The sequence below is a fragment of the Nannobrachium achirus genome, assembly GCF_963921795.1.
Source record: "Nannobrachium achirus genome assembly, chromosome: 16".
Lineage (NCBI taxonomy): Eukaryota > Metazoa > Chordata > Actinopteri > Myctophiformes > Myctophidae > Nannobrachium > Nannobrachium achirus.
Window position 1 is genome coordinate 20,242,444 of NC_137823.1, and position 72,089 is coordinate 20,314,532.

Below are 72,089 nucleotides of genomic sequence, written 5' to 3' on the forward strand. Positions count from 1 at the left end.
GTACGGCACAGATTTCTACACAGACAATTCTTTCAACATAAAATGCTGCGTTTCATGTTCAGGAGGGTTTGGAAAAAGTGCAATCTTTGGAATGCTACCTTCATGTAGAGGCATGGAAAGGTGGACATCTGCATTTCCTTGACCATAGTGCTGCATTTATGTTTATTTATGATAAAGTTCTCAGAATATGGATGCTAGGGTTCAAGTGGTTAATATAAAAAAAGGGAGGGAAAAAGTTTCTATCACACAAAAATTTGGAGGACCCCCTGTTGAAGACTCCTGGTGTATTGTGAATAAAACTTTCGGGAAGGTGGAATTTGCTTTCAGGTTGCCCTGACCGGGCAAGTGCTTGTTTAAGAGGGGACGCAACCGATAAACACTAGGGGTGTAACGATATAGTAACTGTATCGAAATATCGTTTTTAACTTAAAAAATCGAAGTATATCGAAATGAAAACAGCTAAAATCGAATCGTATCGTTTTATTTTGTATCGTATCGAATCGCAGTGCAAAGAATCGATTGTATCGATACTACCTACTTGTGCATTGTATTTAGCATTTTTAAGAAGAACAAATTAAAAGGAGGGGTTTAATTACTTTTCCTTTACATATAGCTACACTGGTCTATTGATAAATGTGTGTAATCTCTGGGTTCATGTCAAGGTGCAGGTTTGTCAATATACAATGTCCATGTATTTGGCAGATAATCGCTGTGTTTACTTATTTATATCCATAATAATACATGTTTCCCTTAAAAACCTGCACTATCCACACCTTTTACACAGATTTAATTGCTTTGCTAAATAGTTACTATATCGATTTTTATTCATTGAATCGAATCGTATCGTTTTGCCATGAATGAACCAATATCGTCCATGTATCGTATCGTTAACCATGTATCGTGATATGTATCGAATCGCTATTAAAATGTATCGTTACACCCCTAATAAACACACACTTCACTATATGTGTTTATTTGAGAGGGACAGCATTATACTAATGATCAACCTGGTTCTCGCGGATGGTCAATGTTTGTGAAAGGCGCTCTACAAAGTATTTACTTACTTTCACAAATGTAATCAGGCAGAAGATACGAGGCTGGCTTGTTTGAGGGATGGATAGTGTCAAGAATGCTGTTTACGCTTGCGCGTGTGTGTTTCTGCAGCTGAGTGTTGCAACTACATGCTCTCCATTACAACAGTTTCACTTACTGACTGTGTACAGTATGTATGTTGTAACAGTAGATAATCATTTGATCTAATAATATTGACAGTACTAGCCTGCAGTACAGCAGGGGCTGCAATTACGTTTCTTGAATCGGAATGAAAACAATGCACATGACCTTGAGGTGGTCAGTTTTAAGTGCTTTAGACCAGTGGTTCCCAAACCTTTTGGCTGTTCATATCTCAGTAACCTCATTATATTAAAAAAAAAAGAAAACCTGTTTAATTTATCCGTTGATGCAATGCAATATTGTAGATGATTCCCTGTATCAGTATTGCTACTGAACCAAAGTTTTTTTTAGAATGTATTTAGTAAATAATGCATAGTACTGATGCAAACTTGGACACATTGTTTGTTACCTTTATTTAAACTCGGGGATACAATTGAGGGCAAGCCCTCATTCACAATGTAGCCGAATCATCAGTGTTGTTACCTATAGCAGGGGTCTTCAACGCTTTCAGGCCGAGGACCCCTTAGCTGAGAGAGAGATGAAGCAGGGACCCCCAGATTCCATAGTTTCATTGTTTGACAGCACAATTCATGTTAATATGTTTTGCAGATATTTAACAACTTGAACCGTCAATACTTAATAAACTTGACCTTTCACTCTGTACTTATTGTGCTCTTTTTTCCTCTCTACACCAAACCACTTTTCCAAAAATAGCCGATCTACAAGCTTGTAGATCTGCTATTTTTGGCTAAAGTTCTCCGAACATGGACGTTAGGGTTCAAGTGGTTAATATAGCCTAAAAAAAGAGAAAAAAAGGTTTCCATCACACAAAGATTTGAAGGACCCCCTGTAGTAACTCTGAGGACCCCCTTTTGAAGACCCCTGACCTATAAGATCTCCAGAGTGTTTCGGGTGGTGTACCTTTCGAGACAGTCATTAGGAAAGATGGCTTTTGAGATGCTAGCAGCAGGTGTTGCCACTGAATAGCAAACTACAGAATACAGGAATCAAGAGTGGGAAGGTCTTGGAGACAGTACTGTAAAGAGGAGGTAGAGAAAATATCACACTTTTTTTTGCAGTGTATTAACTCATTGAGTGCCTATCCCGAATTAGTTCGGGATATATTATCGCATCCCAGAGTGCCTATCCCGAACTAGTTCGGGATATAAAAAAAAAAAAAAAAAAAACATTTTTTTGAAAAGTTTTTTTTTGATTTTTTTTTTTGGACCCCATCAAATCTAGTGAACATGATTTCAATCGCGATTTTGCATGTTCCACCCCCATACAACCCCATCTAACATACAGGGCAGCCATGTTTGTTTACATAACATGTAAAACATAATGGCGATTATCTCAAGAATGCCTGAACGGATTTCCAATCGGATTTTTTTGTTTGAAAGCTGTGAACAAACTGCACAAATCCATTTTTTAGAGCTCATTCTTCTCTGTTTTTTTCCCATGCATGAGGTGTGCAAGGTTTAATCATGGCTAAGTTGACGAAAATAAGGCTTCTAAAATGCTTGGTAGCCAATAGCTAACTTCAAGCTAACTTCATCCTCTTCCTGTACATGCACAAAGGAAAGTGTTCAGGCAAGTCATGGCTGCAGGGCTTCTGCATATACCAGCATATCTCTATGGGATTTTCTATGGCCACTGGGCGCCCTCTAGTGGTGAAAGGGGTGGCACTAAATGAGTTAACATAACACCTCTCACTCAGCTTTCTACCACAAACACTGACCACACTTTGTTTCCTTCATGCTAGGTACTCCCCCCCCCCCCCCCTTGCCCCCACGCATTTCCCACCACCCCCCAATATGCTCCAACCTAACACATACTAACACATGCAACGTGCTTGATAAGAGATTGAGTGCGTGAGAGAGAGGGGCAGCGAGAGTGAGAGCGAGAGAGATTGAAAAAGACAGACTACAACCACATTACTCCATTTATGATCACATACTGTAGTGATGCTGATGACAATGAGGATGGAGGAGATACCAGTTATTCTGGTGGCCTGCACGCTGCTGTTCTCATCTCATTATTACGCACTATTACTTTAACCATTATTTTATGCTATAACAAAGTGCCGCGTTGCGAGCTTGCAGACCTGCTATTTTTTTTAAACCGTGAACATTTTGAAAGTCTTTGAATATTTTTGACCCAACTCTATATAAACGTCTCCAAAATCCTAACAGGTTTCTGAAAAACCTGTTTCTATGTCAGTCGTGCTCAAACTTTTTCATGTCAAGGACACCCAAAATGATACATATTTGGCCACGGACCCCCCCCCCCCCCATCTCAAAATATTTAGTTCCAGGGACCCCCAGAAGTCAAATTTGAGTGACGATCACATTGTTTTTGTTGTCGTTGGGTTCAGTGCTAATAAGAACCACTAACAGCGACTGTGGGGAGCTAAAGGGATTTTTAGTATTAGTCTAATACTTTTGTTTAGTCCACACATTATACCATATCTGTTTCAATGCTGCGTTGTGAGCTTGCAGATCGGCTATTGTCGTTGCGGGGACACCCCGCTCAACTAAGTACCAGTAAGACTCCCTAATCGGGAGATAAGCGACCGTAGGTCACTTATCTCCACAAATAGGGCAAAAATGTGTTTTGCCAAAATCTTCCTGATCCATGTTGATGACATGAGTGTAGACATACTGTGTAGTGATTTTCGTGATTTTAGGGCAAAATCTGTAGGAGCAGTGTCCAAAAATGTGTTTTTAAAAATCGGCCTGGAGGTGGCGCTATATGGGAGAGATTCATGTTGATGGGATGAGTGTAGACATAATGTGTACCGATTTGCGTGATTTTAGGGCAGAAATTGTAGGAGCAGTGTCCAAAAATGTGTTTTGCAAGAATCGGCCTCATGGTGGCGCTAGAAGAGGGCCATGTGAGAAATGAGGGGTGGGGTCTCCGCGCCGGCAAGGCGGACGAATAGGTACCGGCCCCGGTCGCTCCTAGCCGGAGTTACGGCATTTTATGTGAGCTGCAGTGTAGGGGGTCCTCCACTGGGGGCGCCACCACTTTTGCATCCGTTCTGGAGCACCAGGAGTGGGTGGTCCCCGGGAATTCCCCGTGAGCAGCCCCGTTGGGGTGGTCATTTGGTCAGTTTAGCACATTTGGTCATTTTTTACATCTGGGGGTCCCCCAGGGACCTGGGGGTCCCTGGAGCTCCGGGGGTCCTTGGAGGTTGTAGTTTGGCAGGTAAGGAACGTGTGTGCAAAATTTGGCATGGATCGGGGCAACGGTTGCGGAGATATGAGCAGGGCAAGAGTGTGACGTGTGAGGTGTGACAGACAGACTGACTGACGGACTGACGGACTGACGGACGGACTTACACTTTGTGCAGGGTTTGATAGTAAATGCGACCTACGGTCGCAATAATCAAGCCTTTACTGGAGATTTGTCGTACGGCACGGATTTCTACACAGACAATTCTTTCAACATAAAATGCTGCATTTCATGTTCAGGAGGGTTTGGAAAAAGTGCAATCTTTGGAATGCTACCTTCATGTAGAGGCATGGAAAGGTGGGCATCTGCATTTCCTTGACCATAGTGCTGCATTTATGTTTATTTATGATAAAGTTCTCAGAATATGGATGCTAGGGTTCAAGTGGTTAATATAAAAAAGGGAGGAAAAAAAGTTTCAATCCCTCAAAAATTTGGAGGACCCCCTGTTGAAGACTCCTGGTGTATTGTGAATAAAACTTTCGGGCAGGTGGAATTTGCTTTCAGGTTGCCCTGACCGGGCAAGTGCTCGTTTAAGAGGGGACGCAACCGATAAACACATACAGTATCTGTCTGAACGCCTGAACCCATAGCCCGAGCGCTTCTGGTCTGTGGAATGTAAAATAAGAGCACTGTTGACCTCGACCTATAATGTGCTGTTTTCACTGTGGCTACACTTAAAAAATGTTAAATAACAAGTGTGAACCCATAGTCATATTCATAGCTATGTAGAGTATTTGGCCTAAAAAAAATATGTATGACATTTTTTATCACACAGCCCCAGAAAGTTAAAAAAGGGTGTTAAATTGAACGGTAATTAAAATTGTACCTATCATTCTATCTTATATTTACATTCCTCTAAAAGCCGCATCCCACTTCCAAGCCCATTCACGCCCACTTCACATCCACTTCAACTCATAGGTAGAGCCGTAGAACGTAGGGAATACCGCCCATGACTCTATGCCGTCCGCTAATTCGCTAGCCGTCGCCATGGTGCCAGCCTATAGAATAAACCTTCCGCCTTAATGCAGCTTGCAGCAAAAAAGGACCTATTTAATTTAGTTGCCTTTTGGGGGGGCACCCAATACGCAGTAACGTCCGTATACACCACGTCATCGCATCACCAATACTTTTTTTTTCAAAACTTTTTTTTTTTTTTTTTTTTTACTTTTTTTTCAAAAAACTTTTTTTTTTTCAAAAAACTTTTTTTTTTTTTAGAGCGGCACCGAGTGCCGCGCTGCGAGCTTGTAGATCTGCTATTTTTGAAAAATCGTGAACATTTGAATTTTGACCCGATTCTATAAGTGTCTTTTGAATCCTTCTAAGGTCCTTTGAAAAACCTATGTTTCTATGTCAGCAATCTGGCTAAACGTTGTCAAAGAAAAGGTCCTTTTCACTTCAACTGGAGCTCAGTTAGTCCGAGTCTTGAGAGACTACTATGTCAGTGGTTCTCAAACCTTTTCATGTCAAGGACCCCCCCAAAAAATGGTATTTGGCCACGGACCCCCATCTCAAAATATTTAGTTCCAGGGACCACACAGAAGCAAAATTTGAGTTACAAACGTTCGCTTTAAAAATACATATATTCAAAGATTTGCACACATTTTCACGACTTTTACAAAAATAGCAGATCTACAAGCTGTGAGCTTGTATATCTGCTATTTTTCACTGGTTAAAGCATTCAATAATTCTAGGCCTATTAAAGGGCCTTTTGGTGAAAATATCAAAAACAGCAGACCTCCAAGCTCACAACACGTCGGTTATTTTCAATGCTTGATTTCTACACAGAGGGCAATGTTCTCCACACGAGATGCTCTATTCAAGTTCAGGAGAGTTTTGACCATTGATGCTCTTGAACGCTACCTTCGGGCATGCAAAGAGGGGCATTTGCATTTCTTTCACCACAGCAAGAACTGCATTCATGGCCTGGAGAGGGCACTTTTTACAGACTTATAAAAGGACAGGGTCTCAGGCCCCCTTTGATGTGTGCACGTGCCTGGGGTGGGACACACTGCACAGAGAGAGAGGCAGAGAGTGAGAGAGAGAGAGAGAGAGAGAGAGAGAGAGAGAGAGAGAGAGTGTGAGAGTGAGAGTGAGAGAGAGAGACACTGTCACAACTTGAAAGCTGTTAGACTGACAGACTATACAACGATGATGAAGGTACCAGTCATTCTAGTGGTCTGCTCACTGCTGTTCTCATCCCCGGAAGTCCTGGCACAACGGAGTGAGTACTTTGGGTCATAACTGTCTTGGCTAAAGGACAACTTTGTTTTTTTTTACAACATCATTACTAGACGTCATTACTAGAGAAAAGAAAAGATGAGTGTTAAAATGTTTTCATTTACAGGTACTTCTTTCTATCATTTTAGTGATTTTAACGATTTTGATTTGCATGCACGCCAGTGGCTAAATATGTCTTTTTAGACACAATAAGCCCATTCCCAAGATGCACCGCAATCTTTCGTGGGCAGATGTGACTTATGGGGGCTGGTTTAAATAGTAACAAAAGAAGTGTGTGTGTGTGTGTGTGTGTGTGTGTGTGTGTGTGTGTGTGTGTGGGAGAGAGAGAAACTTGTCAGTGGTGGAAAAAAGTACTCAAATGTTTTACCTAAGTAAAAGTATCAATACTGCAATGTAGAAATAATAGTAACAGTCCAGAATTCAAAATGTACTTGAAAGTATGAATGTGTTGACATCAAAATGTACTTCTCATCTCTGGATGTCCTGGAGCAACGTAGTTTACTGGATCGTTGTTTTTTTTGTGACAATCCAAAGTAATCTTGTCTTCCTGTTATTCCAAACCGTGTTGATTTTGACAGCAAATTTGGATTTAGTTTTTATCATATCTTTTTAAAACGTAATTTTAGTTTTAGTCATGTTTTTGCCATTTTAAAATGCTTTAGTTTTAGTCTAGTTTTAGTCGACTGAATATCGCAAGAGTTTTGTCGAATAAATCTACAGTTGATTTTGTCGACAAAAAGATCCTTCGGACAGGCCTTAATGGGCGATTTTACTCTCGGTTTGCGTGCTGAAAACAGTGCAACACCCGAGCGCAGCCAAACATAAAATGACATGTCTTTAATTCTACTGGATCTCTTCTCCACTGGTCCCTCCGTAACATTTTAGTCTAGTTTTTATTTGTTGACGAAATTGTCAATATATTTAGTCTTAGTTTAGTCATAATAGCTTGTTTCGTTTTTATTAGGTTTGTGTCAGTGAGAAAAGGTCATAGGCATAGTTTTAATTGACGAAAACACCCGTAAATTCCAAAAACTGTATCTCATGTCTCTTTTTCACTCCGTCTCTCTCTCGTCCAGGCAGCTCGGTGGGTCCAGCTGAGTGCTGCTTCAAGTTTTACACCAAACGACTGCCTAAGAACAACGTGGTGACTTACCAGAACACTCACATTCACTGTACTACGCGTGCCACTGTGTGAGTATTACGTTAGTTGAAATATGATTATTTTGAGGGTCGTGGCCTGAAAAAGGTTGAGAAGAGAGCATTCTACATTTTGGTGCATTTTAAGACATGATTGAGCGGAATTTTAGGTCACAGGTCAGATCTGGTGTTGTGCCCTTGGGCGTCTCTCTGCACTTAAGACTTGGAATCGTGTCACTTTTAGATTGTAGATTAGATCAGATTAGTTTTGGTCAGTGAAAACAAAGGTAGTTGACGAAATCAACACTGGATTGGATGAACGGTTCTCGAGATAGCCTATAGGCCTATGTGAAGGACAGTCAGACAGAGAGACAGACAGACGAGACATATGTACACTGTATACAGACATTACAAACAGAGGTTCATGGAATGAGATGAAAGAGAGATGCCACGAGTTTAAACCAGATTCATAGGATTAGCTGTAACTTGAGCTACCCATTTTATAAACGGTTAAAAGTTCAGATAACACGCTTAGTTTGACAGCTAATCAGTACTAATCATCATTTATCCCATCATGATAAAACCCAAAAAATACACTGTCAGTGGAGTAAAGTACTTATACTGTACTTAAGTAAAAGTTTGAAGGTATTTGTAATTTATTTGAGTATTTCCAATTTCCAATACTTTTACTTCCTTCTTGGTAGTTTGGTGTGACCGTATAGCGTATACCCTAACAGAGTATTTCTACATTGTGTTGATCATTTTACCTAAAGGGGGCCTGTCACCTAAAGGGTTACTGTCACTTTAAGAATCATCTTAAAAAACAAGTTAATATTTTTATGATGTCATTGTGGGGATGCGCAATTATAAGCCAATCAAAGTAATTGTAGCCTGACTGTATTTACTTACTTACTGTTCTGGTCAGCTGTTGTTGGGGGGCGAGGGGCAGATTACACTATGACATGAGCTTCAGACTGTTTCAGACCTTTTTCAGAGAAGCTCATGACACAGTGTAATGACACAGTGTAATCTGCCCCTCAGCCCCTTTAGGTGACAGTACCCCTCTAAGTATAACATTTGCGTACTTCCATATTTCCACCACTGCACATGCACTGCAGTGTCCGTCCGTGACCCCAATGAGGTGTGAAGAAATAACATTTAAAAACTCTGTCTGTTCCAGGTTCACAATGAAGAACGGGGCCAAGCTCTGTGTCGACCTGGCTCAGAAATGGGTCCAGACCATCATCTCCTACATGGAGTCCAGACCAGGGACGTGCAGAGATTGTCAGAGAGGCAAGGGCTGAAATTTCTTAAAGGGCCTTTTGGTGGAAATATCGAAAATAGCTGACCTCCGCGTTGTGAGCTTGGAGGTCGGCTATTTTCGTTGAGTGATACCACACTGAACCAAGCATAATCAAGTCAATAGAGGGTATGCGTGTGACATCACTGTTGCTGGAAGTTACGTGGGAGCACCTACTGAGTGGCAAAAAACTAATTTATGCCATTGACAGCAATGATTGTATTAAACAAAGTTAACTCACCAACGTTGCGGCTGTACTGAAAGCTTGAATTATCCTCTTTCTATCTGCAAAGTTTTTGTTTTCATAAAAATCCACCATAGGCATGTTATGAGCTACTTTCTGTCAAGACATTCTGTGCAGGTTTTTATTTTTTCCAAGTGTCAGAGTTTGGAAGCACTCGTTTTCAACAACACAACATCCTGCTGCCTCCTGCATTATGTGCAATTTAGAAACAGGTGGTATGCAGGGCCGTTAAGTGATTTGCAACTAGCACTTCCAAACTCCAATGCTCCAAGCTGCTCAATGTTTTGCCACTCAGTCTAGATTAGGGGGGCGGGTCCCAGTGGACGTGCATACCCTCTATACTGGAGATGTGGCGCGTAACGGCATGGATTTCTGCACAGAGGGCAATTCTTTCAACATAAGCATTCAAGTTCAGGAGAGTTTGGACATTAAGGCAATTCTCTTGAATGCTGCCTTCTGGTATGGCATGGAAAGGAGGCATTTACATTTCTTTCACCATAGTGACAACTGCATTCATGGTCAGGAGAGGGCCCTTATGAGTCCATATGGTTTAATAGTACGCTCTCAAGAGTTAAAGATCTTTAGCTGGGGTCCTGGGGACCACCTGGAACCCCCTCTCAAGGACCACTAGTTTACTGTACATCTCTTTATTTTTTTTTTTTATTATTATTATTTTTATTTTACTTACTTATATTATGATGTTTTTGCATATAACTGTATTTTATTGTTTGTCTGTAAATGTCTGGATGAATTAAATACACCGGACCTTAATAGAAACAAGCCCAGGGCTTATTTGGGTTCAGTGGTGAAAAACAGTACTCAATTGTTTTAATTAAGTATCAATACTGCAATGTTGAAATAGATGTTACAAGTAAAATTCGGAATTCAACATTATAAAAGTACAAAAGTATTGGCTTAAAAATGCACTTAAAGTACCGAAGGTAGAAAGTACCCATTATCCCAGTGTTTCTCAAATGGGTGACGTGTACCCCTAGGGGTACACAGAGGTACTGCAGGGGGTACTCCAGAAATCGCCCAAAAAATAAAAATAAAAGTATAAATCATGCTAATATTGTTCATAGGGTCATTAATGATTATATATTGTTTTGACTACAATTGAAATTAGGAGGGGAAAAACATGTACTATTATGTTTAATGATGACACATGGCGAAACTTGATATGAGCCTGAGTTTCTAACGTGTTTTAAAGTTGTTTGAATGTATTGAAGTTATTGACATGAAAACTGTTTGAGACTCTTTCACCCCATCTCTTATCTGTGATTTTATATTCTTGAAATGGGGGGTTATCATAGCATCATATACCACTATTTATTTATATTTTAATTACAGTTTATAAGCAAGATGTTGTTGCCGCGTAAAGGGGGTACTTGGATTCAGACATCAGGAAAAGTAGGTACTCAAGCAAAAAAAGATTGAGAAACACTGCATTATCCCGTTTCAAGTTTTCAAAGACAATCTTTTGAAAATAGCCGATCTACAACCCAGTACTTGTTTGTGTTCTCCTTTTAGCATTCTTTTATATAAATCTGTGCCACACCGTGCCTTTTGTTTAATGCAATGCAATAAATAAATATATAAAAAACTGTTATTAAGTATTCAATCAATAAAACTAATAAAAACTGTTGATAAAGCTTTCAATGAATAAATATATAAAATCCTTCGGCCTGGCAGAGACAAGACTATTATTTAATTATTTGACGTCTCCGGGTTTCACAGAGCTGTCTAATACCTGTCTAAGGGCACGGTACCAAAGTATGGTTGCCAGCTGCATGATAAGTCCCCCACAAAACTGGGAAAAGTGATGACTCGTCACAAAACCATAGTTTTGTGGGGCCGTTTTTATCCCAAGGAATGTTTTTCGTGCAAAACAAATGCTTGGAATGGATTCAGAATCATGAAAAAAAACCTTGTTTGACCCCTCGCATGCTACTTAAGCAGATTTGTTTTTTGAATTATTTTCCTATAGGCTATATATAGTAAAGTCAATGGGACCCCATTTGATTGGCTCCCACAAAGTTTCCCAAGGGAGTTGGGTTGGAACAAATTCAGAGGTAATAGTAGACACCTTTATGAACACATTTGTGAAGAAAGCTATTGATAAGCATTTAGTTCCCGGATTGGTCAAAGATGGAGTTTGCATGTTCTCCCCGTGTCTCCTAGGGTTGATACCCTCACAAAACCATGCAGTAATCCTGGTCTCAATGATGCCTCCCCCTGGCCAGCCGGGGCACCTGATGGAGGGGAAAGGAACTGGTTGGAATAACGTGTTCCTTCCACGCGCTACGTCCATCCCGGGGAAATACCCCCCTGTCAGGTGAAAAGAAACAACTTGGACTACTCATGCATTGAAGGAAGCATGAGGTCAGTCCGTTGTCTCCCCAGGCGCGGCAGAGGGAGAGCAGAGCCCAGGATTACATAGGCAATGCTGCCAATGCTTTTCAATGGGAACAGAGCATATTTCTATATTATCATTGCAGTCATAGTTGCAACAGGGCGCACGTACGGTTAAGTTAACCTAAATGTCATTGGGTGGAACACTTTGTAGTTTTTGCTTCTTCATATAGACCAGAAAAAAGGTGTGTGTGTGTGTGTGTGTGTGTGTGTGTGTGTGTGTGTGTGTGTGTGAGAGAGAGAGAGAGAGACAGTGCGTGCGTGTCTGCGCGCGAGACCATATATTTGCAAAGCTTGTGGGAGGTTTTTAGTCCAGTATGTGGTATTTATTGGTGAGCTTGGAGGTCGGCTATTTTCAGTGCTTGATACCACACTAAACTAAGCATAATCAAGTGAATACTGGAGATGTGTCGTAATGGCATGTATTTCTACACAGAGAGGGCAATTCTTTCAACATAAGATGCTGCATTCAAGTTCAGGAGAGTTTGGACAAGGCAATTCTCTTGAGTGCTGCCTACAGGTATGGCATGTATGGGGGCATTTGCATTTCTTTCACCATAGTAAAAACAGCATCCATGGTCTGGAGAGGGCACCTTTTACAGACAGATAAAAGGGCAGGGGCTCAAGCCCCCTTTGATGTCAATGTGTGCATGTGCCTGCCCCACAACTCCTCTCAGTCTCAGCTCTGTAAACTGTTTATGGGAGTTTGTACACAAGTGGTCGTAAACAAAACGTGTCTCTCGAGAACTTGTAACTTTCGTTTTTCACACACAGTTTCACAGGCCCAAAATGACATTTAACCTTTGCACTGTTTTGTGCTAGCGGGTTAAAGCAGCGCTATGTAACTTTCATCTTCTACCGCGGATCTGAACCCGTTGAACCTTGAACCATCAGGTCAAAAACCGTGTCAGGACCACGTGTCTTAGTGACCTTTGACACGACCAGCAGCCATTGTTATATTAGGCCTATAGCATACTCTACCATACAGATTGGACATATTTTAAATGTATTCATTAAAAAAGTGAGGCTTTAACTCAATCAAATACACAAAGAACGATGAATATCATATAGATTTCTTTAGCTTATTATTATATTTTTTTACCTCAGCTTAACAATTATGCAATGCTATAAATGACATTTCTTTTGGTTCGATACTTGGGGGACGTGTGTGTGTGTGTGCGAGCATGCGTGAGTGAGTGCATGTGTGCACGCGCACGCACGCACACACACACACACACACACACACACACACACACACACACACACACACACACACACACACACACACACACACACACACACACACACACACACACACACACACACACACACACACACACACACACACACACACACACACACACACACACACACACACACACACACACACACACACACACACACACACACACACACACACACACACACACTTTTATGAGTGTAGGCCTACAAACACCACTCAGCCTTAAAGGACAACTTTGTTTTTTTTACAACAAGGTTCATATTTTAGATTGTAATTAGAGAAAAGAAAAAGTGAGTGTTAAAATGTTTTCATTTGCTTCGTTCTATTCGCATAGAACGCATTTACCGTGCTAAAATATGGGGCATGCGTACAAGTGGCTAAATATGTCTTTTTAGACACCATAAGCCAGCAGTTTGTTTATTGCTATTTACAGTAACATTTCTAGCCCCCATAAGTCACATCCAACCATGAAAGGTTGCGTTGTATCTTGGGAATGGGCTTATTCTGCGTAAAATAACATATTTAGCCACTTGTAGGCATGACCCCAACCACTGAAATAAGAATCTCTAAAACAATAGAAAGAAAGAAATGAAATCATTTTAACACTCATCTTTTATATTCTTTAATTACAATCTAAAATAGGAACTCTTGTTGTAAAAAAACTAAAGTTGCCCTTTAAAGCTTTCTGATAAACAATGACCATGCACAGTAGTTTCCTTCCTTCTATATACTCCCCCTTTTCCTTTTTGGAAGGATATAAACTGTCAAAGAGTGAAACGGATACAACTGCAACCATTATTCATAATAATCCTAATCCTGATGAGGATGGAGAAGGTAGCAGTTATTCTAGTGGTCTGCATGCTGCTGTTCTCATCTCTGGATGTCCTGGCACAACGAAGTAAGTCTACACTACAGGATTGTCTGGTTTTAATCATACTCTTGCTCTTATCAATTCAAGGGAGTTTTATTGGCATGAGAAATCATACGTTTACATTGCCAAAGCATGTGTCAAAATATAATTAAAACAGTTGAAAATGGGGAATTTACCGTATATACAGATATGACTGGTGTCGAAGGCGCACGTGCAAGACACCAGTCATGTCGCCATACCTTAGCAACAGGCTTGATGAATTTATTTTAAGAAGTACATTTAACCTTTGCACTGTTTTGTGCAAGCGGGTTAAAGCAGCGCTATGTAACTTTCATCTTCTACCGCGGATCTGAACCCGGTGAACCTTGAACCATCAGGTCAAAATCCGTGTCAGGACCACGTGTCTTAGTGAGACATGACCTTTGACACAACCACCACCCATTGTTATATTAGGCCTACAGTACATACTCTAGCATATAGATTGGTCATATTTTATATGTATTCATTACAGAAAAGTGAGGCTTTAACTCAGCCACAAATACACAAAGAACAATGAATATCATAGAGATTTCATCTGCTTATTATAATTTATTGTAAGTAGTGCATTTTTTTCTTCCCTGTAGCCAAGGTATATGGCAGCTAGCTACCTTGCCATACCCAATTGACGCCTCTGCTTCCAATATTTTATAATAAACTTTTTTCTTGATTATGCCCTTTGTAATTTGATTTGTTTATAGCAGGATACCTTTGTCCACCGCTTGTACACAGCAGCATCATTTGCTAGATATTTGATAAAGTGCATCATGTCTGTTCAGTGCATTCAGGATGTGTTGCTACCATAAGTGCATAATCACCAGCTCTCAGCTTTCTGTTCTCACCACAAACACAAACATCGACCACATTTTGTTTCCTTGATTCTAGGTAAGCTACTCCCCGCCCCCCAACACACAAGCCCTGGTTCCAGGGCTTAATGGAGAGTATCATGCAGCGGGCGGCTCCAGAGAATTGGGACTGGGGGGGCTATGGGGGGGCTGGCTTTTTTAGAGCAGGGGCTAATTAATTTTTGCAACAAACAATAATGAATTGAGTTGTAATATGACAAACGAGATTTCTACGCTTAGGGTATGGATAACTGAACAGACCAGATCACTGGCAGATGCTAGGTCCAAATTCGAGGAATGTCGGATAGGGTTTTTGTGAGGCTGAAGATACTTTCCAGCATAAAAAGTAAGATTTTATAGTATGGTTTAGTACGTAGAAGTCAGTCAATTGTCTTTCACATATTCATATACATTTTATTTATTTATTCCTTAAATATTTTTCATCACAATTGGGTTTGTGGGGAGGGGGTGCTAAGCTTTCACCAGGGGGGGCTAAAGCCCACTCTAGCCCCCCCCCCCTGGAGCCACGTACTGTACTCTACAGTGGTTAGATCTGATAGGGAGGAGCAGCATTCCCCGCTAATCTAAACGTACATCACAGGACCAGCCAGGAACCAGGAGCCCTCAGAGCAGCTAGCCCTGCAGAGGGACCTGCAGGTTAAGAGGGTTAGAAGTTGGTGTCTCTGATAAGGGATGGGAACCATAGATATAACAACCTCCTACTGTAGATACCTCACATCAGGCCTGGGATTTCGTCATTTTAGGGGCAAGGCCACTTGGCCTTTGGTGTTGTCCATTTTTTTAGGGCACAAAGGCCAAATGCCAGGGCAGGAAGGCCATCAAATAAAACACGATTTTAGTCCATTGAAAGAATTAGTTGAATTTAAGGGTTAGGGATGATAATCATCTGCAGTGAAATTGATAAATGATGGTATGGTTACAATCTGATCCATGTTCAGCCCTGCACCAATCAAAATCACTGGATTGGTTTAAAGATGGGGACTCAGGGGAGTGAATATATCAGAATCTCTTTCTTTAAATTTTTATCCCACGATTTTTGTAACCCATTTTTTCACCCGGTGCCAATTGCCTAAGCTGTGATCCTGGGCTACTCTCCCTCTGCCAACCTGGGGAGGGCCCCGAACTGAGCTCATGCTTCCTTCAATGCATGAGGAGTGAGCAGGCCGCTTCTTATCACCTGACAGGGGGAGCTTCCCCGGTTGGACGTAGCGCGTGGAAGGAACACGTTATTCCAACCAGTTCCATTCCCCTCCATCAGGCGCCCTGGCTGGCCAGGGGGAGGCTTTATAGAGACCAGGATTACTGCATGTTTTTGTGAGGGTATCTACCCTATAGGAGACACGGGGAGAACATGCAAACTCCACACAGAAAGGCCCTTTTGCCAACCCCACCTAGGGTGTGGGCACTGATGACGCGGAGGAGGGAACACGCCCCCAGCACCCACAGTGTCCCCCGGCGGGAATCGAACCCAGGACTTTCTAGCTGTGAGGCGACAGCACTACTGACTGCGCCACCGTGCCCCCTAATATATCAGAATCTCAACAAAAGACAATGTTACACATATTGACAAGAGAGAGACAGAGGAGAAAGTGGTTCAGTCAGCTGGGGCATTAAGGCCACTGTGGCCTCAGGTCATGCCATATTGGTTTGAGGGGCCTCACATACTCGCCACTGCAGTTCAATTGAGCGACCTGTAAAAAAAAGGGAAGGCGGAAAGTAGTCAGTAGTAGACTACTGGCCAATCACAGCGTATCTTTTCCGGGACTTCGATTCTATTCAAAGGAACTTTATTGGCATGAGGAAACAAACGTTTACATTGCCAAAGCACGTGAAGTGCCTCTGGGAAAGAGGGAGACTCTGATTAGCTTGTGATGCACGCTGAAGCGTGCTTCAGAAATTCCGGAAGCGTGACTTTCCCTGAAATGGCCCCCCGAGATACAGACGCCTCATAGCCGGAGGAGGCGTCTATGACGGGGACGACCTATCTAGAGAACTGGTTCTCAACCTTTTCAGGCCGCGACCCACACAATTTAACTGGGGCCCCCAAATAATCATATGTTAACTCGGGACCCCCCCACCCTGATGAGCACTAAGAGTTATTGATGCATTACATTTTGTATAACACGGTTCTATTCTGAAAATAGCAGATCTGCATGCTCAGCATGTAGATCTGCTATTTTCACAATTTCTGCCTCTAATATTTGACAATTTGGCCAATGTTTAATTTGTCATTTTAGAGGTATTAAAAAGTCCTTAAATTGTCACTTTAGAAATGTGTTTTTTTTTTTTTTTTTTTTTTACTGTTGGGTGAGAAAACAATGTTGCACAGTGAGTTAATTATGATCTGGGGACCCCCCAAAATAATTTGGGGAACGACCCACAGGTTGAGAACCACTGATCTAGAGCACTGGTTCCCAAACAGTGGGTCAGGACCCATTTGGGGGTCGGGGATACCACAAGTATTTTGAGTTTTTGAGCTAAAACAAACAGGACCATGCAGGAGTGGAGAGAGAGCACAAGATAGCAGAGGTGGAAAAAGTACTACATTTTTTTACATAAGTAAAAGTATCAATACTGCAATATAGTAATACGCCGCTAGTGAACGGTCACACCAAACTACCCTATGAGAGTGGATTCCTGATTCAGTAAATTATCTTGCTTTGCAGTCATGATTGTGGTCAATGCAGAGCCTATGTAACAGCCAGCAGTGTACAGTCTTTGCACGTAGGGTTGAGTTCAATGTTATTGGGTGGAAGCACACACGGCACAGTACTATTTCCTTCTTAGGCCTATAGAAGACATGGGGTGTGTGCGTGTGTGTGTTTGCGTGTGTGTTTCCGTGTGTGTTTCCGTGTGTGTGTGTGTGTGTGTGTGTGTGTGTGTGTGTGTGTGTGTGTGTGTGTGTGTGTGTGTGTGTGTGTGCGCGCACGTGTAGGAGCGTGGTGGTTTTGAAAAGTTCCTTTTGCTGCTGTGGTTTGAGTGTTGCAACAGCCCCCATACACTCACTCAGACTCTCTAAGCCTGTCAATTAGAACTACTAGATAAAAAGCCCCCTTCGGGGGTTTGCGTCCTTCCTACGCAAAAGCCCCCTGAGCAGGGGTAAGAAAGTAGATTAAAAGTCATTATCAGACCAAAATGTATTTGTTTTGTGCAGTGTTTTGTTTTGTTTATCCCCAAAATGACTGGGTGTCACAGGTTTTGTGGCAATTTGAAGCATCTGTAGAAATATGTGACATTTGTCATTTCTGTTTCTGTTTATAGTAGTCCCATATAGATTTACATATCGTCACTGTCGGGCAGAAACCTTGTATCTCCAAGTTTCAAGTTTGTACGTTTTTTCACCAAGTAAAGCCCTGCTTCATCATGCAAGGCTGTCGCACTAAAGTAGTGAAAACAGCCGATCTACAAGCACACAACGCCTCGCGGTGGTTGTGTGCTTGTTAGGGGTGTAACAATACATTTTAATAGCGATTCGATACATATCCCGATACATGGTTGACGATACGATACATGGACGATATTGGTTCATTCATGGCGATACGATACGATTCGATTCAATGATTTAAAATCGATATAGTAACTATTTAGCAAAGAAATTAAATCTGTGTGAAAGGTGTGGATAGTACAGGTTTTTAAGGGAAACATGTATTATTATGGATATAAATAAGTAAACACAGTGATTATCTGCCAAATACATGGACATTGTATATAAAAAAAAAAACTGCACCTTGACATGAACCCAGAGATTACACACATTTATCGATAGACCAGTGTAGCTATTTGGAAAGGAAAAGTAATTAAACTCCTCCTTTAAATGTTTTCTTCTTAAAAATGCTAAATATAATGCACAAGTGGGCAGTATCGATACAATCGATTCTTTGCACTGCCGATTCGATACGATACAAAATAAAACGATATGATTCGATTTTAGCTGTTTTCATTTCGATATACTTCGATTTTTGAAGTTAAAAACGATATTTCGATACAGTTACTATATCGTTACACCCCTAGTGCTTGTAGATCGGCTATTTTCACTTGTTTAGTTCATTTTTAAAATGATAAATACAAAACGGTCTTGGACACACAAGGTTTTCCACCCGACAACGACGATATATTATATGTAAATCTATATGGGAAAATTGAATGGAGGATTTCTTTGTGGCACCTGAAAACCAAGCCCACTGCTTTTAAATAAAGTTAAATGAGTTTAACTTGCCTACTCAGAGTAATATCGAGAATGAATTAATGAATGAATGTTTCTACAGGGGAGCCACCATGTAAATCATGCGTGCGATAAGAAACCTTTTTTTTTACATTAACCACTTGAACCCTATAGATCCCTTTTCTGAGGGGAACATTAGCTGAAAATAGGAGTGCTCCAAAGCTCATGCACGAGGCGTTGTGAGGTAGTAGATCAGCTATTTTCTGCAAAAAAGGTTTTGTTAAGGGGAACCAAAGAGCAGATCTAGCACAAGTTTACTAAATATTGAGGGTTTAAGTGGTTAACTGTCTGAAAATACATTTTAAAATGAATCCAACATAACGCTACACGATGATAGTAGGCAAACAAGTCTATGAAGCCATCTATGAAAACTATAAAAACAGTATATATGCTTCATCTCTCTCTCAGCTAAGGGGTCCCTGGCCTGAAAAAAAAAAAAAAGTTATGCTTTTAAGCTCAGTCACTGAATGTCTTTTTCGGGCCATTCTGTTCACTTCTGCTCTTCTCATAGCCAGATCACTTCATGCTTGCAGAGGCGTAGTGGCCGTAGGCAAGCCATGCCTCCGTCTGCATAAGTGCGATCTCACCTGCCTTAGGGCCAATGCATAGCCTACTCCACTTTTAGAGCCGAGTTATAATTCTGTTCGGGGTGTCACAACATCTCGGCAGCACTGAACAGGCGACTTAATGGCGCTATAACCGCCCCCCGAACCTCTGAACAACGTCATATTGTAGTTTGGACAGAGCCGAACCGAATTAAACTCTACTCTAAAAGTGGAGTATGCAGCCCTTTGAAAGAAACACTGAGGAGAGAGAGAGAAAAAGAGGGGCAGACTGTAAACGAAGCAAACACAGTGGTTTTCCTTCTAATCATCTTTGCAAACCTGTTGTAGTGTTTCTGATTGTGCAACCAAGGGCCTGCAGCCTAAAAAAAAGATGATGTGATAAAAATAATACATTATACTGTAGCAAGTCCTTGTATTTTGAGCATTTGATTATAGCAGGATACATTTTTCCACGTCAGTGTGAGTGCTTTATTAGCATCATCATTTATATTATAAGCAGCATAATTTGCTATGTAGATATTTGATAAAGTGCATCGTGTCAGTTCAGTGCATTCAGGATGCACACAGAGTGTTGTTACCATAAGTGCATCATCACCAGCTCTCAGCTTTCTGTTCTCACCACAAACATCGACCGCTATTTGTTTCCTTGATTCTAGGTAGGCTACTCCCCGCCCCCCCAAACACACACAACCTACACTACTATGTAACCAGATAATATATAAGACAATATCTCACAATACAATATAGGCTACAGGGCGAGAGAGGGAGACTGCAGAGACAGACATACAGACAGACAACAATGATGAAGAAGATACCAGTTATTCTAGTGGTCTGCGTGCTGCTGTTCTCATCTCTGGATGTCCTGGCACAAACTCAGAGTAAGATCTTTTTTTGTTTTGTTTTTTGATTATCATTACTTTAAAAACCCATTTAGACCAGGAACGCATCCGTGTCCTTTTAACCACTTTTAACCATTATTTTATACTTTGGCTATTAAAAAATAGCAGATATACAAGCTCATAGCGCGGTACGAGTGCTGCGCTATGAGCTTGTAAATCCGCTATTTTTGAAAAATCATGAATATTTTTGAAAAATCTTTTGAATAGTGTAAAGTGAACATTCGTTCAAATCTTTCTTTCTCGGGGTCAAATACATATAATTTTGGGGGGTCTTTGAGATGAAAAAGTTTGAGAACCACTGAAATAGAAACATACGTTTTTCAAAAACCTTTAGAAGGATTTTGAAGATTTTTTTTGTAGAATCGGCCTCAGGTCTTAATCATGAAAGAGATTTGAAAGAGCGATTTTTTTTCATGACGATCAAAGTTGGTTGTTGTTAATTAATCCCCTGTTTGTCTCTGACTGTTTCTCCCTCTCCTAGGCGGCTTCGGTCCAGACGAGTGTTGCTTCAGCTTCTTCGCCAAACGCCTGCCCAAGGACAATGTGGTGGCCTTCAGGCGCACGGGAGCTCAGTGCGTCCAAGACGGCATTGTGTAAGTGTTACCTTCCATCAGTGGTTCTCAACCTTTCCATGCCGCGACCCCCAAAATAAAAATAATAATAATCTCTTAAAAATTATTTAACTGGGGGACCACCCCACCCTGACAAGCACTAAGAGTTGAGGCATTACATTTTGTATAACTATTCTATTGTGAAAATAGCAGATCTACATTCTATTGTGAAAATAGCAGATGTACATATGCTCACAACGCCTCGCGTCGCAAGGCATGTGTGCATGTGTGCATGTATTTTCACAATTTCTGCCTATGATATTTGACAATTTGTCCAATGTTTAATTTGTCATTTTAGAGTTATTAAAATGTCCATAAATTGTCACTTTAGAAATGTGCATGCCACCTATACACTCACACTTTATGTTGGTCTGTTGAGAGAGAAAACAATGTTGCACGTTAAGCTAATTATCATGGGAACCCCCCCCCCCCCCCCCAAAAAAAAAAGATTCTGAACCCCTCGGGGTCCCGACTCCGACCCACAGGTTGAGAACCACTGCCTTATATTAACTATTGCATTGTGTACCCAGTGGTGCAAAGTAACTAAGCACATTTACTCAAGTACTGTACTTTTTTGATTTTAGATTTTTTTTTACTTGAGTATTTCCAATTTCAAGTCATTTTATGTTCGGTTGCGCTCGGGTGTTGCGCTCTGAAAATAGCAGTTCTACAAGCTTGTGAGCTGATAGATCGGTTATTTTCAGCATGCAACCAAGTGTAAAATTACGACAAAATACAATGCATTTTATAGACAAAATTAACCGACTAAACGCTTATATTTTTTTTATCAATTTACTCACCCCATGGAGACTTGAGTTCAATAATATAGGCTATATTTTTTGTTTTTGTTGCATTCCTACCCAAATGCATTTGTGTCTCCATTCGGAATCAATGATTGTGATCCTGACTTGGTCGATTACACTCACTGATTGATCATTTTGAGTGGTTAGTGGACTATGAATACAATGTAAAAAGGAAACCACCTAATGGTACATTTATATACTGTAGTGCCTTCATCCAAGGCGCTTTACATTCACCCATTCACACACACATTCATACACCGACAATGGTGAAGGAAACCATGCAAGGCACCAACCTGCTCACCAGGAGCAACTAGGTGTTCAGAGTCTTGTTCAAGCCAAGGACTCTTCAACGAACTCTGGGGGAGCCCGGATTCGAACTGGGAACCCTTCGGGAACCCTCTGTGTTCTGTTGACGGTTTCTCTACCCGTGAGCCACGGCAACCTCCTAATTAATGAGCAACTTCTCTCTGCGTCTGTCTGTTCTAGGTTCACAATGAAGAACGGTGCCAAGATCTGCACTGACCGGACTCAGGACTGGGTCCAGAATGTCATCACCCACGTGGAGGCCAGAACGGCTCCTGAGAGTCCTGACCAATAAGCCAATCATAATAGAGGGTTTGGGGGGGATTCATTCATGCTAATATCTGGTACAAAAACAGTTACCTGACAGTTGGTTTTGTGACAATGGTTTGACATGAACATGCTTTGCTTTATGACAAATGGGTCACCCCCAGTTAAAGGGATAGTTCACCCCTAAAATGATTTGATTACTCACCCCGTGGAGACTTGAATTCATGGATATGCTTTTGTCACATTCTTAAGACAATCATTTGAGGAGACTCGTCGTGTCTCCATAAGGAACAAAGCAGACACTTTGTGTCTTCATAAGGAACCACTGTCACCAAATTATTGGCTTAGGAATGCGACAAAAGCTAAAGATTATCTATGAATTCAAGTCTCCATGGGTTGAGTAACCGATAGAGAAAAGTGTTTTCGGTGAACCCAACCCTTTAACTTGTGGTAATCTCCCAGGTTTTTATACTTTCTTTTGTTTTCTGCATCCAATAATGTGCTTTAAACAGCAAATTCAAAAGCAGAAAAAAATTGTGGGCATTTTGCATTATTGTGTGATCAGTGTTGTTTTGTGTGTGTGTGTGTGTGTGTGTGTGTGTGTGTGTGTGTGTGTGTGTGTGTGTGTGTGTGTGTGTGTGTGTGTGTGTGTGTGTGTGTGTGTGTGTGTGTGTGTGTGTGTGTTTTGCTGATTTATTTTCATCAGTTATTTAATGGAGCGCTGTAAACATATATTTTATCGATGAATCTGCTACAATAAAACAAGCATTTTGATTTCCTCAATCCATAGTTTGGCTGTGTTTGCATAGTAGCGCAAGTGAATATTCTCCATGGTTAAAAAAATAAATAAAAGGGGGAAAAAAAACCATCAATAATATATCCACAAGGATACTTTTTGGCCAATCTTCAGTGGTTCTTTGCAGTTGTTGAGATGGTATATAGCACCTCTGCTAAACAAAACACCTGTTCAGCTGTTGGTTCTTCAGTTTAGTTTAAGCACCACAAAAGGTGTAATAATAAGTACTATACTGCATAGATATACTGTACAAGCCAAAGAAAACGTTCATATAGCGCAATTCAGCATCATTTGTTTAGTGTGAGATACAGCAACACATTCAAAGGTCGATGATCAAACTGACCTCTTCTGTAACTCAGACATATTTCTGTCTTGTCATCAGTTTCAAAATGTAGTGAGAAAATTAGTTAGTTTCACTACTGGCTTGCAAAACAGACCATATTACCGGACGTCTTTAGTTTGCATCAATTTGATAGACTGACTGATCAGTTAATATACCCACTTTCACTACTTTTACTTACATTTCTCATTTAAAACAGACATATTTTTAACAATTAATTTTCATAACTTTTCCAAAGTATTTCACCCCATTTCCTTATTTGCTAATGGCAATCATACGGTGCAAAAATGAAGCTCTAATACAGTAGGCCTACATGTGTGCCATCAATGCACCAAAACAGACTCACGTGACAAAAAGAACAGATCTACACACTAACGACGTATCATGTTGCATCGTATCCTCAGCATGCAGATCTATTCTTTCCTGTATAGCCTACATCCTGTAGAAATTAGGCTGCATGCAGACAGCTCTTGCAGCACGGCACTCCATTTTAACAGCTTAACATGTTTTGGGATATGTATTTTATGAACAAAATCAATAGCCAAAAACATTGTACATCCAAACATTTTACAAAACATTTTGTTTCATTCCAAATCTTTTCAAGGCCAGGAAAACAGCTTTTCTAATTTCTAAATATTTCCAGGAATTGAATGACAGTGCATCGATCCTTTAACAATAACACTATAACCGATGTGATTTAAAATTCCTAGGGTGGTTTTTGTTTGCAGATAAACTCCCCTGAGTTGGTCTCAGTTCAAGGCCTCTCTGACCCTTAGGCCTGGGCCTGGTTGGCATACCCCTTCATGCAATCCAACTACACCTCAACGGCCAGCAGATGGCGTCTTTGCACATAGGGTTGAATGTTAATGTCAGTGTCTTTGGGTTAGAAGAGGACACTTCATTGAACTGTGTGCGTGCCTGCTTGTTTAAGTGTTGCCATTTGAATAAAGAATACAGTGGAATTAGAGTGTGGAGCTCTCAGAGATAGGATAGAGCGGATACAGAGAAATATAGTATAAATATAGTATAAGAACAGGAATAACAACAATAATGACTATATTAAATTTAAACATTACATGCAAGAGTCTTCAACAGGGGTCCAGGACCCCTGTGGGGTCCTCAGAGTTACTACAGGGGTCCTCCAAATCTCCAAAGACTACTTAAATCCTAGCGTCCATATTCTGAGAACTTTAGCCAAAAATCTAGCCGATCTACAAGCTCACAATGCCTTGCAGTGCTATTTTCGGCAAAGAGCTTGTTGTAAAGAAAACACTAAGTATAGACTAGAAAAAGTGAAAGTGCAGACTAAGTATACAGAGTGAAAATATTGACAGTTCAATTGGTACATCTAAAAACACAAATTGACATGAATCCAAAATACACTGATGATTGTGCTGTCAAACAATGAAACTATATGGAATCTATGAACATATAGTTCTCTCTCGACTAAGGCCTTGGCCTGAAAACGTTGACGACCCCTGCTTTACACTACAGTATCAAGCAGCCTGTGTAGCATAACTAAGAGGACATTATCTATGCACCATCTCAGCGCATTCAGGATGCACGCACACAGTGTTATGAAAGTAACAGCTCAGCTTTCTGTGCTCACCACAAACTCTGACCACAGTTTGTTTCCTTAATTCTAGGTACTCCCTCCCCCAAACTACACGTATTATCTGTCACTAAAACACACACACACACACACACACACACACACACACACACACACACACACACACACACACACACACACACACACACACACACACACACACACACACACACACACACACACACACACACACACACACACACACACACACACACACACACACACACACACACACACACACACTTAATGGCAGTTGCATAATACCGGGTGATGGACTGGGGGGGGGAGGGAGAGAGAGAGAGAGAGAGAGAGAGAGAGAGAGAGAGAGAGAGAGAGAGAGAGAGAGAGAGATTATATGGATACAAAAATCCCCCGCTTAAAAGCTATAATGGAAATTAAAACTCTGAATCTCAAGACTCGTACGTACATGCTCCAATCTTACTACTATTATGGTAGCATTTAGGGGACCAACTGTTAAAAGTACACAGATACATTTAGGCCAACGTGAAAACACAAAAACTCATCTATTAGCATAGACACATTGCACAGATATTGAGCATATTGATGTTTTTCATTTTGTCCCGTGGACTTCTGATTTAGTTGTTGTTGTTTTCCAGGCCAAGGACCCTTTAGCTGAGGAAGAGATGAAGCAGGGACCTCCACTACACACTGGATTCATGTTGAAATGTTCATTTTCAGAAATCATGTTAAAAAAAAAAATTTCAGATATTTAACGACTTAAACCCTCAATACTTTGTAAACATGACCTTTGGTTTGGTACTTGATCGGCCCTTTTTTCACCCCCTGTACACCATATAGGGGCCTACCTCTTTGCCGAAAATAGCCGATCTACAAGCTCACAGCGCAGCTGGTCTGTGACGCATTGCGAGCTTGTACAGATCTGCTATTTTCGGCTAACGTTGCCCATAGTGATGCGAGGGTTCTCTCAGGGTGCTCTCACTCACTCACTCAGATTCTTATCTGCTATCTCACAGTCTCACCCAGACACCATACTACACACCTTCTATAGTTACATCGCAGTCACATTTACAATGTAGGCATTTTAGCAGACGCTTCTTAACCAGAGGGACTTACAATAATGTGAGCATGCAGATCTATTTTTTACAATAGAACATTAGAATAGAATGTTAAAAAATGTAATGCCTCAACTCTTAGTACTTGTCATGGTGGGTTGGGGTTCCCCAGTTAAAGAAAACACCTGTATATTTGATCCTATACAGGATTTACACTACAGGATGCACTATTTGCATCATAAATAGCTTTACTGTAACAAAAACATAATACAAAAAAAATCTTAATAATACAATGCCAGGTGTGTCTTCTGAGCCTGAATACAACACACACTGCCAATAATACACACTAATCAATACAACACACTTTCGCAAATTGAAACACTAGATTTTATTTTAATCGGATGAATCTAGGGTTGCAATACCTCCCATAGGCAGCCAACACATAAAAACAGTTTTTTGCTATCTGATTGTAATAAACAACTTCAGATTCACCTATATTGGGGCTCTATGGAAAGCTCGGAGTATCCTCTTTCTATCTGCAAAGAGTTTCTTTCATAAAACTCCACCGTAGACATGTTATGAGCTACTTTCTGTCAAGAAATCCGAGCAGACATGGTTATTTTTTAAGTGTTGAACTTCGGAAGCGCTCGTCTTCTATAACGCAGCGTCCCGCTGCCTCCTGCATTATGCATTATGTGACATTTAGAACCAGCTGGTACACAGGACCGCTGAGTGACTTCCCACAAGCGCTCCCAAACTCCAGCACTTAGAAAAAATAATCACCTGAAGCCAATTTCTTGATAGAAAGTAGCTCCTAACATGTCTACAGTGGATCTTTATGAAACAAACACTTTGCAGATAGAAAGAGTAAATTCCAAGCTTTCCATACAGCCCCAATATTGGTGAGTTTGACGCCGTTTAATACAATCAGATAGCAAAAAACTGTTTTGATGCGTTGGCTGCCTATGGGAGGTATTGCAACCCTAGATTCATCAGATTAAAATAAAATCTAGTGTTGCAATTTGCGGCTACATTGAACCAAATAAAAGCCTTGCTGGCTGTTTTAACAGCAGTCCAAGGACCCCCTGGGTTCCTAAGGGGGTTCCAAATGTAAAAGAAAAAGAAAAGTGAGTGTCAGCTGTCAATATTTGATATATTTTGTCAATGCAGCGGCCGCCGGCCATGCAAAATGTTTATAATCCAATCATATAAACCATAACCAGCGTGGAAAAGTAAAAGTTCCGTCTCTTACCTTTGTTGTCTTCATCTTTGACCTCAAAGACATCAAAGTTCAGCAGTTTCACGGCATTTGATTGAAGACCCACTTAGATATAGCCTACTGTAGCTACTTACTGTAATACTCTTCTGCCTACACACATATTATGTCATGTCCTGTATGAGTGAATAGGGGAAAGGGATCAAAGCCACATGATTCCCTTGTTTGGCCTGGCAAGAAACTAAAGCAATATGATTATTGGCAGAATCGCAGAGAGTTTTGAATATTTGGCGGCCCTGTTTTCACTCTTCACTACATCAGAGGTTGTTGCAATTACCTGCTTTGCAATACTTCACCATATGCTCCACAATGACGAAATAAACCCATTAAATTTAACAACGTGCACGTACGCTCCATAATACAATTCCATTGGTGAAAGCTACCCGGAGAAGCAATGGCGGACACGGCCAAGCATCCAAATGCCCATATGCGTGTCTCAAAGAATAGTCTTTGTTTCAGTGCTCAATCTGTTCTAATGTAATAGGGATACAACATTGATTATTTAAAATGATTAAGCAGCAGTGGAGGGCAATAACAAAGTAGCCGACATTAACTTGAGTAGTAGGCTAGTAGTCTAAAAAGTGATTTGTTTTTGCTGCATGCTGCTGCATGCTTAATCAGAAAAGATTATATATTTTTTCATCTACAATGTGGTGCAGTGCTAGCAGTAGTGCAGTGAATGAGTAGATGTGTGAATGTGAAATGTAGCGTATGTGCAAATGTAGAAGCAAGAAGCAACCAAACAAAAATGTCCTGGTAGGAGAGAGAGACAGCATGCCTAGCCTACTCAGGGGAAGAGTGGAGTCAGGTGTGTCTCCTCCCATAGACAGGCTCTCTCCTCCCACACCGAAGCGACACGTCATGTAATTAGGACCAAATACAAACCAAACAGAGAAATAGAACAACATAGGCCAACTGTATATATAATAGCAATTTTAGTTTAAGAATTCTACGAGAAATTAGACCCATATCTGACTGCCTGTTGAAACAGACAAGTTATGCCAGTGTCATCTTTCTAAAGCTCTCTGTCTGCATGTTTCACCCTACACTGTTCCACTTTTCCATAATTAGGACCAGGGTTTCCGCTAGGCAATTTTGGGGCTGGCCACCTTGGCCAGCAGAATTATATTTCACCGGCCAAAGAATACATTTATCGGCCATAATATTACAATTAAAGTCACTTGCGTGTTTGCAGATACTCTATGTGGATTGTGCACCCAACTGATTATTACACCTTGTCATGTTAACGCTGCACTTCTTTCCACTTAATCACAGATGCAATCTGTTCCTGTTTTTATAGTTAGGCTACTTTTCATGATGGCACAAGGAAGGTTGACTTGCCTGCATCACCGACCATCACCCACTTAATCCATTGCTGTGACAGACAGCCACTGTGCTTGCTTGTATAATATCCAAAAATGTGTACTTTTACTTTTGGATGCCAATACGTTTATACTTTTACTCAAGTAAATTTAGAATTCCGTACTTCTACTTGTAACAGAGTATTTCTACACTGCAGTATTGAAACTTTAAGTAAAACATTTGAGTACTTTTTCCACCACTGGAAATACATTACCATAATGTTTATTTTCAGATGTGGAGGAAGTTAGACCTCGGAGGACAGTGAGAGGTCAAATCCAAAATTCACGGTGTAGAGGAAAAACATTTAAGGTGTTGCTCCATCTACTGTAAATCGGGGATGTCCATTCATTTGGTGATACTATACTGAGATCACCAGAATTCATGAAAATGCTTTTAGACCCAGTACGTATACTATGTAGGGTACTGCATGTAAATGTGCAATGTGGCCTTTTCTGCATCAGGCTGTGACAAAAAATACTAGACCATCCCATCTCTCTTCACCAAAAATAGCAGATCTACAAGCTCACAACGGGTCACGTTGTGACACATAGTGAGCTTGTAGATCGGCTATTTTTGGTGAACCTTTCCCCTGGAATATGCTGGGGTTCCAGTGGTTAAACATAAAGTATAAAGTCATTTTCAGTCAGTTCTGATGGAAATTGATATTTCTCTGTGACATATGAACAGTGTAATTCAGGGGTGCCATGGATGAAAAGGTTATTTACTGCAGTGCCTTGAGTCAAAAGAGTTTGAAATCCCAGTATACAATTAGCCTCGATATTTGATAAAGTGCACATGCATAAGCTCGGTGCATTCGGGATGCACACACCGCGTTAATAAGTGTATTAACACCTCTCAGCTTTCTGCTCTCAAAATAAACATTGACCACAGTTTGTTTCCTTAATTCTAGGTACAGCCACCCCCGTCCCCATCACCCGCACTCACTGATATGATTTAACCCCACCTACCGGTACACTAATATGTGCTAACCTCGCACATAATATATTCACATGCAAGGTTCATAAGAGGCACAAGGAGGGAGACTGCAGAGGAGACAGATCATTCGACTTGACACGCTTCAACCATAATCTGATAATCTTAGTGGTGATAACAGCGATGAGGATGAAGAACATACCAGTCATGGTGGCCTGCCTGCTGCTGTTCTCATCTCTGGATGTCCTGGCACTAGAGAGTAAGCGTATATATTTGTGTGATATAATGATTTATATATAATAATGATTTATAATGATATAATGATGACACACACACACACACACACACACACACACACATCAGTGGTAAAGTGGTACATCTAAAATGACAAATTAAACATTGGCCAAATTGTCAAATATTATAGAGGCTGAAATTGTGAAAATAGACGATTTACATGCTCACAACACACCTTGCGTTGGGCGTTGTGAGCATACATGTAGAGCTGATATTTTCACAATAGAACCGAGTTATTCAAAATGTAATGTCTCAACTCTTAATGCTCATCAGGGTGGGGGATTCCCAGTTAGAATATGATTATTTTGGGGATCGCGGCCTGAAAAGGTTGAGAACCACTGCATTACATCACTGTCTTTGTCTCTTCGCCTCTCTCTCCCAGCCAATGATGCCGGTCCAGCTGAGTGCTGTTTCTCGTATCGTGCAGCACGCCTGCCTAAAGACCGCGTGGTGACCTTCCAGCGCACACACCTTCACTGTGCTACAGACGGCGTTGTGTAAGTATTATGTTACTTTTTCATTTTTACGTTAACTGTATCTGGGAGGGACAGCACATAATCGATGAACACCACACATACAATGTTGTGTAAATATAGCCTACACTGGATTTCATCCGTAGTCCCCATTCAGAAAACAAGCAACGTTACAAAAAGAGCACATTACTTAAACCATTTAGGCCGGAGTCCGATTTGAAAAAAAAAAGCCTTAAAGACCTATGTCCGATTTGAAAACCCACTGTTTTTCTGGAAAACGATCAGCCTCTGTAGCAGCTAAAAACAAAATTCCAAAACTATTTGATAGCTTACACCTTTGGCTTTCATAGGAAAATCAGAAAAACTTAAATATCTTTTGAAAAATTACTGTACTACGTACACAAAAATGTGTTCCCGGCCTGAGGGGGTAATACACACAAATGTGTACCCGTAAGCGTACAAAGAGAAGAGAAAAATCAACACTAAAAAAGCCCTAGTTTTGACATAAAATACTAGAGACTCAACTAAAATATTTTAGCCTTTTTAAAAATGTTCACGTTTGATTAATATGTTAGCCTTTTTAAAAATGTTCATGTTTGATTGTCCATGTTCCATCCTTTCAGTTGGACCTTCAAATATGCAAAAGATGGACTCTCTCTTAGTGGGTAGATTGTTCTAATTTAAAGGCTGTGCGTGTGTTTAGACTGCACCTCACCTCGGTCCTTGTACAGATGCCCGTGTCGGGCTTCTGTTTCAGGCATAAACCATGTAAAGGCATGTGTCTTTTATACATGGCACATGCCTGAGCTTCCAGTTATTGAAGGTAAATTATATATAATATATATATAGGATTGTATTGTACAAATAATACGTAAACATTGAACACATTCTACAAATGCAGTTCACATATAGATATAGATTCAGAAGAGTGTTTGTTTTCACACAAGGGTCAAAAAGATACCAAGATGTCAATATGCTCGCCCCAGGCAGACTGCTAGACCCACGGTGCGGAACGCTCGCCCAGAACACTCGCACCGCATGGCGTGGAGAGCCACTGTGCTAATAGTGGACTCCCAATGTGCCATAGTGTCATAGTAAATCAGTGAACATACTAATTGTAATGTTATGATTGGGTCTTAAGACCAAAATAAAGAAATTTAATGTTTGTAAAAACAAAATGTATCAGGTGTTATGATCAAAGTAATAGAATTTTAATGTTATGTAAAAACGTAATCGATTTGCCACGGACCAAGGCCAAGTCTTGCCACAGTCTTATGCAAATGGGACCATTGGAATGCATTTAGTCTGGAAGCTGATGGCAACTGATTTACTGATGTGAAAATCTTCTCTCTATGTGTGTCTGTTCCAGGTTCACCATGAAGAATGGTGTCAAGTTCTGCACTGACCCATCTCAGGACTGGGTCCAGAATCTCATCAGATACGTGGAGTCCAAACCGTAACACCCACCTGGTACAAGAAAGCTCAACCAGTTGGTTTTGTGACAATGCTTTGAGATGAACAGCAAGCTTTGCTCTTTTACAAATGGAACAGGTCATCCATTTAAACGGCAGAACCATCCAATTTCAACATTTAACTATGCCATTAATATTAATTCCTTTGAGTTGTTGTTGGAAATAAGAAAAAAGTCCCCCCCACCCCTTCTGTGTTGCCTAGAACTGGAGGATTGATTTGGAGGTTGATATAGTTCAATATTGAAAATGGGTGGTTCTCCCCCTTAACTTGTGGTGACGTTAAAGGACAACTTTAGTTTTTTACAACAAGGGTTCATATTTTAGATTGTATAAAACAATAGAACGAAGCAAATTAAAACATTATAACACTCACTTTTTCTTTTCTCTAATTACAATCTAAAATATGAACCCTTGTTGTTAATCCACCAGATATAATGCAATAATCCATATATAATGCAAAATAGTGCAAATGCAAAAATAGTGTAAACAAGTGCAAAAAAGCATTGCAGATGCCCTAGCACCCCAAATCCCAAATGATAACTGACTGCGGAAACTTCCCACTGGACTTCAAGCAACTCTGACTTCAGAAGGTTGACATTTCTCTATTATAAATCCTTGTTTTGAGTGGTCTCTCTGAAATATTTTGATATTCACGAGCTGTATGCCATAAAAAAATCTAATTCTTAACAAAAAAAGTTTTGGATTAATTCACTGCATGTGCCATGTATCTAGAACATATGAAAGTTTGGAGAGTTTCGAGATTGATCTGTGTATATATATGAATCTAAGAAGAAGAATGAATATAAGATTAATCATTAGTCATTTCTTCTAAAATGTTTTCAGTTTTGTTGTCATTACATGTATTAGTGCAGATGTTTTATGTACTCTTGATCAATTTTCTTCAGCAATAAAACAAGCATATTGTGATAACAATAAAACAAGCACATTTGGTTACTTAATTAATCCCCACATTGGTTGTGTATGCATAGTAGCCTAGTTATGAAGCAAAAATTCTGCAATCAATTCTGCAATGTAGAAGTACTCTGTTACAAGTAAAAGAGAGGAATTCAAAATGTACTTGAGTAAAAGTACAAAAGTATTGGCATAAAAATGTACTTAAAGTACAGTACCAAAAGTAAAAGTACTCATTATGCAGAATGTCCCAAGTTTTCAATGTATAAAACTCTTTTTAAAATAGCAGATCTACAAGCTCACATTTTCAAATGGACGAAATGTGTATAGGGCTGAAGTGGTTAATGTATGTTTTGTAATAATAATCTAAATCTACATAGTAACTAAAATGCATGTAGTGGAGTAAAAGAACAATATTTGGATAAGATGTAGGCGTCGTGGAGTAGAAGTAAAAGTTTAGTAAAGTACAAATACCTCAAATTGTGCTTAAGTACAGTACTTAAATACATGTACCATACTTAGTTACTTTATACCACTGCAAATAAACCTTACATGGACATAATATGAGGCACAAGAACGCACACACTGTAAATAGAGTGTGGAGATAACAGAGATAGCAGGGTACAGGATGGGAAATATGTAATATTTTTTGTTTCTTCCTGTCTAGGTAATCTCCCACTAATAATGTTCCAGTAAGACTCACACGCAACAGCATTACGTGGTTACCTAATATTTTCTTCAACAGGACTGTTAACCAATAGTCAAACCTGACACACACTATATGTAATGGGTAATAATAATACATCATGTTTTGACACATAAATGTATTAGGTTTTGTTGATTTGACATAAGTATAGTTTTATAGGTTGTTGTACACCGAAGGCAAGCTCAATGGCCTTGTGGTTAGAGTGTCCGCCCCGAGACTGGGATGTCGGGGTTTGATCCCCGGCGGGGTCATACCAAAGACTCTGATCAATGGGACCCAGTGCTGCTCCTGCTTGGCACTCATCATCAAGGGGGTTGGATTGGGGGATAAGTCCCTGTGACATACTAGTGTCCAGGAGGTGTACTTGCCTCATGCTACACGCTACAGAGGCAGGCTCCTGCACTATGGGCCTGACGGCTCGGCAGAGATAGATATGATTTGTGCTGACAGTGTGTGAGAATGGGGTAAATGTGAAACTCAGCATATTATGAAAATTGGTATCCTAATGACGTCACTCTCAGCATGGTTTTACTGGAAAGTATTTCACCACAAGAACCCCAGCATCTCTATTCTGGGCGTGTCATAAAACAGTAGGTGAAATATACAGCAAAAACAGCTGATCTACAGTACTGATAGTAGCTGATGTCCGCTAGGCAATATCCGGAACCGGCAAAAAAGGCTCTGACATCACGTACGCCACATGAGTCAACACAGACTTCGGCACACGCGTTCCCCGCCGTGTCAGAGGCACAATCAGATACAGAGATCTCCATAATGGGCATAAAGGGACACAGACATACAGATACAGAGATCTCCATAATGGGCATAAAGGGACACAGACATACAGATACAGAGATCTCCATAATGGGCATAAAGGGACACAGACATACAGATACAGAGATCTCCATAATGGGCATAAAGGGACACAGACAGACAGATACAGAGATCTCCATATACAGGCATAAAAGGGACACAGAGATCTCCATATGTGGGCATAAAATGGACGCAGACAGACAGATACAGATATCTCCATATATGGGCATTAATGGACACAGGCAAACAGATGGTCAAAACGGTATAAAACAGGTATAATGGGACCGTTCGTCCCACCGGCCTCAAATTCGGGACACATGTTCCCTGCCGCAGCGGGGAGTGCAGTGCCTGGCCTCGACCCGACCCGATATGTCGTTTTCCGGAACCAGCGCGAAAGGTTCCGAATCTCCATATGTGGAGCTGATGTCTGACATCAGGGTTTTCCGGAAACGGCACTGTGTCTGTAACACAGTCAGAGGCACAAACAAATACAGAGATCTCCATAATGGTAGGGACACAGACAGACAGATACAGAGATCTCCATATACGGGCATAATGGGACACAGACAGACAGTTACAGAGATCTCCATATACGGGCATAAAATGGACGCAGACAGACAGATACAGATATCTCCATATATGGGCATAAATGGACACAGGCAAACAGATGGTCAAAACGGGTCCTATGACAACAGGTATATTGAGGTTTGCATTAAAGGGCGGGGCATTCATTCCCTATTTACGTCGTTCCCGAGTTGGCCAGGTCGCCGACTAGACGCTCGGCCGCCCGAACGGCAGCCGAGCTTTTAGTTATAATTAAAGTCAAATGCGTGTTTGCAGATACTATATGATGTGCATTGTGCACCCAACGGATAATTACACCTTGTTACTTTAGCGCTGCACTTCTTTCCACTGCAATCTGTTTTTATAGGCTTCTTGTCATGATGGCACAAGGAAAGTTGACTTCCATAGACCTTATTCACACCGCGGCCATCTTTGATCACATGACCACATGAGGTGGCAGCCTGCATTAGATCCATTAAACAATGGAGCGATGGTCCCAAAATATGAGTTCTGTACAACCAATTTCTTTTGACCAAATCGAAAAATGGGCAGATGAAAACATCAACATCGCCAAAAAGGATGAAATAGATGGGTACATCCACAATATTCATGGCAGTTAGATTACAATGTTACTCTGTACAAAGACTTGCTACAGTATCTGTGCAGACTAGTGCTTGCTCTGCCATCATATTAACTTACTGTATCGTGATTTTTGCATATTAATCAGGAACAATCTAACAACAAATAGTTAATATGATGGTGGAGCAAACTTGTACTTGTACTTGCCCTGTACTTCTACTTGTAACAGAGTATTTCTACATTGCAGTATTGAAACTTTAAGTAAAACATTTGAGTACTTTTTCCACCACTGCAAATACCTTATCATAATGTTTATTTTCAGATGTGGAGGAAGTCAGATTAGACCTCTGAGGACAGTGAGAGGTCAAATCCAAAATTCACAGTGTAGAGGAAAAACACGAGGTGTTGTTTCCATCTACTGTAAATCGGGGATGTCCATTCATTTGGTGAAACTATACTGAGATCACCAGAATTCATGAAAATGCTTTTAGACCCAGTACGTATACTATGTAGGGTACTGCATGTAAATGTGCAATGTGGCCTCTATTGTGAATGTTTTTCTCTCAGACTGTGAAAAAAAAAATACTGGACCATCCCATCTCTCTTCACCAAAAATAGCAAATCTACAAGCTCACAGCAGGTCACGTTGTGACCCGTTGTGAGCCTGTAGATCGGCTATTTTTGGTGAACCTTCCCCCAGAATATGCTGCTGGGGGTTCAAGTGGTTAAACATCAAGTATAAAGTTATTTTTATTCAGTTCTGATGGAAACGGATATTTCTCTGTGACATATGAACAGTGTAATTCAGGGGTGCCGTGGAGGAAAAGGTTATTTACTGGGGTCCCTTGAGTAAAAAAGGTTTGAAAACCCAGTAGGCCTATACAGTATACAAGTAGCCTCGATATTTGATTAAGGCTATGCATCAGCTCAGTGCTTTCGGGATGGGCGTTAATAAGTGTATTAACACCTCTCAGCTTTCTGCTCTCAAAATAAACATTGACCACAGTTAGTTTCCTTCATTCTAGGTACAGCCACCCCGACCCCACCACCCACACCCACTGACATGATTTAACCCCACCTACACTAATAAGTGCTAACCTCGCACATAATATATTCACATGCAAGGTGCATAAGAGACACGGGAGACTGCAGAGGAGACAGATCATTCGACTTGACACGCTTCAAGCATAATCTGATAATCTTAGTGGTGATGACAGCGATGAGGATGAAGAACATACCAGTCATGGTGGCCTGCCTGCTGCTGTTCTCATCTCTGGATGTTCTGGCAGAAGAGAGTAAGTGTATTTGCTCGTCTGTCCTGGTTAATTGGCATGATTAATCAAGCTATTTTTTATTATTTTTTTATTACCGGAGAGAAAAGAGCAGGTAAAAAATAATATTAATGCGTTGATTGATATTCGAAATCAATACAAATGTGTACCCACAAAAAAAGGCAAAAAATAAATAAATATGGATGATATTTTTTTATAATAATTATTATTATTATTATTTTTACTTTTTTATGCTTTTATCCCTAGAGATAAGTTGCGTTTCCATAAAGCCTGTTAATGCGCATTAAGCGTTTTGCGCAAAAAACTTTTTATGGAAACACTTCAAAATTCGAATAAACTTTCATTATCCGCAAACACTTACCCGCTTGGAGGAAGTGGATTTTGAGGCTTTATCGAATAAACTAAATGCGCATTAGTGAATGGAAACGGCTCAGCCAATAAATGCAAATAAATAATGACGTTCTGGTCCATCGTCCTCCAAGTTAACACTTTCCCCTGCTGCTTTAGGTCCATTGTATTAGCATTAGCCCACAAAACAAACCGTCTGAACTCTGTGTCGAAATTCCTCCCGTTTTCACAATGTGCCAGCTCAGCTGTAGCTCTTTACAGACTGTTGTGCAAAGACAACCTCTGACAGAACTTAAAACGAAGATTTGTTCAAGCTAAACTTATAACAAACGGTCTCAGTATCACGTTCAGTCTCTGTTTATGTGCTGTTTGTTTGTGTCGCTCTTCTGCGACCTGCCGTTTCCCAAGGACCCTAAGCACAACGGTGGGGCAAGGAGGTAGGGAGCGCTACACTAATTCGAATGACACCCGCAAATGGAAACACGAAACAGGCTAAATTCCCTTTGTCTTAATGCGCATTTCTGATAATTCGCTTCCTATTTTTGAATACGTTTATGGAAACACAACTATAGACAGTAGGCTGACAGGTATTGGAGAAAGATGGGGATTGACAAAGGCTGTCAGGATCAGGACTTGAACCTGCAACACACTGTCAGGCTACACTGAGTCTAGGTGCCTAGACGGCTGCGCCAGTGGGCCAGACCATTTTTAAATTACCGGTACTATTAATTAATTTTATAGTAACTCTATAAACTCAAATAACAACGGGTTTGCGATGTCCCATTTATCTCAGCCAGCAGAGTGGCTGCATGCAGCCCTCCTTGCCTCATCTTAAAAACCCTGACCAGGCACCCAGCACCCACCACCAGGCACGTGCACACATAGACATCAAAGGGGACTTGAGCCTCTGCCATTTTATCCGTCTGTGCCCTCTCCAGACCATGAATGCAGTTTTTACTATGGTGAAAGAAATGCAAATGCCCTCTTTCCATGCCATAGACTGAAGGCAGTATTCAAGAGAATTGCCATGTCCAAACTCTCCTGAACTTGAATGCAGCATCTTATGTAGAAAGAATTGCCCTCCCTGTGTAGAAATCCATGCCATACGCCCATCTTCAGTATTGGCTTGATTATGCTTAGTTCAGTGGAAAATAGCCAAACTCCAAGCTGCCAACCATCATTGTTGTTGAAATTAGTTTTTCTTTTTTTATTCCACTAATCTGGCCTGTGTGTTTCTGTGTCCATTGGTGGAAAAAGTACAAGATCTTTTTTACTTAAGTAAAAGTCGGATTCTGCCAATGCATTTCAATGGGAATGGAGCGGTTTGCTGCCATTTGCGGAATTCTGCAAAGAAACGCTCCACTCCCATTGAAATGCATTGGCAGAACCCGTCCTCGTATACGGAATGTCCCAATTCAAGTTTCCAAAATCTTTTGGAAACAGCAGATCTACAAGCTCACTACGAGCTTGTGGATTGGACGAAATGTATATAGGGCTGAAGTTGTTACTGTATGTTTTGTAATAATAATCACATGTAGTGGAGTAAAAGTATAATATTTACCTCTGAACAGATAATTACCAAGCAACGCCTTTACTACAGATTCTCTGTGAAAAGGTTTTATTAGTGGAGTGGAGTAAAAGAAAAAGTATTGGACAAAACACAAATACTTCAAAATGTTAGTTAAGTAGCCTAGAGTACTTGAGTAATGTATTTATTTATTTCAAGGCACAAGGAGTATGCAAATACAAAATACATATTGAAAACAGTAGAAAAGAAATTAGAAAAAGAGAATAAGAAAGGTTTAAAACTAATGCTAGGGTAGACCTACTCTATTGTGGACCGACAAGTCATACATGATCACAACTCTTCAACCACTGTTTCAATTGACCTTTAAAAGCTGAGAAAGTGGGGATCTCCCTTAGTGTGACAGGAACTCGTTCCAGTATTGACAAACCTTAATGGACAGGAAATTTTGACTGTGTCTGTGTCTCTTTTTCTTCTCTCCCAGGTGGCGGTCCAGAAGTGTGCTGCTTCGTGTATCGCACAGCACGCCTGCCTAAGGTCGGCGTGGTGTCCTTCCAGCGCACACACCTTAAATGTACTACGGACGGCGTTGTGTGAGTGTCACGATTATTTCATTCATACATTCATATCTGGGAGGGACAGCATTGATGAACACCACACATACAATGTTGTGTAAATATAGCCTACCTCAAAATCCGTAGTCCCCATTGAGAAAACAAGCAACGTTACAAAAAGCGCACATAAATATTACATAAAAGGGTACAAACAGAAGAAAAAATACCTATAGTTTTGACATAAAATACTAGAAACTCAGGAAAACTCAAATATTTTAGCCTTTTTAAAAAGAAATCACGTTTAATTGTCCATGTTCCATCCTTTTAGTTGAACCTTAAAATATGTATAAGATGGACACTCTCTTAGTGGGAAGATTGTTCCAAATTGCAAAAAGGCTGTGCGTTTAGACTGCACCTCACCTCAGCCCTTGTACTGATGCGCTTCTGTTTCAGGCATAAACCATGTCAAGTTTTATACACGGCACATGCCTGAGCTTCCAGTTATCGAAGGTATATATATATTGGACTCCCATGTGCCATAGTGTCATAGTAAATCAGTGAACATAATAATTATAATGATATAATAATAATAATAATGTAAAGGTGCCACGTTAACAGCATTTTTTAATAACATATAGATATACGGTATATAGACAATAACAACAACAACAAAAAAGATTAATCAAAGAAACATGGCCCCCTCACGTATTAGGAGTATGGGTCACCAGAACCAAGGACGGGTGTTTTTGATGAATCTAACATGATTAAAATTGAGTTTGAAGTTACAATTGGTTTATATAGGATGGGGGTGTGTCTGATCTTTAACGGCTCTTTTCTCAAAATGTGTTTTACTCCTAAAGAAATCTCCAATTCAGTTGCACCCACATACACCAAACCTTCCAGTTATATTCATACCTATGTCCTTAACATGTTTACAGAAGGGTTTGTGGATATATCATTCATAGCCTGATTTACACCCCATTTTATTCATAAAAACAGGTCAAATTTAGTTGTTTATGCAAAATGTAAAAATGTAACGTTAATGTAAAAACTAAATCTATCATTTGCCACGGACAAGGCCAAGTCTTGCCACAGTCTTACCCCTGAACAATGCAAATGGGACCATTAGAATGCATTTAGTCTGGAAGCTGATGCCAACTGATTTACTGATGTGATGAAAATCTTCTCTCTGTGTCTGTTCCAGGTTCACCATGAAGAGTGGTCAGAAGTTCTGCACTGACCCATCTCAGGCCTGGGTCCAGAATCTCATCACGCATGTGGAGTCCACAAAATAGTAATACCCACCTGTTACAAGAAAGCTCAACCAGTTGGTTTTGTGACAATACTTTGAGATGAACATCAAGCTTTGCTTTTTCTTTTTACAAATGGAACATTTGTGGACTTTTGATATTCATGAGCTGAATGAATGAATGCCATAAAACATTATAAATCTTAACAATAAAGGATTGGAAATACCACTGCAAGTGCAATGTATCTGGAACATTATATGAAAGTAAAGAAGGAAAAAAATAAGAAAAAAAATCGAGATTTATCTGTGTATATAATTTATATGAATAATAGGTAACTATATGAATCATTGGTCTTCTAAAATGTTTTCAGTTTTGTTGTCATCAACTGTATTAGTGCAGATGTTTTATGTACTCTTGATCAATTTCCTTCAGCAATAAAACAAGCATATTGTGATAACAATAAAACAAGCATGTTTGGTTACTTAATTAATCCCCACATTGGCTGTGTATGCATAGTAGCCTATGAGTCAAGTCAAATTAAGTTATGAAGCAAAAAATAAAAATAAAAATAAAAAATAAAACATTCGACAAAGTACAGTAAAGACCATAGCAGATAGTTATAAACACTGACATAAACATCAAGACACACACTCTCTTAGGCACAATAACCAGTGGTGGAAAAAGTACTCAAATGTTTTACTTAAGTAAAAGTATCAATTCTGCAATGTAGAAGTACTCTGTTACAAGTAAAAGAGAGGAATTCAAAATGTACTTGAGTAAAAGTACAAAAGTATTGGCATCAAAATGTACTTAAAGTACCAAAAGTAAAAGTACTCATTATGTAGAATGCCCCTGCAAGTTTTCAATGTATAAAACTCTTTTTAAAATAGCAGATCTACAAGCTCACATTTTCAAATGGACGAAATGTGTATAGGGCTGAAGTGGTTAATGTATGTTTTGTAATAATACAATATTTGGATACGAGATGTAGGCGTCTTGGAGTAGAAGTAAAAGTTTAGTAAAGTACAAATACCTCAAATTGTGCTTAAGTACAGTACTTAAATACATGTACCATACTTAGTTACCTTACACCACTGCAAATAAACCTTACATGGACATAATATGAGGCACAAGAACGCACACACTGTAAATAGAGTGTGGAGATGACAGAGATAGCAGGGTACAGGAAGGGAAATATGTCATATTTTTTGTTCCTTCCTGTCTCGGTAATCTCCCACTAATGTTCCAGTAAGACTCACACACAACAGCATTACGTGGTTACCTAATATTTTCTTCAACAGGACTGTTAATCAATAGTCAAACCTGACACACACTATCTGTAATGGGTAATAATACATCATGTTTTGACACATAAATGTATTAGGTTTTGTTGATTTGACATTAGTATAGTTTTATAGGTTGTTGTACACCGAAGGCAAGCTCAATGGCCTTGTGGTTAGTGGTTAGTGTCCGCCCCGAGACTGGGATGTCGGGGTTCAATCCCCGGCGGGGTCATACCAAAGACTCTGATCAACGGAACCCAGTGCTGCTCCTGCTTGGCACTCATCATCAAGGGGGTTGGCTTGGGTGATAAGTCCCTGCGACATACTAGTGTCATGTCCAGGAGGCGTACTTGCCTCACGCTACATGCTACAGAGGCAGGCTCCTGCCCTATGGGCCTCATGGCTCGGCAAAGACAGATATGATTTGTGCTGTCACTCTCAGCGTGGTTTTACTGGAAAGTATTTCACCACAAGAACCCCAGCGTCTCTGTGCTGGGCGTGTCATAAAACAGTAGGTGAAATATACGGCAAAAACAGCTGATCTACAAGCTCACAATGTGTTGCATACAACTTGGAACATAGGCTACTGTGTATATAATTAGCAATTTTGGGGCCGACCACTTTGGCCGGCAGGATATTTGACCGGCCAAATAATACATTCATCGGCCATAATATCTCGAGAACCGTTCGTCCCACCGGCTTCAGATTCAGCACGCGCATTCCCCGCTGCAGCGGGGACTGCAGTGCCTGGTCTCGAGCTGACCCGATATGCGGTTTTCTGGAACTAACAGAGATCTCCATATACGGGCATAAAATGGACGCAGACAGACAGATACAGATATCTCCATATATGGGCATAAAGGGACACAGGCAAACAGATGGTCAAAACAGATCCTATGACAACAGGTATAATGGGGTTTGCATTAAAGGGCAGGGCATTCATTCCATATTTACATTGTTCCCGAGTTGGCCAGGTCGCCGACTAGACATAATTAAAGTCAAATGTGTGTTTGCACTTTGCAGATACTATATTATGTGCATTGTGCACCCAAAAGATGATTACTTTACACCTTGTTACGTTAGCGCTGCACTTCTTTCCACTTAATCTGTTATTGTTTTTATAGTTAGTCTTCTTGTCATGATGGCACAAGGAAGGTTGACTTGTCTGCAATCACTGACCTTCACTACTTAATCCATAGACCTTATTACGGCCATTTTGATCACATGAGGTGGCAGCCACGAACAAACCATTGTAAACAATGGAGTGATGGTCAAAAAATATGAGTTCTTTTCAACCAATTTCTTTTGACCAAATCGACAAATGGGCAGATGACAACATCAACATCCCCAAAAGGATGAAATAGAAGGGTACATCCACAATATTCATGGCAGTTAGGTTACAATGTTACTCTGTGCAGACTAGTGCTTGCTCTGCCATCATATTAACTTACTGTATCGTGATTTTTGCATATTAATCATGAACAATCTAACAACAAATAGTTAATATGATGGTGGAGCAAACTTACCTTGAATATCTTTACCGTGGATGTAATCAATCCAGTTACTGTAGCCCTTCTATTTCATCCTTTTGGGGATGTTTAAGTCATCTGCCCATTTGTCAATTTGGTCAAAAGAAATTGGTTGAACAGAACTCATATTTTGGGACCATCGCTCCATTGTTTACAATGGTTTGTTATGTAGGCTGCCACCCCATGTGGTCATATCATCAAAGATGGCCGGTCTATTGCTGTGACAGATACTTCTACTTGTAACAGTCAGAGTATTTCTACATTGCACTATTGAAACTTTTACTTAAGTAAAACATTTGAGTACCTTTTCTACCACTGAAAATACGTTACCATAATGTTTATTTTCAGATGTGGAGGAAGTCAGATTAGACCTCTGAGGACAGTGAGAGGTCAAATCCATAATTCACAGTGTAGAGGAAAGACATTTAAGGTGTTGTTTCCATCTACTGTAAATCGGGGATGCATGTCCATTCATTTGGTGAAACTATACTGAGATCACCAGAATTCATGAAAATGCTTTTAGACCTCTTTACTGTATGTACAGTACTATGTAGGGTACTGTATGTAAATGTGCAATGTGGCCTCTATTGTGAATGTTTTTCTGTCTCAGGCTGTGACAAAAAATACTAGACCATCCCATCTCTCTTCACCAAAAATAGCAGATCTACAAGCTCACAACGGGTCACATTGTGACACATAGTGAGCTTGTAGATCGGCTATGGTGAACCTTCCCCCCGGAATATGCTGGGGTTCCAGTGGTTAAACGTCAAGTCATTTTCAGTCAGTTCTGATGGAAACAGATATTTCTCCGTGACATATGAACAGTGTAATTCAGGGGTTTGAAAACCCAGTATATAAGTAGCCTCGATATTTGATAAAGTCCACATGCATAAGCTCAGTGCATTCGAGATGCACACACCGCGTTAATAAGTGTATTAACACCTCTCAGCTTTCTGCTCTCAAAATAAACATTGACCACAGTTTGTTTCCTTAATTCTAGGTACAGCCACCCCCGACCCCACCACCCGCTCACACCCACTGATATGATTTAACCCCACCTACACTAATAAGTGCTAACCTCGCACATAATATATTCACGTGCAAGGTGCGTGATAAGAGGCACAAGGAGAGAGACTGCAGAGGAGACAGATCGTTCGACTCGACACGCTTCAACCATAATCTGATAATCTTAGTGTTGATGACAGTGATGAGGATGAAGAACATACAAATCATGGTGGCCTGCCTGCTGCTGTTCTCATCTCTGGATGTCCTGGTGCAAGCAAGTAAGTGTATTTTTTCTTTTCTGTCCTGGTTAATTGGCATGATTAATCATGCAATTTTTTGTTAATATTATTTGTGTATTACCGGAGAGAAACGAGCAGGTAAAAAAATATATAATGCGTTGATCTCCAAAACAACATAATGGATGATATTTTTTTAATAATAATAATTATTATTATTTTTGGCTTTTTTATGCTTTTATCTCTAGAAATAGACAGTAGGCTGACAGGTAATGGGGAGAGAAAGATGGGGATTGACTTGGATCGGGACTCGAACCTGCGACACGCTGTCAGGCAGGCTACACTGAGCCTAGGTGCCTGGACGGCTGCGCCAGTGGGCCAGACATTTTTTAATTACGATTAATGAATTATAGTAATGACCAACTCAAATAATACACATAACGACGTGTTTGCTATGTCCCAACTATCTCAGCCAGCTGACTGGCTGCATGCAGCCCTTCTTGCCTCATCTTAAAAACCCTGACCGGTCACCCCAGCACCAACCACCAGGCACGTGCACTCATAGACATCAAAGGGGGCTTAAGCCCCTGCCCTTTTATCCGTCTGTGCCCTCTCCAGACCATGAATGCAGTTTTTACTATGGTGAAAGAAATGCAAATGCGCTCTTTCCATGGTATACGTGAAGGCAGCATTCAAGAGAATTGCCTTGTCCAAACTCTGCTGAACTTGAATGCAGCATCTTATGCTGAAAGAATTGCTCCAGTATTGGCTTGATTATGCTTAGTTCAGTGGCATCAAGCACAGAAAATAGCCAACCTCCAAGCTCACAATGTGTCACGCTGCAACCCGTTGTGAGCTTGGAGGTCTGCTATTTTCGATATTTCCTCCAAAAGGCTCTTTTAAAAATCTCTAACATGCACGTCCCTGTCAACCACCATTGTTGTTGAAATTAGTTTTTATTTTTTTATTCCACTAATGTGTCTCTGTGTCCATTGGTGGAAAAAGTACTACATCTTTTTTACTTAAATGAAAGTATCAATACTGCAGGGTAGAAATACATTCACACCACACTTCTATTCTACCCATGCGAGTGGATTCTGCCAATGCATTTCAATGGGAATGGAGCGGTTTGCTGCCATTTGAGGAATTCTGCAAAGAAACGCTCCACTCCCATTGAAATGCATTGGCAGAACCCGTCCTCAGGCAGACATGTCCCATTTCAAAATCTTTTGGAAACAGCAGATCTACAAGCTCTCTACAAGCTATTTTCAAATGGCCGAAAATGTATATAGGGCTGAAGTTGTTAATGTATGTAATAATAATCAAAATCTACACAGTAACTAGTAACTAAAGTGTTCAAGTAAACGTAGAGGAGTACTTTTTACTACAGATTCTCTGTGGAAAAGGTTTTATTATCTCTAGTGGAGTGGAGTAAAAGTAAAAGTATTGGACAATGAAAATACTCAAAACACAAATACCTCAAAATGTTACTTGTGTAGCCTACAGTATTTGAGTAAATGTATTTATTTATTCCATTTATTCATTCGTTGATTTAGACGGGGCAAAGCATAGGCTATTAATGAACATTACAAGCAATGTAAATACACCGGATTTAGCAAGATACACATTTTCATCACAAACTTCAACCATCAACATCAACAATACTGACATAACGAGGCATAATAATGCAAATGACAAAATACATTTCGAAAACAATAGAAAAGAAATTAGAAAAAGAGAATAAAAAAAGTTTAAAACTAATTCTAGGGTAGACCTACTCTATTGTGGACCAACAAGTCATACATGCAGTAAGGGCAATTAGTGCCAAAGTGCGGCCGGCCTTGGCCGCGGCGGGACTGGTTACTCTTCAACCACTGTTTCAATTGACCTTTAAAAGCTGAGAAAGTGGGGATCTCCCTTAGTGTGACAGGGAGCTCATTCCAGTATTGACAAACTTTAATGGACAGGACATTTTGACTTTGTTTGTGTCTCTTTTTCTTCTCTCCCAGACAATGGTGACGCATCTGCTCCAGCTGAGTGCTGCTTCTCATATCGCGCAGCACGCCTGCCTAAGGTCGGCGTGGTGTCCTTCCAGCGCACACACATTCACTGTGCTACGGACGGCGTTGTGTGAGTATCACCTCACTTATTTCATTCATACATTTATATCTGGGAGGGACAGCACATAATTGATGAACACCACACATACAAGGTTGTGTAAATATAGCCTACACTGGATTTCATCCATAGTCCCCATACAGAAAACAAGCAACGTTACAAAAAGAGCACATAATGCATATTACTTAAAAGGGTACAAACAGAAGGTAAAATCAACATTAAAAAGCCCTAGTTTTGACATAAAAATACTAGAGACTCAGGAAAACTACAATATTTTAGCCTTGAAAAATGTTCAAGTTTGATTGTCCATGTTCCATAATTTTATTTGGACCATAAATTATGTAAAAGATTAACACTCTCTTAGTGGGTAGATTGGTGCAAATTGCACAAAGGCTGTGCGTCTAGACTGCACCTCACAATCCCCTCTGGTGACGGACCTTGTACTGATGCCCGTGTCGGGCTTCTGGTTCAGGCATAATGTAAAATGTTATACACGGAACATGCCTGAGCTTCCAGTTATAGACGGGTTTCTTGTTTACAAACATTGAGACTAAATGCACAGCTGACTGTATCATGTAATCAATTCCGTCCAATCCCCAAACCTGTTGTTTTGGGGAGCGCTGGTTTCATTGGCTAATTTTGGTACGGACCCTGCGCACGCATCTAGTTTTATCAGTGTAACGTGGACCAGAAACCCGTCTATAGAAGGTAAAAAATAATATATATATATATATATATATATATATATATATATATATATATATATATATATATATATATATATATATATATACACACACACACACACACAGTATACTGTATTTAGTACGCTGCAGTGATGCACTTACACCTTATACTTACTGTATTGTACCAATATAACAGGGGTCAGCAACCTTTTTGAAATTAAGTGCCATGTTTTCTAGATAGTCAATGTGCCATGTCAACATTTTAAGGACACGGGTCAGTGACGTGACGCCCCAAAAAACATGTTTTTTAAAAAACTTTAAATAGCAGGCATAAAAATTATTTACTTTTGTTCTACTCACTCTCAACTTTATGGAAACACATTTTGTTTTTAGATATTTTATTGGAATCAGACTTTATTGAGCAGTTTGTTGTACTTGTGCCTAAAACCGTCATCTGGTGTGACATGACAATAATTGTTCATAAAATGAAAATGGAGTACACCTTTCTTAAGTTACTCACTTTATCAAAGTCCTTTATCATAACTAACCTGTGATCCACTATAGTTTTGTGAAAATTAATTGAATCTGTATATTTTTTTCATAATCAACACTCTGTGTGAGGCCCATGTTGTCGATCTTTCAACATATTTTAATTTTATTCTGACAAAAACTTTCTTTAAAATTACACAAATATTTGTGACTCTTCCTGATACTATTTTCTATGTAAACCATACACATTTTTTCGGTTTCATCATTAATAAAGGTATGATTTCTCACTATTTGGAATGTCACACCAGATGACTTAGTGTCACACCAGATGACCATATCTTCATGTGTCAAAGCAAACTGTGTTTTAACCTACCTATTAGTGAGTACTGAACTTTACTGATTGATTAAACAATTACCCAGGAAAAACAGCAACAGTAAAATTGCTTTAACATTAAATAACATGGCCTTAATATTTCTGAACAGGATAGTATTGTTGGGCCTTAACATAGGATAACAAAGAATTGTAGTAGTAGATGGATGATGAGGATGTGCACAGGAATGCTACGCACACCTAAGTCTTCTGCCGGCCCACGGCAGAAGGATCTTAAAGAGACAATAAGGTGCATAGCCACACTGGGAGCCAAGGCAACATTTTATTAACACCAATTATTGGAAACAACTCAGCATTCAGGTGTATTACTTTTTTCCGAAGTCTCCTGAACTTGAACACAGCATTTTGAGTTGAACAAATTTATTTACGAATCATGTCGTTACACCACATCTCCACTAGCTAAAGAGTGCTGGGTTGTGCAACTCCGAAAATAGCTGATCTACAAGCTCTCGCAGCACAATGCGTTCTGCTATGCCACAGACAACTTCCTGCTCTTTGTAGAAAATGCAGTCTCGCCCCTTTGGCCAGACAAAACCATTTTTCATTTTTCCAAGTTGATTCATGCAGTTTATCTCTAGCCCCTCCTTATTAATGGTAACAATCTGCCCCACATATGGCTTTCCCTCATATTTGATTATGACAAACTGTCCTTGTGTGTATTCATCTGAGGAGGTGTCTGAATCCTCAGCTTGGGCCTCTCCAATAGATGCACTTGTGTCCAGCACCTGAGTAGAAGACCTTCAGGAGGAGACATTTAAATGTAATTTATTTGTCAGGTAGATTGTTTTTAGTAGTAAAATGTAATTACTAGCAAGTCCTCAAGTTTGCCAAGTATGTTATACTCACTGAGCTCCGGAAGCTGTTTTGGGCCTGCAGCTGACCTGGGAAGGGGGCAGTTCCGCAGATGGGCCACCACTTAGTTAAGGAAGAAAAGGAATGAATGGATGACATAAGTTACTTTATTGTCATTAAACAGGTACAATTACAGGTATCATAAAATTGGCAAAGAGAATGATTTAGTTATACTTACTCATCACTTGTCTTGTCACCTGGCACCTCAGCCCTGGAGACTTGGTCGAACTGTAATTTCCGTGGGTTGTGACAGGTGCAGATCTGAGGAAACTGGCAGAAACAACTCAGGTCTCTGTAAACTATCTTTCCCGGGAAGATAGAAAGAACCTGGTGCGTAGTGCTGATGCCAGTCACTGGACGCACTGATGGAGGGACCATTTCATCCATGTTGGATATCTTCTCTTCTTCGATCCACATGACAGTGACTTTTTCAGAGGACTTCTGTAAATACTCACACAGATCCCTCGGTGTTTGTAGGTCACTGCCTCCGAGGACATACATGTCTGCCTTACGCTTCAGCACCCCTCCCACACCATCAGGTGCGCCCTTTCCATGGGAACGCTCTGAAAAGTTCCAGGTGACCCTCTTGAATCCCCATGTATAAGGAATGCTGCTCATGAGGAAGCAGTTTGTGCGATTCCGGTACTGGGTTGCTGGCCCATCACTGAGGACATGCAGGGTGTCAATTGCATTGTCTTGTTTTCCTCGGAAATCCTCAATAACTGGCTTGATGTGTGCCCACACAGCACGCTCATCATGGCGTAAGGACTGTGAAATGGTGGCATAGCACTGGGAGCCACTGACTGAGTAGGCAACTCCGGTATGCACTGTTGCCTGCTGCCTATTGCCACCAAAATGAAACGCCTGAATCTCTGTGTTTAGTTTACATGCATAGTTCTCAGAAAAGTCTATATGCAAGACCATTTCATTGGGTTGGATGCTCTCCTTGATGTGTCTGAACTGCTTCAACTGATGAAGCCAGTTGAGCTGATGACTTGCAATCGCACTGAGCCTCTGGTTGAACACATCAGTGAGTCCAAATTAATCAATTTATTTGAATTGTGCTAAATCTATAACTAGTAGTCCTACTTTTTTTCCTTCTTTTTTTTTGTTTTGCTGTATCCAAGTAAGGATAAGAACAGCTATGGTTTTGTTTAAATGCCCTTCCTCCATATCCATTCATTCATCACTATACAGTATGTTTGTGTATTTTGGAAATAATAAAATCACATTTTCTGTACCACCCATTTTCTGTTGTCAAGTGTCTTATATTAACTGCTTATAACGGATAGTTATTATAAAGTGTTACCACAATATAAGGTTTAGGTTTCTGTGAAGGGGTTTCTGCTCTGTCTGATGAATTTGCTGTATCACCGAATGAAGCTAAATTAAATTATGTAAAAATGTTTAAAACGTTGTTTTAAACATGTTAAAATGTTTTAAATGGACAAAAGAAACATGGGACTTGTTATTTATTGTTATGTCTGTAGGAAAATACAGTATATATCATCTGGTGTGACAATCAAGTCATCTGGCGTGACAAGCAGATATGTCACACCAGATGACGAAGTGTCACACCAGATGACGTTTTCTGCATTTAGGACTACCTTGAGGCTACCAGGTACACATTAGCATGCTAACAACATGCTAGCTATAACAAAACAACCTAGATTTACATGTAATTATGACCAAAGTTTCAAATAACTTTTGCTTTATTAATGAAAAAGGTGTCACACCAGATGACATCCAGAAGTGCCACACTTGTCAAAGTTTCAACAAGATGGCATTTCATGAAAATGTTAAAATCATAACTCACCTCAGACACCTGTCTTGCAGTTGTGCTGGGAGTGCTGAATAGCCTTACAGAAGAAGGACCTCTCTAGCCCAGTAGGTGTCCAAATTATTGCCTGTTTAATTTTTCCAAACTAGTGTCACACCAGATGATTTTGGTTTGGGGGACAAAATCTTTTTGATCAGAAATGACTGAAAACATTATGCTTGGACTTTGAAAAGATATAGGCTCACAAATAGACATTTTTTTTTTGCCTAAATTCATTTTTAAATGAATTTTAGCAATTCTTTTTCTTAGTTTTATTCAAGTTCCCACTTTGAGAAACAAGGTCGGGACAGTCACACCAGATGATATTTACCATGTTTGGTTGAAGATTCTGAAGAAATGAGGAATGAAATGTTTTAATCTTGAGTAAGTTCACATAAAGCTTAATGTCCTGCACAATATTCAGAAGGTTTTTGACAAATATATTTTTTATTTATACATGTTTGACACCGAGGACAGCGAAAACGCTACGTCACGTCACCCACCCACACGCCATCAAAGATTCAGACATTTTGATTGGCATTGTTGGCAGAGTTCAGAGTTTTAATGAAGGTAGAATTATGTGCAGGATTACATTTTCTGTAAATTAGGTGACTTCATTTAATTGACCAAGTTTAAATATGATTTTAAATAAGATTTTAAAATAAAAATTGTCTCCCTCACTCTTCTGTCCATGTGCCAGTGATCACCCTCCCCTGTGCCAATGTTGGCACCCGTGCCTAAGGTTGCCTACCCCTGCAATACGTATAAACATTGAACACATTCTACAAATGCAGTTCACATTATAGACTCACATTATGACAAGATGTCAAATGCTGTCAGTTATGTTCGTATATGGGAGGTAACCGGAACGCTCACCCCAAAATATGCTCACCCCAGGCAGACTGCTAGACCCACGGTGCGGAACGCTCGCCCAGAACACTCTCCCTGCATGGCGTGGAGAGCCACTGTGCTAATAGTGGACTCCCTATGTGCCATAGTGTCATATTAAATCAGTGAACATACTAATTGTAATGTTATGTTAAAACAAAACCGATTGGGTCTTAAGACCAAAATAAATACATTTTAATGTTTGTAAAAACAAAATGTATCAGGTGTTATGATCAAAGTAATAGAATTGTAATGTTATGTAAAACGTAATCTATAATTTGCCACGGACCAAGGCCAAGTCTTACCCCTGAACAATACAAATGGGACCATTGGAATGCATTTAGTCTGGAAGCTGATGCCAGCTGATTTACTGATGTGATGAAAATCTTCTCTCTATGTGTGTCTGTTCCAGGTTCACCATGAAGAAGGAAGGTGCCAAGTTCTGCACTGACCCATCTCAGGCCTGGGTCCAGGATCTCATCAGGCACGTGGAGTCCAAAAAACCATAACACCCACCTGGTACAAGAAAGCTCAACCAGTTGGTTTTGTGACAATGCGTTGAGATGAACACCAAGCTTTGCTTTTTTTTAATAAATGGAACAGGTCATCCAGTTAAAGGGCAGAACCACCCATTTTCAACATTGAATTATGTCATTAATATACCTTTGAGTTGTTATGCCCCCCCCCCCCCCTTCTGTGTTGCCTAGAACAGGGGTTTTCAAAGTGGGTGACGGTGCTGTGACGGCAATCCAGGGGTGCCTCAGAATGATTTGATGATATTTGGAATTCATCAATATCACTTCACAATGTGAAGACCTGATTTGCCCTGTACTTGTTACGCGTTGTGACGCGTTGTGAGCTTGTAGATCGGCTATTTTTGGTGAACTTTCCCCACAGAATAGGGATACTGGGTTTCAAGTGGTTAAACATCAAGTATAACGTTATTTTCCGTCAGTTCTGATAGAAACTGATATTTCTCTGTGACATAGCGTATCTCAGGTGGAAAGATGTGCATATTTAGGTCGCTTGATATGATGAAAGATTCTAAAAATTAACAGTGTAATTCAAGGGTGCCGTGGATGAAAAAGATATTTACAGGGTGCCCTGAGTCAAAAACGTTTGAAAACCCCTGGCCTAGAACTGGAGGATTGATGATGTGGGGGTTTGGGGGTTATTTCCACATAACAACTCAAAGGTATATTAATGATATAGTTCAATATTGAAAATGGGTGGTTCTTCCCTTTAACTTGTGGTGACGTTAATCCACCAGGCTCTCTAGTCTTGCTTTGTTTTATCTTGCTTTATAGGGTACGGTCACACCGAAGTTTAATTCTACCTATGAAACCACTGCATTCCTACTGAAAAGCATTGGCAGAATCATCTTCTGCCCTTAGACAAAAAACAACAAAAATTCTTCTTATCCTTGTTTTGAGTGGTCTCTCTGAAATATGGACTTTTGATATTCATGAGCTGTATGCCATATAAATTCTAAATCTTAACAAAAAAGGTTTGGAAAAATTCACTGCATGTGCAATGTATCTAGAGCACATGAAAGTTTACAAAAATATATATTTTCGAGATTGATAATATATATATGAATCATATATGAATCATTGGTCATTTCTTCTAAAATGTTTTCAGTTTTGTTGTCATTAACTGTATTAGCGCGGCTGTTTTATGTACTCTTGATCATTTTCCTTCAGCAATAAAACAAGCATATTGAGAAAACAATAAAACAAGCATGTTTGGTTACTTAATTCATTCCCACATTGGTTGTGTATGCATAGTAGCCTATGAGTCAAGTCAAATTAAGCTATGAAGCTTAAAAAAAAAAAGAAAAAAAAAAAACATTCAACATAAAAATAAAACATTCAACAAAGTGCTGTACAGACCATAGCAGATGGTTATAATAAACACTGACGTAAACATCAAGACACACACTCTCTTAGGCACAAATAACCAGTGGTGGAAAAATAACTCAAATGTTTTACTTTAGTAAAAGTATCAATTCTTTAATGAAGAAGTACTCTGTCACAAGTAAACTAAAGGAATTCAAAATGTACTTGAGTAAAAGTACAAAAGTATTGGCATCAAAAAGTACCAAAAGTAAAAGTACTCATTAAGTAGAATGTCCCAGGTTTTCAATGTATACGAATCTTTTGAAAATAGCATATCTACAAGCTCACAATGTGTTGCATCGCGACGCATTGTGAGCTTGTAGATCGTCTGTTATCAAATTCCTGAAATGTATGTATAGGGCTGAAGTGGTTAATTTATGTTTTATAATAATCTAAATATACAAAGTAGCCTAACTAGTAACTAAAATGAATGTTGTGGAGTAAAAGTACAATATTTGGATGCGAGATGTAATGGAGTAGAAGTCAAAGTTTAGTAAGGTACAAATACCTAGTACAGTACAGTACTTAAATAAATGTACTGTACTTAGTTGTTTACACCACTGCAAATATATGGGCTCACTCTGTAAAAGCACAAGAACGCACACACTGTAAATAGAGTGTGGAGATGACAGAGATAGCAGAATACAGGAAAATATGTAACAAAAACAAATATAATGACAGTCAAACATTTTAACATCTACAGTATGAATGATACATTGAAACATCCCAGCTTGCAAGTGCATACAGTAGACATGCACGTGCACATTTATGCATCGGCACATTCAGGATGCGTTATTAACACCTCTCAGCTTTCTGTGACCACAGTTTGTTTCTTCCTTTCTCGGTAATCTCCTACTAATAATGTTCCAGTAAGACTCACACGCAACAGCATTAAGTGGTTACCTAATATTTTCTGCAAGAGCTGTTAACCAATATTGAATACCTGACACACACACACTATCTGTAATGGGTAAACCTCTGTACATATATTTGCATGGCATATACTACCATAAAAAAGAAAATAGGATAAACTCTAAAAGAAAATAATACGTCATGTTTTGACACATGAATGTATTAGGTTTTATTGATTTGACATATTGTAGTTGTATAGGTTGTTATTCACCAAAGACAAGCTCAGTGGCCTTGTGGTTAGAGTGTCCGCCCTGAGACATGAGGTTGGGATTCGATCCCCGGCCGGGTCATACCAAAGACTCTGAAAAATGCAACCCAGCTGTGCCAACTGGCAATAACAAACCTAGCCCAGCCTCCTCTGACCCTTCTCTGTATTTACCTACGGTATATATTTTTTGCACTGTTTATTTTATTTTTTACTTTTTTACTATATCTACTGCATAGTACTGTGTTCTAGCCGTCTGTCATTCAATGTTATATGAGATAGGCCTACTTCAATGGTTTCCTATGGAAATAAGCGTAGTCTTTTCTAGGATCTCCTTTTAGTTGACCTTGTACCGGTGAACTGTACCGTCATGAAACTGTACCTTTTTCTATGCAAACTTCTAATAAAGTCTTCAATCAACCAATCAATGCCTCAGCACCAAGGGTTGGATTGGGGGATAAGTCCCTGTGACATACTAGCCTCATGTCCAGGGGGTGTACTTGTACATAAAGCTGCCTCACGCTACACGCTACAGAAGCAGGCTCCTGCCCTATGGGCCTCATGGCTCGGCAAAGACAGATATGATTTGTGCTGACAGTGTGTGAGAATGGAGCAAATGTGAAACTGAGCATGTTATGAGAATTGGCGTCTTAATGACGTCACTCTCAGCATGGTTTTCCTGGAAAGTATAAAACAGCTGATCTACAAGCTCACAAAATGCGTTGCATGCTGATACACAGGTCGTACGAAGCCATTCGTAAGGCTGCGGTCCTTACGATGACGGTGTTTCTCAAACGCGCTCGTAAGCGCCTCTCTCAGGCCCTTAGGCCTTGTATTAGAGAATTCTGCAAACTCTGGCCCCATGTGAACGGATATGATGTAACTCTCCCTGAAACTCTCCTTGAATGGCTCTGGGCTTCGATGGATAGGACGTCAGCAGCTGTGCTCCCAAATGAATTTCAGCTGTTGGTTTGTGTGATTGTAGCCTACTCGGCCCATCAATAAAACATACAACGCTGAAAATTAACAAACTTTTAGCGCTGTTGGTAGCAGCTAAACTGACTGTACAAACCCCTTGTTTTAATTTGAAACTACATGCAAGCTTTAAGCGCTGTTGCCTGTTGGTAGGCCTATAACTGACTGCACAAAGTGACTTAACTGCCCGTCTTAAATATTTATTTTTTTATTTTATAGGTTAGGCCTACTATGACAGTATTGTAGACTAGAGTACTGGTTCCTCAAAATTAGACTTGGGGACTCTCTGTGTCGTTTATATCGATCTGCTGAAGCAGGAGTCGAACCCGAGGCTCTCAGTCGTTAGTCGTTAGTTTAGCTACTATGGCTGTTGTCTGCCCCGTCTTGACTGTAATAACTATAGGGCTACAATTAGTTATATATATATATATGAACCAATGGACCCTCATCATCCTAGCCTGATTTCAGACTCTCAAAATGGGAGTTGCATTTTGGAACCATTTGGTTCCTAACTTCCAAACGTACAAACTAAAATATAACAGCCCTGCCTCTTTAGCTCAGTGTTGTGTTGGCACGAGGGGCTAAAGAGGCAGGGCTGTTATATTTTAGTTTGGAGGTTTGCAAGTTAGGAACCAAATGGTTCCAAAATTCAATAGCTGGGGAGCCACAGGCCCAACATTTGAGAGGACCTGTGATGTCATAACATACTTTTTATTTTAGTTTTTTCTATTAATTTGGTCAATAAGGTACACAGAATAAGAGGCCTGCTCTGCCGGAAACATTGCAAAAAAGAAAGTCCCATCAACGTCACCATACAGGAAAATAATACAAAAATAAATCTGCTTTAAGTAGCATGTGAGGGGTCAAACTAGGGGTTCTTCATGATTCTGAATCCATTGCAAGCATTTGTTTTGCATGAAAAACATTCCTTAGGTTAGATTTCAGCCCGACAAAACGGTGAAAAGTGATGAGTCATCAAAAATCACAGTTTTGAGAGGCCAAAATCTAGCCCAAGGAATGTTTTTCATGCAAAACAAATGCTTGCAATGGATTCAGAATCATGAAGAACCCCTAGTTTGACCCCTCACATGCTACTTAAAGCAGATTTATTTTTTTCCTGTATAGTGAAGTTGATGGAGTAAATATACAAATGTCCATAACCTTTTTTCGCAATGTTTCCGGCTGAGCAGGCCTCTCATTCTGTGTACCTTAATGACCAAATGAATAGAAAAAACACAAATAAAAAGTATGTCATGACGTCACAGGTAAAACCCTATTCTTTGAGCTTTTGGGCCTGTGGCTCCCCGACTACAACTCACATTTTGAGAGTGTACGATGATGATGAGCGGACTGGTTCTCCAGCACGTCATGTTGGAATGAGGGGTTGTGTGTTGGACTGGCGAGTGGATGTTTCTGAGTTCTATCACCGCTTCCAAGCATCACTGCATGTCTTTTAGCTGGGGACAGGGGAACCCCACTGCACGGACCCACTTAACAAATGAGGCAGCCTATAAGCTTGTTCTTTTTTTTATGTAAGTGTGTGTTGTGGTGTGCTATTTCTCAGTAGCTTATTGCGACCGAAGGTCACATATACTCTGAAAAACCGTGTCACTTGAGTGTCCTTCCTTCCTTCCTTCCGTAACCTCTGTGATGTCAGTGTGATGTCAGCGAGTTGTGACATCACTTCCTGTACGGGACGGCTACACGAAATGTGGATAACACTATATATGGAGATAGTCCAGTCCATCATGTCATATGGGACTACCGTCATAGACAGTAGCCAAAAGAGAAGGATACACAAGACTAAGAAGACAGAAAAAGGAGGAGGAAGATAAAGATACCAAAAGGAGAGAGAAGAAAGGGTGGAGGAGGTACAATGTGTCTCAGAAAAGAAAAGGAGGTGGCAACGGGGGCAGCTAGATAAAGTTATTAGGCCTGGATCCGACTTTAAGTCGACACACAGGATTCCAGAAGTGTAGCGCTTATTCGCTCTTGTATCAAACTGGTACTCGAAACGTTCTTAGAATTTAATATATATTTTCTAAAGTAAATATGGGGGCGGCTGTGAAAAAAAGAGAAGAATAAAAAATAAAAAAAGGAGGAGGAGGATAAAGATACCAAAAGGAGAGAGAAGAAAGGGTGGATGAGGTACAATGTGCGATATCCTCCTTGTCAATGGAGCGAACCTGTTTGGCCTAAACATGGAGATGTGGTACAGAATGACTCATATATGGGCATAAAAAGTATGTCATGTGACATCACTTCCTGTACAGACAGTCAGACAGACAGACAGCCATTGACTCCGGCCTAACAATGGCTACTGTCTATGACGGTAGTCCCATATGACATGATGGACTGGACTATCTCCATATATAGTGTTCTCCACATCTCCATGTTTAGGCCCTATCGCTCACACCCTAAGTGGGGTTGGCGATAGGGCCTTTCTGTGTGGAGTTTGCATGTTCTCTCCGTGTCTCCTAGGGTTGATACCCTCACAAAAACATGAACAAACTCCCCCCAGAATGATAACAACTAGAATCGTCAGAGAAACGCTGTGGTTGGCCAGATAGTCAAGAATTGGCGCGACCGAGGTCGCATGTCACCCTGAGGTCGCATTCCACCCTCAGGTGTCTTACTAGTATATCAAAGCAAGCGACACGCATAACAAAACATATAATTCACCTTTGTATTTTTTATTTATTCCTTATATAAATATAAATATAGTTCACTTGTTTATTTTGTATAGCAGGTGTGTAGAATAGCCTACTCTATCCACTAGACTTAGATAGCTTTTTTTTTTAAATATACTTTCATAGTTATACTTAGTTATACTGTATAGTGCTCAGTTTTCTACGAAGGGTGCTTACGGGCGCCCCAGGCGCACCCTTAAAAAAGCCATCGTAAGACAGGTCTGCAGAACCCGTGGGAAACTTGCGGGAAAGGTGTTTGCTTCTAAAATCCTCCTTACGATGGGTTTCCTGGAGCCATTCGTAAGGTGTGCTTTCAACCGTCGTCACAGCCATTTGGTTCCTTTGTGCACTCTCAACTCGTTGCTCTTGATTGACAGGTGCCTGCGCAGGCTAAGGCGTTCTTGAAACGTTTTTGGTTTCTACGACCATGCCTGAGCTTATGAGTGCTCAAAATCGCTTTGGGAAACGCGGACAAGAAGTGGAAAGATATATATTGAGATGAACAATACTGTATAATGCCCCAAACTGTTTAGGATAACATTAAAACAGTACTACTGTCCTTGTGTGAATTTCAGCCCCGATGGAAAGGACCTGGTAAATTGACCTACTACCCTGTACCAGTCAGACAGGCAGCCAGGCAGGCAGGCAGGCAGGCAGGCAGGCAGGCAGGCAGGCAGGCAGGCAGGCAGGCAGACAGACAGACAGACAGACAGACAGACAGACCGAGACAGACAGACAGACAGTGTTGCTAGTATCAAAAGTCTTTCTGCTGGTCAGTCGGGATGCTACTTCCCCTTTGCATCTTGCGATTGGTTGTTGCGGTTTGCTCTCGACCACCGTCTTGCTCCTTTCCGCTAGAGCAGGAGACAGGAAGTGACATATTGCAACATCGGCTAGTGCGTGGCTGGGAAGCACCAACACTCTCACAGAGAGAGAGAGAGAGAGAGAGAGAGAGAGAGAGAGAGAGAGAGAGAGAGAGAGAGAGAGAGAGAGAGAGAGAGAGTTGGCTCCGCTCCCAGACAGGAAACAGATGTCAAGCGAAGAAGTGACCAATGACACCACAATAATACCTTAATAATTGAATACAAATAAATTATTCTACAACTGAAAATTATAATGAAAATGGTATGATCAAAATTAGGCTTGATTAATTTTGATTGCATGATTATATAACCCCTGATTATTCCCCATAACTGCTGTCTCCTGAGTGACCAAGTTACTTCTGCATTTGTTGTTTTTCAATTCAACCAGAATTCCCCCATGTGTGTCTCTTCATAACAGGATGCAAGTGTGTGTTAATCTGTCTTGTCTGTACATTTCTCTTCACGTTTAGCCATCAACAACCCAAAGTATAACATGAATGGCCATTTCATCATATTGTTCCAATCAATACATTTTCGGAGGACAGTTTGAAGATCTAGAATCAGGGTCAAGTTAGGTTAGGTTTTAGAGAGAGAGAGAGAGAGAGAGAGAGAGAGAGAGAGAGAGAGAGAGAGAGAGAGAGAGAGAGAGGATATTGCCCAAGCCCGCCTGGATCTTTTCCCTGGAATGTTCTCAACACGCTCATGTGCACATGTATAAAGAGAGAGAGAGAGAGAGAGAGAGAGAGAGACAGACAGACAGACAGACAGAGAGAGAGATACTGAAACTACGGGATAGTGAAACAGATAAGGTAGATAGATCTTAACCGGTATAGAGTGAAAGACTACAACCATAATACTAACAACATTATTAATGATGGGGATGAAGAAGGTACCAGTTATTCTTGTGGTCTGCGTGCTGCTGTTCTCATCTCTGGATGTCCTGGCAGACAACAGTAGTAAGTATTGACTTGTCTGTCCCAGTTTTAACAATTTTTACGACAATCAAACTTTTGTTGTTTTGTTACACTGCATGCCACTGCCTGCTCGTTATTATTTCGTTGTTCAGGTATCTTTCGTGTACCATGCTGATGACAACTGAACTGATTCAAACCCTATCTGTATGCAGAAAAGGGGTTCACACAAACTTGTTATGAACACTTGCTTTCTTTTAAGTGGTTTTATGTAAACCTTTTCTTGTTGTGCACTCCGTCGACAGTCACATGACAGTACATCACAACAGCCACAGATGTTTTAGCAGTTCGATAGAAGTCTGTCACACTTTGAAAAATGACACTAGACGGGTCATCAGTGCGGTGGGGTCCTGACCATGCGTCTGGCCGGTGTGTTTCTGTGTGTTTCTGTGGATATTCACTCCTGTACAGGGTAGACAAACCGGTACGCACCATACCTTCTGTCTCCAAACTCCACATATTGGCAATGATGCAACAGTGTTCCATTTTATTGAAGATACAGTATACAGCCTCAAAATTGTACTCACGTAGCCTACAGTACTTGAGTAAATGTACTTAGTTACTTTACATAACTGTCTGTGTCTCTTCGCCTGGCTCTCCCAGACAATGCAGTCGGTCCAGCTGAGTGCTGCTACTCGTATCGCGCAGCACGCCTGCCTAAGGTCGGCGTGGTGTCCTTCCAGCGCACACACATTCACTGTCCTACCGACGGCGTCGTGTGAGTATCACCTCACTTATTTCATTCATTCATACATTTATATCTGGGAGGGACAGCACATAATCGATGAACACCACACATGCAATGTTGTGTAAATATAGCCTACACCGGATTTCATCCGTAGTCCCCATTCAAAAAACAAGCAACGTTACAAAAAGAGCACATATGAATATTAGTTAAAAGGATACAAATTGAAGAGAAAAATCAACACTAAAAAAGCCCTAGTTTTGACAAAATACTAGAGATTCAGGAAAACTCAAATATTTTAGCCTTTTTAAAAATGTTCACGTTTGATTGTTCATGATCCATCCTTTTAGTTGGACCTTAAAATATGTAAAAGATGGACACTCTCTTAGTGGGTAGATTGTTGCAAATTGCACAAAGGCTGTGTGTCTTGCACCTTATACTCACTATATTGTACCAATAAATAATGCAGTTCACATATAGACTCAGAATTCAGAATTGTGTTTTCACACAATGGTCAAGAAGATACCAAGATGTCAAATGCTGTCAGTTAATGTTGGGAAGTAACCGGAACGCTCACCCCAAATATATGTGGGGTGGCGGACTGCTAGACCCACGGTGCGGAACACTCGCCCATAACACTCGCCCTGCATGGCGTGGACTAATAGTGGACTCCCAATGTGCCATAGTGTCATAGTAAATCAGTGAACATACTAATTGTAATGTTATGTTAAAAAAAAATCAATTGTGTCTTAAGACCAAAATAGACATGTTAATGCTTGTAAAAAATATATATACAGTATATCGGGTGTTATGATCAAAATAAGAGCATTTTAATGTTATGTAAAAAGGTAATCTATAATTTGCCACAAACCAAGGCCAAGTCTTGCCACAGTCTTACCCCTGAACAATGCAAATGGGACCATTGGAATGCATTTAGTCTGGAAGCTGATGGCAACTGATTTACTGATTTGATGAAAATCTTCTCTCTATGTGTGTCTGTTCCAGGTTCACCATGAAGAATGGTATGAAGGTCTGCACTGACCCATCTCAGGCCTGGGTCCAGAATATCATCACGCATGTGGAGTCCACAAAACAGTAACACCCACCTGGCCACCTGGTAGAAGAAAGCTCAACCAGTTGGTTTTGTGTCAATGCTTTGAGATAAACACCAATCTTTGCTTTTTTTTACAAATGGAACAGGTCATCCATGCAGTTAAAAAGCAGAACCACCCATTTTTCAACATTGGATTATGTAATTAATGTACATTTGAGTTGTTATGTCCCCCCCTCCCCTTCCCCCCCTTGTGTTGCCTAGAACTGGAGGATTGATGTGGGGGTTTGTTGGTTATTTCCACATAACAACTCAAAGGTTTATTAATGATATAGTTCAATATTGAAAATGGGTGGTTCTCCCCTTTAACTTGTGGTGACGTTAATCCACCAGGCTCTCTAGTCTTGATTGTTTTAACTTGCTTTCGGGTACAACCACTCCATTCCCATTGAAAAGCATTGGCATCCACCTTCTGCCCTTAAACAACCATTTTGAGAGCATTTTATATATATATATATATATATATATATATATATATGTGTGTGTGTGTGTGTGTGTGTGTGTGTGTGTGTGTGTGTGTGTGTGTGTGTGTGTGTTACAGTTAGTTTGGGTAACTCAGTTAGATTGGGGTAGGAGCGCTCGTTTTGTAGTTCACCACACCCCCCTACCACCACCTGATCAATTCACTTTGATAGTCACGTATCAACACACCTGTGTAATTCTGCGTAATCACCACAAGATTGAAGTGAAGTCGGTGACGTCACTTCAACGTCTGCGACCCCTCTTTGTTTACCTACCAGCCTAGCTCAACTGTGTTTAGCCATTAGCTTACTATGCCTAAACCTAACCCTAACCCTAACCTTAACCTCAGTAAAACTATGTCTAACCCTAACCCTAACCTCCGTGGGGTGAGGCACTATCCTGCCGACGCTCCGGCTGCTTTGGGTTGTCACCCAGGTGGGCACATCAAAGCGTGTGTGGATCAAAGCCACTGCTTGCTCTGCCCCGCGCCGCACAACGAGCGCTCCTGGTCTCAATCTAACTGAATCTCAAACGAATATATATATATATATATATATATATATATATATATATATATATATATATATATATATATATATATATATATATATATATATATTCACACACACACAGATAAAACATTTTTATATTGTGCAAAAAAGCATTACAGATGCCCTAGCACCCCAAATCCTCTATTAATGTCTCTATTATAAATCCTTGTTTTTGAGACTTTTGATATTCATGAGCTGTATTCCATAAAAATTCTAAATCTTAACAAAAAAGGTTTAGAATTATTCACTGCATGTGCAATGTATACTAGAAGGTATGAAAGTTTAAAAAAATATATATATGAAAGTTTAAAGAAAATGTACTTTTACTCAATATTCAAATTTTTCGAGATTGATCTGTATATGAATCATATACGAACCATTGGTCATTTATTCTAAAAGGTATTCCTTTTGTTGTCATAACTGTATTAGTGCAGATATTTTATGTACTCTAGGTAATTTTCTTCAACAATAAAACAAGCATATTATGATAACAACTAAACAAGCATGTTTGGTTACTTAATTAATTCCCACATTGATTGTGTATGCATAGTACGAATCGGCCATTATCGGCGAGTGCCACCCTCATATGCGTTCTTTGCTATTATAAAATGCGTGCTGAGCGCGCTGACCATTATGTTTTAGTGTCGCAAGCATATTTAATGCAGGGGGAGGGAACATTATTTAAATCAACCGGCACTATGCGTCCAGTGCTATTATGATGGTCGATTTTATAAAAAATAAAGCATACCGTTTAGACGTGCTTGGATCGCCTTTTATGCGCTAAATGACATGTTTATGCCCACGTGAGACTGGGCGTGCAGCCTTGCTGCTTCACAGTCACACAAAAAACAGCAGATATATAGCCTATTCATTTCTTCATTCTGGTCTGATTAAAACAAAACAAAAAACCCATTCCTTCTTCTGTACCAGTCGTGGCTCCCCTATGAAAGATATCACGCTAATATGGGGATTTATTTTATTTTATTTATTTATAGGTTGGCATGAGCGGATTTTCGCCTGCTGTAATTTGTGCACAGTAGACTAGACCCATCGCTGGTGTCGGAAAGGAAAGTAGAATTCCACAGGGTCATGGAGTTTTTATTTTATTTTAAAAATCGCTTTAGAAATGAGGAGAAATTAAATATAGGCCTGAGCGGCACACACGGCACACAGTCACAATCGCACCTCGCGCCAGGGGCGATGAAGTTTCAATAGTGAGCTGGGTGCTCGTTTTTGACCCCGCCCCTTTCTTTTACTTAAGTAAAATACTCGGTTAAAAGTCCCATGTTCAAAATGTAGGCCTCCTGGAGTAATGACGTTTTGGGTAATCAAAATGTACGCTGTAATAAAACGTAGCCTAGTAGTCATTATGCAGAATGTCCCATTTGATTTGACAGGTCTTCACAATAATTGTTTGTATAAAATATTTTAGCAGATCTAAGCTCACAATATGCGTCACATTGTGAGCTTGTATCTTCAAATAGCCCAAATGTAGGGCTGAGGGCTGAAGTGGTTATGCCTTTATAATAATCGAATTTGCAAAGTAACTAACCGTTTTCAAATATTTGTAGTGGAGTAAAAGTAGCCCACAATATTTGCCTCTGAGATGTAGTGGAGTCGAAGTAAAAGTAGGCTATTGAAACTTGGAAATAAGAAAAATAAAGTAGGCTTACTATAGGCTACTTGAGTAGGCTACATGTAATCATTAAGAACCGGTTGAACATGTTTAGCACAGACATACTTGTGTATTAGATTAGAAGCAATTAGCATGTGTAAGGGGGTTGCGGCGACCTCCAGCAAGTCGATGGGAACGTTGGGACTATAGCGCTGTTTGGGGGAAAAAAGAGAGACAAAAATACGGTCCGGTCCAAAAAGACCCGGCTCTCATAGCTGTACGCTTGAGCTCCCAGGCGTACCCTATGTTACCGCCCCTGCCTCGCGCCTCCTCCTCACAGTTATAGTCCGATTAAAAAAAACACGCACACACCTTGGGATGTGTACATTATTGTTCTGTCTCCATATCAAACAAAATCAGGCTAATATGCGACTTCACGGATTTATTATGCTGCAGCAGTGCCAGGTGCCCATAATGGGCAGTCCATTTTGGAGAGGGAAGCGGAACAAATGAACCATATATAATACCCTCAATTCAACCTCAACCCGCTGTCTTTTGAACCACAGCTGATGTCGGCATGGAAAGCAAATTTACTGGAGCATGGATGGATCTCTTTCAATTTTTAAAATTGCTTCATAATTGACCGATCTATGAGGAATCAATCTGCTGTTTTTCTTTGTTTTAGATGCGTGATCGCGAAGTGTCGCGCCAAAAAAAAAACAGAGTTATAAGCTCTTGAAGCACTACATCATGGCATGTTGACAGCTTTTAGGTCTAAATATGTTTTTTTTGACACACACATATGTGTAGGCTATGTACAGTAGGCTATGTGCGAGGACAGCCGAGGACATGTTAATGCCCTCGTGGGTGGCTGCGGCGCCACAGCGCTGTACCATATGAATTAAACAACAGCTATAGGCCTATTCCTTTATATCTCTGTCAGTTTTGGGCTAATTTTACAAATGTGAATGTCTAAATAATGATTCGAATGTGGACATTATTACTGTTATCAATATCAAACTAAATCAGCCAATGCAACGATTGAATCAATTATTAGGCCTATATTGCAATTTTGGTGCCAGAAAAAGGCTGTATTGGCCTATACCTCCATTTCCCACTCAACGAGCATATGTCACACTGCCACGCTGACATGAGTCCTTCTCAAATGACATATGTTGACATGACAAAAAAGTATTATAGCATTCTTCTCTCTCTCTCTCTCTCTCTCTCTCTCTCTCTCTTTATTGCCGCACACACACACACACACACACACACACACACACACACACACACACACACACACACACACACACACACACACACACACACACACACACACACACACAGCGATGCTTCTCTCTCTCTCTCTCTCTCTCTCTCGCTCGCTCTCTCTCTCGCTCGCTCTCTCTCTCGCCTTTTTTTCTCTATACACAATGTCGGTTCTAATAAAACAGACCTTATATTATTGAGTGTGAGATATTGAGTGTGATATCACTGATATGGGAATAAACAAAGAAAACAGGGTCTAAGGGAGAATTATAGGCCTATTACTGTCTGTCCATTTATGTGCAATTTAGGCAGGAACATTCACGTCAAGAAGATTTAACCATTTATTGCATAAATTGAATACAGGTCAAGCAGATTTAACCATTTATTGCATACATGGAATCAGTTAATCTTGGCGTTTGAATGGCTCCGCGTTCGGAGATGCTCCCTGAATTTTGTGCAGGCTTTTCTGAGCATGCTATAGCAATAACCATGACATGTAACATAGTCAAATCACAGTATTGAGCTTAACAACATTGACATGAACTTAGTCAAAATCACAGTATTGAGCTTAACAACATTGACATGAAACTTAGTCAAGATCACAGTACTTGAGCTTAACCACATTGACATGTAACTTAATCAGACAATCACCAAGTATTGAACTTAGCCAGACTGATCGTGCAAATAGGTGGAGGCTGGGGGGGAAGCTTCGGAAACTAAGCATTGGTAGAGAAGCAAGCCATATTTAAAGGAGCCTTCCCTACTGATTGAGCGCTTTGATTGGAGTATGGCAGTCATGTGACATAATGACCAGCAGATATGTTAATGAGGTATGAGAACAGAGCTGACACACATCTGACTACAGCTGAGCAGCAACTTGACTCCCATGTCCTGCATAAACTAACGCTGACGCTTCATATATGACACATTAGCCCCTTCATCCTCCTTCAAGAACGGGATTATGCCAGTTAAAGGGAATGACAGACAAGCTTTTGATTGGTGAATTTACCTACTGGCCGAAAACTGCGGCCACACCATCCGCACTTCGGGGAAAAACACCCATGAATAATTCTTCTGTCCGCTTGGCGCACAATTTGCAAGAGCGAAAATGTCTTAATAACCTGCTGATCGTTATTCATGCGTCAAACACGATAGTCGCTTGCCGGTATCTCCTCAGCGCACCCGGTATTTATCGGTTTCTTTTTTTTTTTTTTTATTATAATTTTTATCCCACGATTTTGCAACCCATTTTTCACCCAGTGCCAATTGCCTATGTAATCCTGGGCTCTGCTCTCCCTCTGCCGCGCCTGGGGAGACAACGGACTGACCTCATGCTTCCTTCAATGCATGAGTAGTCAAAGTTGTTTCTTTTCACCTGACAGGGGGGATTTCCCCGGGATGGACGTAGCGCGTGGAAGGAACACGTTATTCCAACCAGTTCCTTTCCCCTCCATCAAGCGCCCCGGCTGGCCAGGGGGAGGCATTATTGAGACCAGGATTACTGCATGTTTTTGTTAGGGTATCAACCCTAGGAGACACGGGGAGAACATGCGGTTTCTAAATAGGGCGGCTTATGAGTCAAGTCAAGTCAAATGAAGCAAAAAAAAGAAAAATACAAATAAAACGAAACCATTGGACAATGTGCAGACCAGATAGTAGGTAGTTACAATAAACACAACATAAACATCAAGACACACACTCTCTTAGGCACAAATAACGAGTTGTGGAAAAAGTACTACTTAAGTAAGTAAAAGTATCAATTATGCAATGGAGAAGTACTCTGTTAGGGTGCCCTCGCACCAAAGTACCTATGAGAGTGGAATCCGCGTTCCGCCAATGCATTTCAATGAGAGTGAAGCGGTTTCATGCCAGCAGAGGATTTCTGCAAAAAACGCTCAATTCTCATTGAAATGCATTGGCGGAACACGGATTCCACTCTCATAGGTATTTTGGTGTGAGGACACCCTTACAAGTAAAAGAAAGGAATTCAAAATGTGCTAGAGTACAAAAGTATTGGCATCAAAATGTACTTAAAGTACCAAAAGTAAAAGTACTCATTATGTAGCTCACAATGCGATGCATTGTGAGCTAGCTGGCCGAAATGAGCTGCATGGCCGAAATGTGCATAGGCCTGAAGTGGTTAATGTATGTTTTATAATAATAATAATCAAAATCTACAAAGTAACTAATAAATGTTGTGGAGTAAAAGTAGGACAATATTTGGCTCTGAGATGTAGTAGAGTAGAAGTAAAAGTATTGAAAATAAGTTTAGTAAAGTACAAATACCACAAATTGTACTTGAGTACAGTACTTAAATAAATGTACTGTACTTAGTTACATTACACCACTGCAAGTAAACCTTACATGGACATAAAGGTACAAGAACGCACACACTGTAATTAGAGTGTGGACATGACAGAGAGATAGCAGGATACAGGACCATGTAATAAAAACAAATATAATCAGTCAGTCAGTAAATCATCTTAACCTTTACAGTATAATACACTGAAACATCCCAGCTTGCAAGTGCATACAGTAGACATGCAAGTGCACATTTATGCATCAGTACAGTCAGGATGCGTTATTAACACCTCTCAGCTTTCTGAGACCACAGCTTGTTTCTTCCTGTCTCGATAATTTCCCACTATAGTGTGCATTTGCTCCCCTTAAGGCCCCACACTACTAATAATGTGCCAGTAAGACTCACACGCAACAGCATTAAATGGTTGCCTAATATTTACTTAGAGACACACACACACACACACACACACACACACACACACACACACACACACACACACACACACACACACACACACACACACACACACACACACACACACACACACTTGTACCTGCAGTACATTCATTCACATGTCACCCACCCTGAAGTTGCCAGGCCCAGCCTATTTCTCTGTTCTGGCTGCGCCCCTGGTGCCAGTGATCACCCTCCCCTGAGGCACCCGTGCCTCAAGGTGATTGAGAGCGGGGCCACTACCGCATGTGTGCATGCGTGTGTGCATTTCTGTCTCACAGTCTTCCTTATTGCTACAGATTTGCGCCCAACCAGCAACAGGCTGGTGATCACATTTTGCTGAACAGGTTATCTAGTAGTTAACATAGCATGATACAGATCATTTAGTTGTCAGTACTTTCAAGATCTCTCATCCCCGTAAGATGTCTAAAAGTATTTACGCCACGCCAGACCCAACACAGACAGTGATATATAAAAAAAGAAGAGTCCAGACGAGGGATGACACTGAGGACGGTGAGGTTCACATCTATGAGAGCGTGGGCAATGTCACTGACATCGTCCCTGGACCACAGGAGGCCATTACTGGGAACACGGAGGGAAGACAGACTCAGGGTGAGTTTGATGAAGTTGTGAGTCGTTGTCAAGGTGATTTCTTGGTTTCAAACAGTGTTGATTTTGACAGCAAATTCTTGATTTAGTTTTAGTCTTTTGAATAAAAAGTAAATTTGTTTTAGTCATATTACTTTAAATATAAAGTTGATTTTGTAGAGGAAAATGGAATTTGGCAGGCCTTGATGGCGTCGGGCCTGATTTTACACTTGGTTGCATGCTGAAAATAGCCGATCTACAAGTGTGTGCACAGTGCGACACGTTGGGAGCTTGTAGATCTGCTATTTTCAGAGTGCAACACCCGAGCTCAGCCAAACATAAAATGACTTTTCTTTAAGTTCCACTGGATCTCTCCACCAGACCCTCTGTAATATTTTAGTCTAGGTGTTATTTGTTGACAAAATTGTCAATATATTAAGTCTTAGCTATATATTATTATATTTGTTTTTATTTTGTTTTCATCCGTGAAAAAAAGATAGTTAACAAACATTTGTCATAATGTTAGTCCACAAAATCAACACTTGTTGTGTGAAAGTGTGAAAATAGTTATTGGTGTACCACTCTGATGTCTGAACTGTGCACCTTCATGCTCCCCAGAAGGTTATGTTGAGCCTATGACCTTTATACACACGCACACACATATAGATTCTTTTTTCTGTTAATACTACAGCTGAGTGTTAATACAAGCATATTGTAAATGTACTCACTCACTTTAAAGTGAAACACATTTTTTCAGTTTTAGTTTAGTTTAGTTTAGTTTAGTTTAGTTTAGTTTAGTTTAGTTTAGTTTAGTTTATTTGATCACTCACATACATTTATACAGGTCATACATCCACTTAGTCATTGTTACAGGTGATCAAAAGGAATAGGCTGAAGCTGAAAGCTTATGAATGCCTATCCTGCCTATCCAGAGTAATTACATTGATTAGTTGTTGAAGTGTTTAAAATTTAAGGATACATCGGCCTAATAGCAGATATGAGAAAAGAATGAAGAAAAGAAAAAAAAAACAAGAGAATAAATACAATAAATGGAGATAAAGGAAACATGATAAAGGGAATTTCCATATACATCAACAATGGCAATTCAGGAATAAGAAATTGTTATAAGAGTATACAATTTGACCTTCTAGTAATAATGATAACGAGAATAATATTGATAATAAGATAAATGAATAGATAACGATGCATAAATGATTAAATGAATAAGAATGTTCGGTGGGAGCAGTTTGTTTCTTGCTGTAAACATTAGTTGAGCAGTTTTGAACTCAACTACTGTAGGTCAGGAAGCTTCAATGTACAAGACCTCAAAAATAGATTATTTGTATGTTCATGGTACCATACCTTATGTACTATTCTGATTGCCCTCTTTTGTAATATGGATAAAGGATGTAGATTACTACTGTATGTATTTCCCCACACTTCCACACAGTAAGATAGATAAGGTAGTATAAGCGTGTTGTACAGGGTTAGCAGAGACGTGTCGTTTAGAATGTCTCTTGTTTTACCTAAGACACCAACACTCTTTGCTATGAGACTTATGTTCACCAATTTGAACATATTGCTGTCTATTTTCAATGTAACTTTTTTACCCAATTTAGCCCAATCCCTCTAATTCCATATCTTTCCATTTTTCCAGTAGTATATCATAATTTATTGTGTCAAATGTTTTTAAATCTATAAAAATACCTAATTTGTAGTCTTCATTTTCAATTGCTGTGGTCAGTTTTTCAACAACCTCCACCAGTGCCATGTTGGTAGATTGTCCAGTTCTAAAACCATATAGACTGAAGTTAACTTATGTCTCTATCTCTTGGACATGAGGAGATTTAAGGTGTGAATTTGGACCAGCAGAGCAGCATGGCATCTGTTCCATTTCAATCCAAATCCAAATTTAACACAACACTAATGTGCTACATGGTAGTTGACATTCGGAGGGACTCATCATTGAGCTTAGGAAATAATTAATGATCTGACTGGGCCTGATAATCAATATATTCATAGAAAGGGATAAAAATAGATGAATTGATTTGTAGTTCCTTACCAATACATTATAATTGCCCATAATTGGTCCAGCCCTATGGAATATTACTCTTTATTCATACAGATCCCCATTGTTCTTCCTGGGGTCCACAAAAAAACACAACAATACAAAGTATAATACAAAATACATAACACAACACAATACAAATATGTAGTCTTAGAAAGGAAAACAGAAATTTCACCAGAAAAAATGTAGTTAAAAGTGTTACAACTGATCAGGCAAATGAGATATAGGCATATAAGTGATATTACACTGATTTTATATCTGTTCTTGAGGTAATTGTTCATCACCCAATATCATGAAGACCAATATGACCTTTGGGCTACACAAATAAGTTGGTGTGTCCAAAAACGTAGTTACTGCACTCTGCCTTTGTAGGGCAGAATAAAAGTCCAATAAAAAAAACAACAGCATTAACAATCTATTACATTACAGGTCAGTTAATTTAAACTAAAATGAGGGTTTTTAAAGAGACTCTTAAAAATAGCCTTACTGGGTGCTTCAGTGATCATAGTTGGTAGCGTGTTCCATATAATAATTGCCCTATACATTACATACCGGTACATTGCATACTGCATTTGTTCTGTGTTTTTCTTGAACCATTGTAGCCTTGTAGCCTGC

The 72,089-nt window shown here is 40.1% G+C and overlaps 5 protein-coding genes across 5 annotated transcripts; all 5 read left to right on the forward strand.

The window, feature by feature from the left end:
• The first annotated feature begins 20,291 nt into the window (after window positions 1–20,291).
• LOC308300490 (C-C motif chemokine 4-like) lies at window positions 20,292–23,172 on the forward strand. Its single transcript, XM_080744337.1, has 3 exons — window positions 20,292–20,420; window positions 20,923–21,034; window positions 22,342–23,172. Exons 1-3 carry the CDS (start codon window positions 20,342–20,344, stop codon window positions 22,451–22,453), a joined length of 303 nt encoding a protein of 100 aa, XP_080600463.1. The 5' UTR covers window positions 20,292–20,341; the 3' UTR covers window positions 22,454–23,172.
• A 6,712-nt stretch (window positions 23,173–29,884) lies between these two features.
• Window positions 29,885–32,929, forward strand: LOC308300384 (C-C motif chemokine 14-like). The gene is made up of 3 exons (XM_080744201.1): window positions 29,885–30,037; window positions 30,455–30,569; window positions 31,915–32,929. Exons 1-3 carry the CDS (start codon window positions 29,962–29,964, stop codon window positions 32,003–32,005), a joined length of 282 nt encoding a protein of 93 aa, XP_080600327.1. The 5' UTR covers window positions 29,885–29,961; the 3' UTR covers window positions 32,006–32,929.
• Window positions 32,930–36,776: 3,847 nt separating this feature from the next.
• On the forward strand, window positions 36,777–40,932 carry LOC308300383 (regakine-1-like). The gene is made up of 3 exons (XM_080744200.1): window positions 36,777–36,886; window positions 39,241–39,349; window positions 40,515–40,932. Exons 1-3 carry the CDS (start codon window positions 36,802–36,804, stop codon window positions 40,603–40,605), a joined length of 285 nt encoding a protein of 94 aa, XP_080600326.1. The 5' UTR covers window positions 36,777–36,801; the 3' UTR covers window positions 40,606–40,932.
• Window positions 40,933–44,500: 3,568 nt separating this feature from the next.
• On the forward strand, window positions 44,501–53,566 carry LOC308300380 (C-C motif chemokine 14-like). The gene is made up of 3 exons (XM_080744197.1): window positions 44,501–44,655; window positions 46,623–46,743; window positions 52,269–53,566. Exons 1-3 carry the CDS (start codon window positions 44,571–44,573, stop codon window positions 52,363–52,365), a joined length of 303 nt encoding a protein of 100 aa, XP_080600323.1. The 5' UTR covers window positions 44,501–44,570; the 3' UTR covers window positions 52,366–53,566.
• Window positions 53,567–60,173: 6,607 nt separating this feature from the next.
• Window positions 60,174–62,154, forward strand: LOC308300382 (C-C motif chemokine 4-like; the record flags this gene model as incomplete). The annotated part of the gene is made up of 3 exons (XM_080744199.1): window positions 60,174–60,355; window positions 60,974–61,088; window positions 62,061–62,154. The coding sequence occupies exons 1-3, from the start codon at window positions 60,271–60,273 to the stop codon at window positions 62,152–62,154; spliced, it is 294 nt and encodes a 97-aa protein (XP_080600325.1). The 5' UTR covers window positions 60,174–60,270.
• Between the last annotated feature and the right edge of the window lie 9,935 nt (window positions 62,155–72,089).

Bases quoted from the DNA above. Each gene is read 5' to 3' on its own strand.
- LOC308300490 (XM_080744337.1), top strand. From the start codon at position 20,342: ATGATGAAGAAGATACCAGTTATTCTAGTGGTCTGCGTGCTGCTGTTC. The intron at 20,421-20,922 runs GTAAGATCTTTT...TCCCTCTCCTAG, and splicing joins TGTCCTGGCACAAACTCAGA to GCGGCTTCGGTCCAGACGAG. The intron at 21,035-22,341 runs GTAAGTGTTACC...TGTCTGTTCTAG, and splicing joins TGCGTCCAAGACGGCATTGT to GTTCACAATGAAGAACGGTG.
- LOC308300384 (XM_080744201.1), top strand. From the start codon at position 29,962: ATGAGGATGAAGAACATACCAGTCATGGTGGCCTGCCTGCTGCTGTTC. The intron at 30,038-30,454 runs GTAAGCGTATAT...TCTCTCTCCCAG, and splicing joins GGATGTCCTGGCACTAGAGA to CCAATGATGCCGGTCCAGCT. The intron at 30,570-31,914 runs GTAAGTATTATG...TGTCTGTTCCAG, and splicing joins TGTGCTACAGACGGCGTTGT to GTTCACCATGAAGAATGGTG.
- LOC308300383 (XM_080744200.1), top strand. From the start codon at position 36,802: ATGACAGCGATGAGGATGAAGAACATACCAGTCATGGTGGCCTGCCTG. The intron at 36,887-39,240 runs GTAAGTGTATTT...CTTCTCTCCCAG, and splicing joins GGATGTTCTGGCAGAAGAGA to GTGGCGGTCCAGAAGTGTGC. The intron at 39,350-40,514 runs GTGAGTGTCACG...TGTCTGTTCCAG, and splicing joins TGTACTACGGACGGCGTTGT to GTTCACCATGAAGAGTGGTC.
- LOC308300380 (XM_080744197.1), top strand. From the start codon at position 44,571: ATGACAGTGATGAGGATGAAGAACATACAAATCATGGTGGCCTGCCTG. The intron at 44,656-46,622 runs GTAAGTGTATTT...CTTCTCTCCCAG, and splicing joins GGATGTCCTGGTGCAAGCAA to ACAATGGTGACGCATCTGCT. The intron at 46,744-52,268 runs GTGAGTATCACC...TGTCTGTTCCAG, and splicing joins TGTGCTACGGACGGCGTTGT to GTTCACCATGAAGAAGGAAG.